We start from the raw sequence: 72,089 nt of genomic DNA on the forward strand, positions 1-72,089 counted from the left end.
ACTCAGACTTGCTTCAGTTTTACACCAGAAATTTGTTGTAATGTATTTAACAATAACGACCACACATATCCTCCTTTCTACTGATAGGGAGCAGGATTTCAGTCTTTATTTTGCAGAATTATAAAACAGATTAAATTGTTTTTGTGCATTTTTTAAAAACTATTTTATTCAGTATAAAACCTTGATCAAAAAAAGTATTGCCCTTTCACTGTGGAACTTAAATATTTGGAGAAGAAAATGAAGAAACCAGATAGCAGGAGAAAATGAATGTGAGTGTCTAACTGTAGATATTCTACACATGGATAGAGATAAAACACACACAAATTATGTAAAATTAAAAAAGTAAAATATTTCTTGCTTAATATTATACAATTGATTACTGGGACTAAAAACTTTTCCTTTTTTTTACTTTTCCCTAAAGATTTTTCTCACCTATTATTCCTGCAGAATCCTTGAACTACTCTCTCTTTCTTTTTCTGCAGTCTCACCTTTGTTACCTTTCATGGTGCTATCCTATGCAGTTTTGTCAGTGCTCTTTCCCAGAGTTTTGGCAATTTTCCTGGATGCATGAGCCAAGATTATGCCATTGTGTTGCATTAAAATTAGGCTTTGGATCACAGAAACTTAATGCTCTAGGAGGTTTAAAAGCACTTTATACTATTTTGACAAGAGACTCAATTCTATTGCCTGACCATCACTGCTTAACATCACTTGAGATGTCCTGAGGTATCAAATAAAACTTTATGGGACAGAGGTGATGAGAGGCTACAAACACAAGCCATCAGTGTGCCCAAGTAGCCAAGAAGGCAAATGGCATTCTGACCTGTATAATAAAACTACTGTGGCCAGCAGGACCAGGGCAGTGATTGTTCCTCTGTACTGGGCACTGTTGAGGCCACAGCTCGAGTGCTGTGTCCAGTTTTGGGCCCCTCACTGCAAGGAAGGCACTGAGGTGCTGGAGTGAGTCCAGAGAAGGGCAACAGAGCTGGTGAAAGTCTAGAGTCAATCCTGTGGGGAGTGGCTGAGGGAGTTGGGGCTCTTTAGCCTGGAGAAAAGGAGGGTGGGAGGAGACCTTCTCACTCTCTACAGCTGCCTGAAAGGAGGCTGCAGACAGGTTTTGGTTAGACTCTTCTAGGGAACAAGTGATAAGACAAGAGGACACAACCAAAAGCTGCATCAGAAGAAGTTCAGTTTGGACATCAGGAAGAACTTTTTCACAAAAAGGGTTGTCAGATACTGGAATGGATTACACAGGGAGGTGGTGGATTCACCATCCATGGAGGTGTTCAAAGAAAGACTGACCCTGGCACATAAGGCTATGGTTTAGTGGATAAGGTCAGTCAAAGATTGGACTCAATGATCTTGGAGGTATTTTCCAACATCAATTATTTTATGGTTGTATGAAAATCAATCAGATAATTTGATATGTGTATTTTTTCTCTACTGAGGCACAACATGGAATCAGTAAAACACATTAAGTTTTTGATAAATTTGAATTCACAACTGGAGTTTTGCCCATTTCAATGATTAAAAGGATGAGATAGTGCATTTTTTAATCTTCAAACCTTGTGAAATTCTGAATTCAACAAATAAAGCAAATATAAATGCAGAAAGAGAGATCATTATCTTTCAGTTACTGGAAGATTTTATTTGTAGGCAGTAAACGTGGGTCTTATTTGGATAAGAAAATATGAGGGAAGTTGGAGTTTTACTCCTGACTCCTGCTTAATGTTGTTACTGCTGAAACCAGATAGGAGAACAAATTTCCTCTACCAAAAGCTTTGAAGAATCTTCTTATTAATAACATAAACTGACCAGAAATGTTTCATACTGTTTAGTTGGACTAGAGGAGGTAGAATTGTATTTTTTGGATTTATTTTTATTTATACAAAGAAGTAATCATTTTCACAACAGCTTTGTCAGGTAGATCAATCAACGTAATAATATTTTCTGACTCTCAACCATGAAATTGTAGCAGGACATTGTATAAATGACCTCTAGTCACATATTGTTCAGCCTTTTTTACCAACTGAGACAACCAACCTGAGATTTGTCTCACCTAAATTGACTTATCTGAAGTTGGACATTCAGTCTAACACTGATGTCTAAAATGCCTCCGTAGAAAATAGGAAAAAAAAAATCCAAGAAAAGGAAAGACACTTCCAGTCAGAAAGTAATACCAACATGAAAAGGCAATACTTTATTACAGTGGGAGGGAAGCTGAATTAATTATTTAGACTAGCCCCTTGCTTATTTTGATTGACTTAGGGTTTTTTTAACTTTTTCCCACTTGACCTGCTCTAACATTGAGTTCTGAACAGCAGGTTTAAATACTCTGTGAACTTAGTATCTTTATTTTATAATCTACTTGAGTCAAATTTCCCAAATTATATTAACAGCAGGGGAGACAAATAGATCAATAAACATATCTCATACATTTAATTGTGAGTAAAATTGTCCTCAAACAGCTGGTGGGTTATGTTCTCACATTTTATGGTCTATAGCCATACTATCATCTATTTTGTTTTAATTTTTTTGATAAATCAGAATAGTGACAAGTTAGGCCTAATTAACAAAGCAAGTCATCTCTAGTAAAAGTCCCTAATCTTTCCACTTGCCATGATAAATGTACCAAGAGGTAATTTACTAATGATAACACTTGCCCAGATATTAATGTCTTGTCGTGGTTTGACACGGAAAGAGAATTTTTTCCGGAAGGAAGAGGTCAATTTGGATATTGACCAATTGAAAGTAGACACGCTTCTGAGAACACAGAGGGGTTAAAAGCAGAATTCCCAGGGGAACTCGCTCTCTTTGGTTCCGGTCAGCGTGCAGTGCAAACCTCCCCTGCCCAGCCACAAGCTGGGTGGGGGAGGGGAAGCCCCATGGCCTGAAAGGTAGGCCGAAAGCCCCAAGGGTGGAGGGGACTGGAACTGGGCTGGCCCCTGCAGATGGAAGGGTGGAAGAAATCTGGGATGTCTCCATTTCCCCTACCCCCCCCAGCCCCGGTTTCTCTCCCGAGGGGGAGAGAGAAAGAGACGGCGGCGATCCTGTCCTGTCAGCAATTCCACTGCGAGGAAGGAGGAGTGGGGGGAGCTCCAAGGTGCCCAGCTGTGTGGGAGTTGCTGGATGTCCGGGCATCGAGCCATCCTGGGAGTTTGGACCCTTCCTTGAGAAATGAAAGCTTTGTGAATTTTCCTTTCCCCTCCTCGGTTTGAAAGAGAGGAAGAGGGACACCTTGGACCCTGGGATGGGATGTTGGAAGGACGAATTCTGGATGGGAGGGGGACAAGGAGTGGCTTTTTGGCTGGACTTTTCCGTGTTAGCCACAACCTGAACCAAATCTTCTCCTTCAAGAGGGACTGTGTTTTAGGAGGATGCCAGTGAGTCAAGAGACCTGCTTCAGCTGGGAAAAAGACAAAAGTGGAGTGAACAGAGAAAAGGTTAGGGGGTTTGTGGTGGCACCCCCTTGCCCTGGAAAGGAAAGAGAAGAGAAGAAGATCTCTGTTCTTGAGCCCTCGGCCCCAGGGGAAAATGGGGGGGACTGTGGTCCCAAACAATGAAAAACTTAACTGTTGTTTTCTCCCCTCTTGGCAGGGCATCCTTGAAAGGAAAAATCCTAAAGGCAGTCTGACCATCCATGTATTGGTGGTGAGAACACTGTGCATGGAAAGGAGAAGGGTCACCATGGCAAACTTTTTCTCCGGGCGGTGCCATGTGTGACATGGAAACACAGGATGTGGAGCTGTGTTTCTTGGGGGGTCTGTGGCACAGGAGAGACTCTGTTCCCTCAATGGACTGAGTATCAATTGTTTGGAGGGTGGAAACCTGATTGGGGTCCAGATTGTGTCTCACTGTGGTTTGTTGGAGTTGGGTGGTGGGGGGAGGAATGTTTTGCAAGGTTTTAATTTGGATCTTTGTGTGGTTTTTTTTTCCCCTTCTTTAGTTTTCTCTTTTCTTTTGTAGTAGTAGTTTAATAAAGTTTTTTCCTGTTATTAAGCTTGGGCCTGCTTTGCTCTATTCTAGATTCCACTTCACAGCATTGAAGGTAGGGATCACATTTTCATGGGGGCACTGGCATTGTGCCAGTGTCAAACCGTGACATGTCTTCAGGTACAAGCCAATAAAAAAAATTCAGCCTATGGAGTTTGGAAAGATAGAGTCAAAGACTACTACATTAATTATATCAAATTTATATCTACAGCTATTCAGAAAAAGGGATAAAATTTCTATCAGCAGTAAAGGGAAAAGCAACATATATTTCCAATGTTTATAAAGAAAATCAGTATTTCAGAAAAAAATTATAAAGAATGGCAGATGATAGAAGTAATTATAGTACTATAGAATAAACCAGGATAAAGCACATATGTTTAAAAGAATATAGATATCTTTAAAAAATGTAGATCAAGTTCATACCTCTTGCAGATTAATTGCCATTGAAAATACCCATGCTGGACAAACAGCTAAGTTTTCTAGCCTGTGTTTGACCTATAATTTTCTTAATTGCCCGAAATTCCATTTTTGCTTATGCTTAGAATTGTTCTTGTCTCCTCTTGATGATGCACAGCCCCCAACTATCTCCAGATGGAATTCATAAATTTCCTAAAAAGACCAGTGTGGTAGGACTGAAGTTCTGAAACTTGTAACATGACAGTGCCTGACAGTTTTTGAGCCACCTATAAAACTGTTTCAATTGCTTTGCCCTTAAATCAGAGCAGTGAGAGAAAGGGGATGAGGGGATGCATTGCTTGTGTTTCGTATGACAGACTCTTGGTTAAAGAAATCACTTGGAGGATTAGACTTCTAATCTAAAGGGTTTCAATTTTTTTTTTTTTTTCTCTTGAGGAATATGCCCTGATCACCACATAAGCATAATGGAGGAAAGCGGGAAATGAGAGAGAGAAAAGAAAATGGGAATACCCTTTCCACCTCATGTTGAAGCTCTGTCACTGATTAGTCAAGAAACTAAGACTCGTGAGCCCTGCAAGAGAACAGCCACAACTCTTTAGCTTTAGAGATAAGAAATTCATAGCTAAGGAGAGTCACCAGTACTTGCTCAGAATTGTTACTAATTATTTCAGTTTTCACATCCTTGGCCCTAAGTCCATGGTAGAGAGAACTGTCCTGTTGTACTTGTGCCTATCCATGAACCTTCTGTCCCTCATTATCACAGCCTCAATGCAGTAGAGTTTCCTGGAAACAGACAGTGATGCTGCAAGTCATCCCATGATTGTACTGGTAACAGACCTAATACTGGTAGTGCAGAGATAACTAAAATTCACTACTTTTCAGATAAAAACATTATCCCTCATTCAGCAACCAGAAAACAACTTGGTGAATCATAAGAGAATTTGTTACTGTTCCACAGATACCCTCAATATCCTTTTTTTTAAGAGAAGTAAGGTGAAACAATGGGAATGTAATATTGGCTCCAGCAATGTGCATTTAACATCTTTCCACCTTCCCATTGCTTTTGTGAACAAATGTAGATATTCCACCAAATTATCTAAAAATGTCCAGGTTTACCTCACAAGAAAATTTCTCTCATTCTTATTTATTCACTTATATTTTAATTTATTTATTTATTATAGGACCTGTATCCTTACCCCACTGACTTGTCATGTTTTTCTTTAGTGCAAAAATTAACATATGATCCAGTTCATTACAAAGGTAGCATAGGCAGAGTATGTAGGAAGGTAGGAGCACACACTCTCAGGCAATAAAAAGTTTAGGGTATGTCTTTGTAAATGCCACACAAGACAGAGTCTTTCACCAGATAATGACCCAAAACACATTAACAATACTGCCAGAGGGAAGCAATAGATCATTAAAATGGCAGTCACATTCTTGAACAAATCAGTATTTGGATATTAAATGGGCAAATGTTGAAATACTGACTGGATAGGGTTTTCAGGTTAACTCTGAATCAGATTTTCTCTTACCAGTCATCTTGCTCAATGTGAATGAATTTAAAGTGATAGAAAAAACAAAATCTTCTTTGATAACTTGTTTTGCTCACTTTTTTTTCTAGTGTAAACAATTCTGGAAGAAGAAATTCAGAGGAGAATTCATTAAGTGAATAATTCTGAGTACTGCATGTGTGGGAATTCCCTGATGCTGCAGCCCATCATTCAAATTTAGTTTGTTTAACATAGCATATAATGAATTAGCTATGACAGTGGTTGCATTTATTAAAAAAATGTTGATCTTTTAATGATAAAAAAAAAACACCAAAAAAACAACCAGCAGCCCATTTCCTACAATTAATACTGTCTAAGTTTAAAATACCTTAGAGTTTAAAATATGTGTCAATTTATCCTTTCAGAAGCAGACTCCAGTACAATATTTCTTTTCAACCATTGATTCATGTTAGTCTTGCAGATATATGCAATACCTTACAGGTAATGTGTCAGTCTAAATCAAAAGAGGGTGTTTTGTGTGATTCTGGGGGTCATCTGTCATCTGAGCTTTCACAGTTTTTATAGGAAGCAATAGGAAAGAAACACTAATCTTAGAAAAGAAAGAGCAATTGACCAGCACTTATTAGACTCTCCTGGTCCACAATTATATCAACAATATAAATTATATATATATATATACACATAAATTATATATTTATATATATATATATAAATATATATATATAATAAAATTTATAGTGATATCATATATCATATATTTGCAGCATGTGGTCCACCACTTTCCCTATAAAAGGATCTTTGCAGAGACTAATGTTGAGAGAATTTAATAATATCCAATTTCTTCAGCTCAAGAGTTACTCCTGCCCGCAGTGAATCTGAACAATCTAGCATTCAAGTTCCTTGAAATTAAAATTAAGCACCATCCTTCCTTCCTCTCTGTTTACCTCTCTGCCTTGGGCACAGTCCTGTACCCAAACACAATCCTGCATACTGAACAGTTAAATACAAATGAAATTTCTGGAGCTCATTAATGACTTAGGGACTGAACTTCATCTTTGATTTGTGAAGATGTCTTTGCCTTAGAGAGTGAAATTGTGAAGGATGAAATATTTAGGAAGTCAGAATTTGCAAAATCAGTTAATGCTTAACAAAAGCCAAAGTAAAAGCCAATTCTCAATGTTTACATTTCTAGTTTTAAATCAAACTGTGTCAGAGAACATAAATTTTGATAAGGATGGAAACATGCTTATCTGTACTAATATATTTAGAGCAATCCCTGTCACAGTTTTGATCAGGCCAAGCAACAGCTGAGGACAATTCAGATGTTAACACAAGACATGGACTATTCCCAAAAGTCCATATCTGCTCCCAGATATGGGGCAGGATAGGTAAGTAAGAGACAGATAGGAACAAGGTGTGCTGGTTTGTCTCTCAAGTTCAGGTAACAGACTCTATTTTGTTTATTATTTTAATCATAGATAAATACTCTAGAACATCCTCTAAATAATTTTTTTCTCCACAGATTGCTCTGGTATCAGAATTCTAAGCCACTTTGTTAGAAAAAGGATACTTTTACTTTAATCTAATCTATTGAAAAATTGTTCATGAAGGATGCCTGCTGTTTTCCTCTGCATGTATTTATACTCTCAATTTATTGTTGAATAGATAATCAAAATGCAAGAATGTCAATTTGAAGGTAAGTTCAAACTCCTATTTGATTTGATTCTTATTTGAAGCTGAAATAAATATTCTCATTACAGAACAGACATAGTTTGATCTAGAAAATGAGACACCATGTTTCAATATGATCTGACTGGAAGCTGCCTTTGATCACTTGAACACAAAATTACATATGTATAGATTAGTTCAGTTCCCATGACCCACCAAAAGGTGAAGCTACTGCCCTAAAATCACTAGAAATTGTAATTAACTATTAAAGAAATATTTTCAATATCTAATTATAATCAAATTTTTAGTTGCATTTCAAAATATTCTGGAGCCTAACTTTTTATTTCTGTTTCTAAAACACTCGTATAGGAGTGAAAAAGTTTCTATTATTGCAAGTAATAAAATATTTCTCTAACAGAAAAATTGGACAAGTTTCTATTAGATCTTCTTTATAGTTGTATTAAAAGACATCTCTAGGGTGCTGATGTTTATTCACAGAGTGTATGTACCACAAAAAGTAACTGTGCATGTAACTTCTTGACAAGGATCTTAAGCTGTCCTAAGTGTTTTGTCTCACTTGTTAAAAGGTTAATTTTAGCTCAACTATTCTATTTATTTATTTATTATTGTCACAATTTAGGTATTATATATCTATATTAGAAATTGGCCTAAGTACTTCAAGGTCATTTCATATCTGGTAGTACAGTGCTAATAATAATAATATTCACTGATAACATCAGAACTGTAAGCTTACATAAAAGTTTTGATCTGTTGGCAATAAAACGTACAAATAATGTCAAAGCTCTTTAAGATCTGCTAAATTTCTGTGGGGTTTGTGCTGGTTTTTGGTTTGAGTTGGTTTGGGGCTTTTTCTGTCCAAACTTTGAAGAGATCAGATTTAAAAGTTTATATTCTTCATTTGTGTTTCAATAAACCACTTTTTTTCTCCCATGCTTAGCCCAAAAACTGATTTTATGCTTATTAACAAGCATGTAAATGCTTTGCATTCAAAGTTTTTAGAAGATTTAGTTAAATAATTGACTTTTAGTCCTGGAAGCCCTGCCAGGAATATTTTCCAGTAGGCCAATACCCAATATAAGAATCATCTACTATTTACTCAACACTAAATTATCTACATGCTCTTTTTTTTTTTTTTTTTCATTTGGAACTCCTTCTTACTTTCAACCACTGAGATGAAAACTGACCAAAATCTGAAAGTCACATGAATAGTTGATTTTGCATTCAACAAATGAATATTAAGTACATTGTGAGGCACAGAATTAGTTAGTGCAGGAAATTTTAAGTGGAATTACAAAAGCCAATGCATGTGGAACATTAAGAACGGAACAAGTTTAAGAATGCAAGGAGAGCTGTATGTGCACTGCTTTGAACACATACTAATTAACTTGTAAAAAATATGATAATGAAGTACTAGTATTCATAACAATGAAGGAAATTATAACAAAATGAAATATGTCTTCAGGACAATTTTTTTTACAGTTAATGAATTAATATACAAAAATAAGAATAGGTACTCATTCCATGCTTGCAAGTAAATCCTCTGTCTAAATATTCACATTCACATGTGAACTAAGGGTTTGATTCAGTGAGTCCATTACCATGTCAAGACACATCCCACTGGGTTTTCATCTTCGTATGCAGCATTACACAAATCTCCCACAGGTCTTATGCAGCTTCTGTCAATCAAAAATAAAGTCAAATATACACTAGGCTATCCTAAGTGGCATTGGATACATTTTATTAGGATGAATCAAACTAAATATCCAAGGAGTGTAACAGGAACCTTATAAGCCATGATCACTGCCACATGGAAGTTGTAGTGAAATTGTGTTGCTTACAATACAAAACTAACCCACACCACAGAAATTAATTTCATTAGAATTAAATTCAAAAGGTTTACACTGTATGTACAGAGAAAGGTTATTCCTGTTATGCATTCTTAATTTCACAGTTAAAGATTTAATGAACTTAAAGATGTTTTCTGTTGTGTTGAACAGAAAATAGAGTACTAAAATATAACAGAAATATATGGAAGAAATTTTATGAAAGCCACAATCTAAAGAAGTACAATGATATATTGTGAAAAGTGGTACAAAAAATAGAATCTGGAAGACTGGTTATTGCTTTTCAATGACAATAGAACATGACAGAAAATCCCAATAATTAAAACTGTGTAAATGGACTTTTTTGATGTGGCTGTAAAAAATAGAGTATTTAGCAACCCTCATAACTCTCATGAAGTTGTAGATATTTTGTCACTCTGGATCTGTAAAAAGTCCAGCGCTATACTGGGAATCAAGAGAAAGACTTCAAGGGAGAAAACAGACTCTGGAGATGTATGAAAAGTTCAAGGTCAAGAGTCAGTATCAGGAAAAGAGAATTAAAAATTCATCAGGAGTTAAAGGGAAGAGGTAAAAAAGAACTAGAACCTAGAGTCATTCAAGTGTCTCAAGTGACATCAGGAATGAAGCAGCGGAATATAAACAAATAGGTGTTCTAGCCTACAGCTAGCTACCTCTTAAACACTCTAACGGCTGTTAAACATGCAGTCCTATGGGTATAAATAGTTTAAAACTAATTAATTTGTCTTATTAGAAAAAATATATATGAAAATTTTGAGAACCAGAATCAGAATCAGTTAGGCTGGAAAAGACCTTTGAGATCATTGAATCCAGCCTAGGACCCAACATTACCACATCAACTACCCGATGGCACTAAGTGCCTCATCCAGTCTTTCCTTAAACAGTTAAGGGAAGCTGATTCTACTCCCCTCCCTGGGAAGTTCATTTCAATATCTAATCACTCTTTCTGTGAAAAATTTCTTCCTAATGTCCAACCTAAACCTCCCCTGACAGAGTTTAAGAGTTTATGTCCACTTGTTCTATCATTAGTTGCATGAGAGAAGAGACCAACCCGCACCTGGCCACAGCCTCCTTTCAGGCAGTTGTAGAGAGTAATAAGGTCTCCCCTGCACCTCCTTTTCTCCAAAGCTAAATAATTCCAGCTCCCTTAGCCAGTCCTCACAAGACTTGTACTCCAGATGCTTCACCACCTCCGTTGGCCTTCTCTGGACACACTGCTCAGTGACCCTCCTGAATTGGGTGGTCCAAAACAGGACACAAAATACTAGAGGTGTGCCCTCATCATTGCCAAGTATAGGGGGACAGTGACTTCTCTGTTCCTGATACAGGCCAGGATGCCATTGGCCTTCTTGGCTACACTGGGTCATGTTAACTGTTAACCAGCACTCCCAGGTGCTTTTCTGCTGGGCAGCTTTCCATCCTGTCTGCCCCCAGCCTGTGGCACTGCATGGGGTTGTATCCTGGTCAAAGTGCAGAACCTGGAACTTGATCCTGTTGAACCTCATACCATTAGCCTCAGCCCACTGAATCAGGCTGTACAGATCCCTCTGCAGAGCCTTCCTATCCTCCAGCAGATTGAGAGTCCCACGCAACTTGGTGTTTTCTGAAAATTTACTAAGGGTAGACTTGATCCCCTCATCCAGATCATCAATAAAAATATTAAACAGAACTGGGTCCAACAATGACCTCCTGACCTCCATAAAATTATGAATATTTTCTCAGCCACAGATTCTGGCCTTTCTCCACATCTGGCACATACACTGTATAAAGAAAATAGTTCAAAAATATTTATTACTGTGGATATTACTATGTTATTTAACATTTCTATTTTATGTAATAGCTGAATCCTAAAGCCAGACCATTTCAAACTGGAAATTCAAGCATGTGCAGGAGGACAGTAAATAAAGTAGAAGTTAATTTCTCATAAGTTTTTCACCAACCTGATCTGAGAGACATATACAAAAATGGCAACTAGGTCAGATGACAGAGGACAAATTAAAAACATTAGGACAAAAAGTACATTGAATATTAAAAGGCTAGTGCATGTAAGGATATACAATTAGAAGCACTGTTGCTAAGAAAACCTAATTTGATGATATAGGAAAGATGAAAATAATCGTTGCATCACTCTGAAGAAGAGTTCCTTATCAAAAAAATATCAAGACTGAACTTTTTTATTAAAACTGCCAAATAACCAACAAAAAAATAACTGAGAAGTGATATGAAGAAAAAGATTCAGGAAGATAGTATCCCTTCCCAGAAACTTTCCAGACATGTTTAGACTATGCTTATTCTGGTTTTTGAAGCTATTAGTAGATTTTTTTGTTTAATGATTTGGGTATTATCTCATTTCTTGGGAAAGAAAAGAAGCTTTATTCTTATTATTCATGTTTATACCTTTAGAGGGTACTTCAGATCTTGAATCCAGATTCAGCTGGTTCTTAAATAATGAGTTGGGGAATCTTGCAATTGCAAAGGTCAGCTCCTTTCCTTGTATGGTATATATATACACAGCACTGAGGGTGTTAACTGCTATGAATACCATTTCTTCTCTTCTACAAATACCACCCTTTAGATGGTTACCTTATTACTCTGAATTTCATTCTTGAAAGAATAATCCTACCCCATTATAGCTATGAAAGAGAGGGAGGTGCCATGAATATTTTCTGCTGGTAGCTTCACTACAGCTAAATTAAGAAGCGACTTTACCAGCTATTGAGTTGTTCAGAGGAAGTATGAAAGTATTAGCATCTTCCCATTTTTAGACACTTCATTGGAGATGTCCTTAAAGCGCCTATCTCCTTCCATCAATTGTCTGAGGTGCTTAGTTTAGAGTCGAATCCTAATTTCAGATTTGCTGCAACATTAATTAAGACTGATTCACTCAGGCTTTCTAAGCTAATTAGATAAATTATAATTACTCCAAAATGCATAGCAGTCTTCTATTTGTGATACAACTTTTGTTCAAAACCTTTACATTTCCCAGCAAATCATTTTAGACTGCTAACTCAAGAATGAAAGACTGGGCTGACTCTAGCCTAAATGTTATTCTTTTATCTTGTTTGCTACATCTCCTTCCTCTCCACATATGCACAGATGAATTTATGAAAAATACATTGCAAACATGAATTACAAACTCCCAGAACATCTGGCAGCCCATAAATAAGAATACCTCCATAAAGGCTTTGCTGAAAATTAAAAGCTTTTATTTTCCTGAACAATACCATCATAACCAGCAAGCCTACAATTACTACTAGTGATTCACATACTCTGCTACAGGTACAAGAGCACTCCTTGTTTGATACAATGCCACATGGGCTACTGTGATAGTTATGAAAACAAAACAGTATGCACCGCATTCCAAAACTGGTCCTGATAGAGACACTCTTAAGGCAGACATAGATCCTTTGACATGGAAAGGAAACTAAAGCGCCTCATGGCTCTCTGCTTATTGATCACCTTTCAGACCTCAACTACTTGAGAAAAGCAGGTACTATCTGAAGTCAATTTAAATTTACAGGGGAGGGAATTTCAGGGAGCTTCCATGAAAGAAATGAATTATGTAATGCCTGGAAGGATACTAGACAGTCAAGGAGGTGATTTTTGCCAGTATGTGAGATGGATATATAAAACAACAAGAAGGATCACTATGCATCTAAATCTGCACAATTAGCATACACAGAAATTGAGTCTGGAAAAGGGGCTGAGGTTTTACCAGCTGAAGTCCTCTTTTAGTGTCTTAATGATACAAACCCATTACTAGACAAAAAACTTCAGGTGCAAGTTAAATGCCTTGCAGAGGTTAAATGACTCCTGTTTTGAATGACTATCACATTACCCAAAAATGGCAATGTGTAAAGGATTTCAGAAATATGGGGAAAATCCTTAAAATGTAAACAATTTGGTCCTTTTTTAATATCTACACTCAAATTCTCTGTAGTTGAGTCTCCAATATTACATCGTTTCTGTGAAATTGTACACTCTGAATTAGAAATAATTTTAAAAATCTGTTGGAGTCTGAAACATTCTTGCACTTCATAGACTGTTTCATGCTGATCTCACTGATTTTTAAAGCTTAAATTATTCCTTAACTCATTCACAGGCATCTCTTGCATCTCAGTCAATAAACAATAAATTTTCATTTTGTCCCCTTTTCTCAGTAGGTATTCAAGAGCATTAATGTATCCCAGATAAGAAGTTTTAGGGAGGTATTTTTCCTTACTCAATTTTATTAAAATTACAAAATTTACTTCAGGGTTAAATGTTACTAAGACTGTATTTCCTTTTCTGCTGCATGAGCCTCCTATTTATACAAAGAAAACCTTTTTGCAATATCATGCTGCGAGATCCATAGTACTATAAATTTTCTAGTCCAATCTTACTAGTTTTGTACATCCTAGTGATATGACATTTTCCTAAGTGTATTACTACCTTGTATTTATCTAAATTAATTCCTTTACTCCGAGGGAACCTCTTATGACAGGGTACAATCAACCAAGCAATCAATCATCTCTGTTTGTAGTAATTCAGCATGACATCATACTTCCACATTTAAGTGACCAGATTCATTCTGAATGTTTACACATGTGGTATTGCTGCATTTTTGCAGCTTCTTAGTGCCAAGTTCACCACTCTTATTCTTAGCTCACAGTGACAATAAAAATCAAATTTAGCTATCTATTCAAAGAAAGTGATGGACTCAAGGAAAAAAAAAAATATGTCTGGTACTAAATACAACTTGTCTCTAAATACACCATTGATGAGAGAAGTCTTACCATTCAAACTGTGAGAAATATCCATCTTGCTTCAGCAATAAGGAATATTAATAGTAATAAAGAATGCCCTGCCTTGAATAAGACAGGGCATTTTATCTGACTGTGTTTCAAGAAAAGAGTGAGTCTAAGCTTAGACTCACTAGAACATGTTTTGAAGTGGATCCCATCCCTGAGGAATAAATTTTTAAGTGTCGAAAAATTATTTGACCACCAAAAACTCAGGGTTTCCAATGGTGAATTAAAGCATGAGGAGCCAACTTCAAAACACTGATGGAGACAATTAAGTGATAGATAAGTTTTGGTGATTGTTTCTTCTGTATTTTTTGTATTTTGAAAGCTCATAGCTGTATATTTGAACTAATTATAGGGTCCCTGAAAGATATTGTTCCCGGATGTAGCTTAGAAATAATTGTTCCAATTATAATAGGTTATAAGAAATTTATACAGCAATCTATTTAGGAGATTGGTACAACAGAACATTTTCATATGCAGGAAAATCCTTTCAAAATCTTTTCTAAGTTCTTGTATCACTAGATTTCTTAAACATTAAATTTCCTACAATAAAGATTTATCTCTTCAAAGATTTTCTAAATCGCGTCATTTTCCTGGTTTTATTGTCAGACCAATACACAGGTGAAACTATTGTATGATCACACTATGAACTATTATCAACATCATATCTCAAAAGAGAATGTGTGTTAATGTCATGCTGATAATTATAGACTGAAAATGTAATTTTAAAAAAGGGATTTTCTGACCTTATGAGATTTTATTGTAGAAACTTCATCTAATGCTAGAAAATACATGACTGAAATCCAGCATACACAATTTATTCAGAATAGATGGTATCTAACCAAATTATTTGATTATCTGAATGGTAAAAATATAAAAGTACTGATACATGAAATGCAGGTCTAAACAGATTTGCCAGGGCTAAAAATTAGGCTCCTTTAAATGTATAAATTAATAATTTGGAGTCTCTTAAAAAAGTTTTTAGAATTACACAGATAGCTATTCCATCTATGCCTTGTGATAAGTGAGTGTGAAAGTTCTAATGGAAGTAAACCTTATTACTGATTAACAAAAAGTCTCTGTGCTCCTAACATAAATACAACAATCAAGGAGTAAAACAATAACCATGGAGAAATGATTCTGATCTTTCTTAAAGCTCTTTAGTGAAGAATAGCAATTTAATAGGATTTGAGAATTACTTCTTGGGAAAATGACAGAGATAAACCAATAATTTTTTTTCAACATAATTAACTTTGAAGAGAGCTTCTTGGAATTTCTGGGACTCTGCAGGTGGTTTTAGCTAGCATCATATCTTCCATCTATAAAACTGAATATAGGGCTTCTACTTTTCTCCTCTACATGCATATAATATCATCAAGTTAAGAATTAGCCAATAAGATTGTTTAAGGCATACACAAGATAGCTTAGCTTAAGTTCAGTAATATTACTTCATATTAGTGAATGTTGGCAAATTTCACTGAGGCAAATATAATAACAGATGTTATTCTATCTTTGAAAGAGTTGAAGAGACCTTGATCAACTTTTTTTTTTTTTTTTTTCCTCAAATATTCTACAGGAACACAGGAAAACTGTTACAATATGCAGTGGTCACAGTAATCCAGTTATGTTCCAGCCTTAGACTATATATCAAGCTTAAACAAGATTAATTCAAAGTATAAAATATATGCTTTTTAAGTGCTAGCTTAATTAGCTATTTAAATAAATAAATAACCAGGAGTTGTCTTGGAGGTTCTATGTTAGAATTGGTTATATTTTGAAAGAATTTGGGGTTTTTTTAAGAGATCAAGGCTGAAATTATCTAGAGTGAAATATATACAAATAAAAATTAGAACTTGTTTATAGTCAAACAATGATATTTTGTTCTAATATTTCCTGATTTTTAATCTTTTTTTAAAATATAAGTTATATAGTGTTTTTCTTTCTGTTGCAATTTCTTGTTCAAGTGCTTCAGCTCAATAGTATAGTGCTCTGGCCTGAAAATAAACTATTAAGCTGGAAATTCTGAAGTAGCATTTGATAAACTAACTAATCATGAAAATATTTTAAAAATAATCAGAATCTGTTTTATTGTACTATTACTTTTAAACTTTACTGGAATATGAGCTCCTTCATGTGTTTTATGTTTTTCATGCTGGCTTTTATATTTACTGCGGTCTATTCTTAGCATGAATCTGCACTTGGAAGACCTTGTTTCAAGTTTTTAGGAAGAATACATCATTTTCACTTTCTGGCATATGTGAACAAAATATTTCATGCGTCCTTCCAGCTGATAGAATGAGGCCTTCATTACCTCTTCTGTACAAGATGATGCAGTAAGTAAGCAAGTATGGAGGGTAAAGGTTGACTGAAATACAGACTGAGGAAATATAATCAAAACAGAAGAATGAAATTCTCATTATCCTTTTTTTATTATTCAGATGAAAAAAAATTGCCTCATAGCTCCTTTTTTTCATGTTTTCTCCATGGTTTGAAAGAAGAAAATTTTATTTTTGGTCAAAGCAATCAGAGGCATAACAGAATGAAGCAATGGTATTGGGAAACAGGTGTCTGAACTGAGAATATCTTGGATGTAAAATGGATAATTACAGAGAGTTTTTTGTTAAGTTTGAATATAAGTGCACAGATTAAAGTGTGTGACATGTCAGATGCCATGAATTCTGAAGACCATGGAGTTCATCACAGGTTTCTGTGTTCCTTAGCCAACTGACCAAGACTGGTGTTAAGGTGTTCCAATAAGGTTGTTTTCTTTGCTGGATAACTAAAGAAGGACGAAAGATTTTTTTTTGGACAAACTGTTAGTCTTCTGTGAAGGGATAGTCAGTCTTCAGAATGAAATTAGCAGTTTACCTTATGTTCCTAAAGTGTTAATTTTACACCACCTACTTTTTTTCTCACAGATACATTGCATGTAGAAAATTCATCTGTTTTAGTATTCTCAGCCCAAACACAAAAAATTTACTTATCTCAACAAATGTGATTGATGAATGAAAACAAGCTAGAAAGCACATATTTTACTTGCTTGCAAGAGTTCTCCCTAAAATGAAGTGCATCATTGAACTAGAAAGAATGTACTTTTTCTTGTGGCCAAAGAGAGAGCCTGTTGTTTGTTCAGACAAAGGACTTCATAAAATTAGGTGTTACAGCACCATCTGGTGACTCCTATTTAATATCTTATGAGTAACTGCAATATCCACTTAGTGGTAGTAATTTTCTTTAATTGGAATAAATAGAATATTTTCTTGGTAGTTTTAAGCAATAAGGAACAATATTGTTAGAAACTCATTATTCTATTCTGATATGGAAACACCTATTATTACAAGACCTGATTACTCTTTTGGGGCAGACACTAACCATCGATCTATAAAATGGACAGGAAGACCTAAAAGAAGGTTCTAAGGAAAAATAATGTAAATGTGAGTATAACTTTTTTTTTTAGTGTTACAGATTTTTTCGATTGGTGATAAAATATTTAAAGACAAGTTCAGTATGTATCCTTTTATTAACTAGAATAAAATGCACCTAAATTATGATATAAAATCCTTAACTATATTTTTCATCTATTTTTAGCAGATAGGTCACTAGTTTTATTAAGGAGTAATGAAGGCAATGTGAACTTAGTTCAACTGTTCAAATAGCAATTGTATTTTACCAGATCTAAGGAAAGAATTAATTGGAAGAAATATTTTGGTCATGCCACATTTTCCCTTTACAGAAAGCTCCTAGTTTGGCTCCCTTTGGAAAAAAAAATAGTGTTATTATCCAGAGGTCGACATACAAATAAGCAAACAATCATATGTGAAAACATAGTATCTCCAACAAGTAACATTACAGTGAAAACCCCTGTTGGGTTTATATAGTTTTGCTTTCTTTGGTCAGTATGGACCAAAAGGTCATGGCATAATCAGTACTTACTAATTACATTTCTAATGGTAAGTTATCCTATGAAAGCTAGTATATGGAAGAAGAAAACATATTTAAACCTTTCATGATTTTTATCAATCAGAAGTTGCAATACTTAGGTATTAGTCTCAGCAGTAGAAGAAATCATTTTGGGTAAGTTACTGCAAATTTTGCAGGTGCAGAACAATATTTTCAGGGTGGGAGAAACTGAAGGAGTATTCCTGGAACATAAACAATGCTTCTCCAATTTAAGTAACTGTGATATTTTGGTCTTGAAAAGAACTAATTTTAGAGGCGTGTCAATTTGTTAAGCCTGATACATTTTGTTGCTGTTAACAAGGCAGAGAAATTTAGTTTTTCAGGAAATGTATGTACTGAAAGGACTTAAGGAGAGTAAAAGGGAGAGGCATAGAGAGCTGGGACTTTCCAGGTATTAGAAAGGAGTGCTCAAGGGAATTTTATCCATGTGCATAAATTTCTGATAGGTGAAAGTTAAGAAGATAGAGACAGAGTCTTCACAGTGGTACCCAGACACAGAACAAGAGTCAAGAGACACAAATTGAAATACAAGAAAATTCATTTCATCATAAGAGAAATATTTTTTCTGTGATTTGGTTTAACTCTGGAATAAGTTTCCCAGGAAGACCGTGGAGTATATATCCCTGGAGATACTCAAAACTCAACTGGGAAAGGCCCTTGTATTGAGAAACACAGTTTGATTAGGCAGTTTCCAGAGGTCCCTGATAGCTTCATCCAGACTATGGTTCTGTCACAATTTATACCACGTGTACAAAAAGAAAGGTGGCAAAGACCCTTGAATTTCATGTTACTTCCTGAAACTCAAAAAAAAAAAAAATCAACATTCTTTAGGATAACTCCAAGCATGTCCTAATTTTTTTTAATGGATAACACTTATTTTAACCCTTCTGTCTCAGATGCCAGGTTTGCCCTAAACAGATTATCCCTTTGATGCATCAGTCAGTATGTATTGTTGGAGTTGCCTACTCTAAGAAAGTTGTTCACCCACTTGAGTTCAAAGATACTTACTTTTTAGTTTTCTTGTTTCTTCTACTTTGAAAGAAACTCCAGTTACTTTTTGTATGTTCAATTGAAAGAAATACTTACACCATCTTTATATCCAAATTCATGCACTCTTCAGTACTGTCAAATTCAAATCTTCAGCTGAATCCATATCTGGGAGAGATATTTTTGCCAGGATAGCAAAATTACATCCAGATGAAATGTTATCTATTTATGAAAACATTTCAAGGTTGCCTGTTAGAAAAGGACTAGACAGCAAGAAAAGACATCTCTTGTAGTACTACTTTTGTGCTTATTTATTATGGAAAGATTAGTTTGGTAGTGTCAAAAATCCTTTAAATAGTATATTATTACTTCAGTCTTCGGGATTTTTTTGGGGGGATGAGGTGTGTGGGGGTCTTTTATGTGTGTTTTTTTTGGTTTGGTTCAGATATTTTTTACTTTTTTTTTTGTTGTTTGTTTCTTTTGGTTCGATTTTATCCAAACAGATAATCAAGGAATCACTCAGTCTGAAAGGAATCTCAGCTGGTCAGCCAGTTTCACCTCCTGCTCAGAAAAAGGTCAATGCTGAGTTCAGACCAGGTTTTGCAAAGCTCTTCTGCCATCAAGACCTTGAAGATTTTGAAGAACAAAGACTTCACAGCCTCTCTGAGTAACCTGTTTGTATGCTCAATTATCCTCATAGTGGGTTATTTTCTTTATCTCTATTCAGAACTTGTTTGAATTTAAATATATTTTTACCTCTTTGTGCTATTGTGCACCTCAGTAAAGACTCTAGCTTCATCTTCCCAGCAACCTACTTCCAAGTATTATAGGGCTACTACTAGGTCCCCTCAACTTTCTTATTTAGGCAGAACAAGCACGATTCTTTTAATTGGTCCTCAAAGAATGTGCCATTTTAGTAATCTGGATATGCTTTAAATCTGTTCAGTGATCTTCACAGCAAGAAAAACTAATTGTAATACATTATTTGATACTAGATTTTCTCGGTGTCTAGAGTAGTACTAAAGTTTTGAGGGGGAAAGAAACTGTGAGATTTTAATATTGTTATAGTAGTAACATAATTTTTTTTTTAATCATCGACTATACTCACTAGTATTTTATGTTTTCTTCAGAACTTTTTTCAGAACTTTTCTGTCGTCACAGGAGAGGTGTTCCAGCCTTCTGGTCATCTTTATCGCCCTCCTCTGGACACTCCCCAACAAGTTTATTTCCTTCTTATGCTATTGAATACAAGAATAAGGCCTTGTTCATTGGTCCTCAAGATAAGTGATGTGATAGAGCCTGTGTTCACATGACTAAAACTTTCTATTCACTTCAGAAAAAGTGTTTCATCCCTAAAGTCCACTTAAATATTCCCTCAGCTATGCTATCTCTCAGATCATAAATAGGAATAGACAGAGGAAATCTGTTTTGCAATAACTGTAGCCAATCTAGGGAGCATACCAAATGTAGGGGGAAAAAACAAGCTATAATTGCATACTAAAGGCTGTGCCTATCGCCTGCTGCATTTTGTCTGTTACTATAGATATTGCCCCCAGTTTCAATTGTGACTTTGGTTTTCACTTTGAGAGTATGTAGCAATTTCTCTAGAGTCATATGAAGAAACATTTTCTCTTCACACATGTTCACAACTATTTGTTTTTTTAAATTAGGTTTTTTTCCAGCTCACAGTTTACTGACAGAGGGAGGGGTCTACACTGAGATAACCAGTTAAAGGCATACTTTGGACACATAAGTAGATTGAATTAATCTTGAATAGCCTTCTTCAGAAAATCATTAAAAGAATATACCACTATTAATTACATGTGTGTGTTTAATGACCTTTGCAATATGAGTACCAAATAATCAGAAGAATATACCTGATATTCAAATATAAGATGTAATTAAGATATGAGTAAGACACATAAGCCCTGCTTTTGAGAGGACTATCCACTTTTAAAATGAAATATTTTTATCACCAGAATTAAATTCCTTGAAGATTAAGAAACAGAAAATATTAATATTGCATGTTACCTCTATTCACATATTTTAAGTGGTGAAATTATTTCCATTTCCTAATGGTCACTAGACTAAGATATTGCTAAGGCTTATACTGAGTTAGTTACATTATTTTAATATGAGTAAAATGTCTGTCTTGGGTATTTTCCAACAGGGTGGGTGCTCTTGCCTACTTCAGTAGACCACCTGTTCAAAAACCTAGAGTATTTGCCTTACTAATAGGCCCCAGGCAATAAAAGGCTTTACTATGAAATATAAGCTCATTGAGTGGATTCAACGACAGAATGCTAGTACAGAAATATTTTTGAAATTAAGTAGACTGTCTAAACATATGTCATATTCAAAATTACTTCAGTTCCAAAAACTATACACATAACTATTTATATCTCCCTTGTATTTATTTATTTTTTTGTTTTTACTGTTAGATTTAGAGTAATTTCCAGACTCAGTTTCTGAATTTTCCAAAAGATTCAACCTTTAAAATGAAAGATAAATCATGTCTTTCTCAAACTACCTCAACATTTAATTCAAGTCCACTTCAGAAGATGTGCATTCTTTTAAAATTATGGATTACAATTACCGATTAAAAGTAGTGGTTTATCAACATCAGTACAAGACTAAGTGCAGTATAACATGCAAGATTAGCAAAATTGAGAACTTTCATTCTGGTAGCAGTTTGTGGCAGATTTCAATAGATATGCTTTTGCCATGAAAATTGACTTTTTTTTTTTTTTGCTTACATGTATGTATTTAAATGTATATATCTTAAAAAGAGAAGATAATTACATTGATGTCTTCCAGTTTAAAGATTTATGTGCCTTATAGCTAAAAGATTTGTAAAGTCAATGTGCCTTTCAAAAGAGTCAAATCTCTCTTTTTTTTTTTTTTTTTAGGATCCTTAATGAGCCTGGAAAGTCAAAAGTCTTATACTTGATTTAAGTTTGTTTATTCAATAAGTAGCAGCTACTACAGTTTAGCTACTGAAAGTGATATAATTAACAGTTTCTGTTAACTCTAAGGGATTCTAGACATGTCAGCATCACAACTGATACTAAATGTGTTGCTGAACCACACTTAAAACTTCACCTCAGGTATTGGTTACTGGCAATAACTGTTTCAAATATAAGGGGGGAAAATAATTTGTTACCTTATTTAGAAAAGACAGGAATGTTAAATAATTCACACATTCTTTCTGCAAAACCTTGGTCAGAGAGAACATAGTTTGTGTAGGATGTAAAGGCCTTATCTGTGAAACCTAAGCTCCCTAAAGTCACCAGTGAAACTCAAAACACCTGATGTAATGAGAACCAGAAGTTCATACTCAGGTTTATAAAGTTTAGACAGATTAGTATGAACCGAAATATTTGATTTCTAATAGCAATATTATATCCTTTTTTTTTTTAACTGCAATGGATAGGTATATACACTAAACTAAATATTATAAATTATGCTTGCGTCCCTGACTAGAGGAGAAAGGACATAAGGTAAATTGCCACCTTTCTGTTACCAGTAATTTACAAGGTTAAAAAGTAGGTGTGGTCATTTGTATAAGTAATAAGATTGTCTCAGTTCTTTCCAGTGGAGAAATCTCATTTCCACTATAAATTGTATCCCAGAGATAAATTTTCATGCCAATTATGCCAGTAGAGAGAGACATAATTCTCTCCTAAGGTAGTAGACAGTTGACATCTGACATAGTTGAAACGAAAATTTTTCTGGAGGGAAATATTTTTCCTCCTCAGCAACAAAGTTATTACCATATACATTAGACACCTGGCTAAACTGGCCCCTAACATTTAGGTGGCTAAAATGAAGTGAGATGATGCTTATAACTATGATTATGATGCTGTGCATGTTGCCTACAGGGAAAAAAGTCTGATTATTGGATTCTTAATGTGGGTCTCTCTATAAGAAAGATATCAAGCAGATGCAATAATGAGGAAAAAGAAACAAATTAAGGCACAGTGTCTGTGTATCTAGTTCCTAGGAGTTCCTTCAAGCTGATGTTAGGCATGTAACTTATTTTTAAAATCAAATATATGCAGGGCAAGCTGTGGAATAGAAAAGAGAATCTGTAGGACAAAACCTAATATTCTTTTTCCTTTTCTCTCAACATTGCACATAGCACAATTTTTGGTTGCCCATTTTATAATTCAGTAATTGTGATAGCATGGTTGTTCATACTGAGTAAAATAATACGATGTAGTGCAGATGGGTCCCTCTCTTGACCAAATATGTTTTGCCTCTTACATTAATCTAATATATATCCCCTGTGTCATCAGAGAATCACTATGAAACCTTATTTCCAGGTTGGTTTTGATGTGTGCATTTCTCTTTTGTGATCAGTGGGATAGCCTTAGCTCAGTATTAATTAAAACAGTGGTTAAAACTGCTAGAGAACTTTCAAGCTTTTCTTGGGGCTTATCCTTTTATTCCAAAATCTACATTGCAACTAATAACAAGTGAAATTAATAGCATTCCCATCTTTTTATTAATTGCTTCAAAAGCTGTACCCTTTATAAATTAGGAACAAAACTATCTGTGTATTCTTGGAAAGGAACATAAGTACTTGAACTCTGTAATTCCTGTGTCACTCGGGCCAGCATCTTCTCTTGGGGAAAGACCCAATCAGCACAGAAAAGGAAGCTTTCTCACTGACTCAGGGGCAGATCATTATAATTATGCATACAGACCTCAAGACAAAAAGTGAAAGATGGGAACAACATTGTCTGAAGCAGGGAGAGAAAGAGACCAGTTCCTGGGAAAGAAAGGTGAAGTAACTGAAAAGAAAGAATTAGAAACAGTCTGATAAATAAATGTAAAGAAAAAGAGAAAAGGGGTAGAGGAAAAAGGTAAATGGAAGGGACCACACAATGATTCTTAGTAGGGTCTGTTATTAAAAGGCTTAAACAAGAACCTGGGGTGGGGGCGAGGAAGGAAGGAAGGAAGGAAGGAAGCAGTTGGAATGAAAATTTACATTATAAAACTAGAGTTTTGAGAAATAGGAATAACAGTTTAGATAGGTATATCTGAAGAAAATAGGAAAACAGAACCTGTCTTGCTAAAATATTATTCCCTCCAATATTTAAAGGGAATGCAAATGACAGCAAATACCTGTGAAATCTGCTGCTGGTGACCTCTCTTGTGAGTGTTGGTTTAGAGAGCACATTCTTGGTATTCAATCAGCTCAAGTGGCAGAGTGCGAGACATTTTTGGTTGTGATACCACAGTACACAACTTACAGTAATGATTTTAATTAGCCTCTTAATAAAAAAGGGTGTTACACATCAAAAATTCATATTCAGAGATTACTAATGGTCAAAAATCAAGTAGTAAAATGGCAAATATAAATTAAGAAAATAATAGAAGGTTCATTTAAAGCATGATTTTAGGGCCACATCCATGTGGCGAGTTTAATCATGTTTTTGGCAGGAATCTTATTCCATTTACTGTGGAGAGAGAATATGCTTGCATTACAGCCAGTGTAATGAAGTGATGAAAGAATCCTCAAACCTTCTACCAAATTATCTGAAAATATATTAATCTCTATAAGCAAAAATTTTTCAAGAGGAGAACAAAGGGTTCTGTGGTTAAGGTATTTGATTTGTGTGGCAAAACCTGCATACTTTACATATTTTGTTATTTTGTTTCAGCTTGCTGTGATTTAAAAACAAGTGTTATTTTGGAGCTGGATTTTTGTTTTAGTTTTTCAGGTTTTTTTTGGTGTTTTTTTTTTTTGTTTGTTTTTTTTTAATCAGTGTGCACTTTGATACCCTAGAGTCTCATTTGCACCAATAGTAAGTATTTCCAGCTACAATTAAAGTCATTGGATCTGTGCTATGAACACAAAATCCTTTAGGAAGCTGATTTCCCTTTAAAATCAAGACTTATATGAAATGAGTTGGACATCAAATATCAGTACATCTTTTCAGTCTCCATTTAAGATCCTCAGTTAAGACAATCTCTCCCTCACTTTTGAGTGTATGGAGATAAATTAATTCTTGAATCATTCCAATTTCAGAGCCATAAGCATTATAGTAAAGTCCATGACAATGATACCTAAATATAACAAATCTCTCTTTGAAAGGAAGTTTTAATATTTTGCTGTAAATAAATGACTACAACACTTAATATTGAAGAGAAAAAAATACTCTGTCCGGATTTCTGTCCATTTGAAAACTACTATCCATTCACTGTATGAGGTGTCTAAGACAAAAATAATTTAATAGAATGATTATAACAGCTGTATTATCTTGTTCAAAAAGGATAAAATTATGATTTAGCATGTAGGTTTGCCTTCTGACGGTTCAGGTATTCCATCTCAATATTGCTTTTATATTATGATTTGTTTTGTTAAATTGTTCTAACTCTGCTTCCCCTTTGGTAAGCTTTCCAGAAAATGCAGATGAAAAGCACCTTTATTCCCTATTACTTTTAAATTACAAGAGTTGTTGTCCATATTCCATATTACAAGAGTTGTACTTATTCCTTCCGTACTTCCTAAAATCCCTGTATTCAATTTGCCCCAAAATATTACCATTCCTCATTTTCTGACTGAAAAACATTTGAAGTTAATATTGCTATTACCATAAATTTTACAAGTTTTAAGCTTGAGATATTGGCAAAATCTAATCTAATATTGTAATTTTTTTTTTAAGTCCTAGAAATAATCCACTAAGTTATTATCCTTGCTTGGCCCTTGTTGTTTTGTTTATTTCTAGTTTTTGTTTGCCTTAAAGAGGTAAATTTCAATTTTTTAATTTTTTTAAGGAAGAAGAATTCAAGTAAATACAGGAAATATGTAGAAGACTTTTCTGTAAAAAGGGTATCTTTGAAACAACTAGTAAGCATTTTGTTACTAGAAAGAAGTCGCATTTTCCCTAGGTATAACTTGCAAGCCATATTTTAAATAATGACAGCAGCAATATCCCTTCATGGGTGTACAGCAAAGGAAAATATTGTATCATGTTTTTTCTCTATTTAGCAAAAGCTTCTCACTAACACAGATAATAACAATAATGCAGTTAAAGAAAAAAAAATCTCTTGTTTAATTTCATTTCACATTTGGTTGTTTTTATGTAAGTTGCATTCTCCTAAGAAAGCAATATTTTTTTTTGTGGTAAGGTAGCAGCTTATGCAAACACAGCATTTTACATTCAGATCTATCATTCAAACAGCTGTGAATATTTATACTGGTGGTAATTAAGTCTGTGATGGTATTAATTTAGATAAGGAAAGCTGACCAAATCCCAAAGTGCTACAGGATTTTTAACATATGTCTGAAAAAAATAATCAGAGATTTGCAAATGAAAATGTGGTGCAAGATCTCACTCTAAAGATAGCACCTTCATGATGTCTAACCACTGAACCTAATTACCAGTCGTCTGCAATATCATCATGGCCATCAACTAATACAGTATGAAACAAAACCCTCTTGTTCAGAGAGATTAAGATTAACTACTAAGTCAAACTGACACTCCAAACAAGGAGATAGCTGGCACAGCCTCACCACCAAGTGCATTAGAGAGGTAAATAACCTCATTATTCAGCAGATTAAATCTGATGGAGAGTGTTGTTCAGAGTATAAGTCTCCTCAATTAGAAATTTACAACTGAAACTTCCAATAGGAAATTGCAATACCAAAAATTTTAATGGACTTCTCAACAATGAAATTAGACATATTATATTATATATCAGATCCAGAAAATTGGGAAGGTTTTGGAGATAATCAGTGCAGGTACTTATTCATCCATTTAAAAAAGCCAATACTAGGTCTTCAGAAACATTTAGCTTTTCTATTGCAACTGTGGTGTCCAGCTTCCATTCCTGTAAATTTCCCTCATCCTTTCTAAAGTGTAGAAATCTTCCAGTATAAATGAGTTTCTTTGGATTTTACATATATTTTCACATATTTTGATGCCTGATCGTATGCAGACTATAAAACACTGAGCAAGGAAGATCCTATATTCCAGTCAGTGAGTTGTACTGTAGCAAGATTTATACACTGATTACCTTTGTAAAGCTTCTATGTGACCAGCGCAGATAAAATGTACCCCTTTCTGGAGAGCACATAATTCCTGAGTGGTCTGGATTGCATCTTGTTTCAATTAGTTCTGGTTTTTTTTTTTCAAATCCTTGGCACAGATATCCAGCCAGGATATGGAACTTTGGTCTTTCCTTACAGTTTTGGCTCTGGCTTCAGACATGCTATCTACTCTGCAGTGGTAGACAGGCAGGAGGTGAGCTCAGAAGCTGGACGCTTTCCCACTTTGAGCACTCTGCTCAATTATTAATCTGCTTTCATGAGAGGCAGGGGGTAGCCCTTTGGCACTGTAAATATGAGCCAGTTTGTGCCACGTGTTTTTGAGGTGTTGTTGGTTCTAAAGACCTCTTTATTATGACAGCAATGTAGCTGTCAGCATAGCAACTAGCTTTTCAGGTTATCAAGTTCTGTTTGCATTGACTTTAAGATTACCTATTCCAGTTTTTCTGTTCATACCAATCTCTGGCAGGGGGCATGGCCTCCTCTGCTCTGAGATTTTTTGGAAATGATGCACTGCAGAAGGAGTAACGACAGCTGAGTCATGGTGTTTCAACTCTGAAGGGATTTCTGGATATCTTTTTCCTTTTATTGGAAAAGGAAAAGTTAGACAAAAAACAACTCAGAGAGACTACCCAGATTCCTGTGATTCACAGAATTCTCAGAATTCACAGAATTACTAGGTTGGAAGAGACCTTAAAGATCATTAAGTCCAACCCATGCCCTAACACCTAAACTAAATCATGGCACTGAGTGCCACATCCAGTTTTTTTTAAACACATCTGAGGATGGTGACTCCATCACCTCCTTGGGCAGACAATTCCAGAATTTTATCACTCCTTCCATGAAAAAACTTTTTCCTAAAATCTAATATCCATAATATCCTAATAATCATTTAAGTAATTGTAACAGAATACACCAGTTTTCATACTGTGTATCTAGAACTAGAGTGTAGGGATAAAAATGACTAAAAAAAAAGATTAGGGAGAAGATATTAGATCAACTCTCTTTTTTTTTCCTTTTGATCAGGTATAAATTAATAATTGTAATCTTAAATCAGTAGAGTATAATCCATATTAGCCTTATAGTATCATCAATATAAGCCTGGAAATTTCTTCAGTAGTTCTAAATACTAGAAGGAGGTCAACCTTCTTTCAGCCTTTACCAATCTAAATTCATTGTCAATGCTTTAATGTATGGATCCCGGTAACACAGGTGGTATGCCAGAGAAAGAAATTAATTTTTGCAAAGTTTAATAACTTAATATTTTCTTGTGATATATATGGGTTTAGGGTTTGGGGTTTTGATTTGTTTTGTTTTTGTTGTGTGTTGGTGGTTTTGGTTTTTTTGGGTTTGTTTTTTTTGGTTTTTTTTTTTGGCAAATAAGTAATACAAGAAGCTATGTGGTACAACAGAGGGATCTTCACAGGGTTGAGCGGGGAGTCTATGTGAACCTCATGAAGTCAGTAAGGCCAAGTTCAAGATCATCTCTTTTCTCTGGTGACTAAAATTTCAGGACCTGAAGGAACAGTATGAAGCTGTTTAGGGTAGGCTAGGGAGGTTCAGACTGGATATTAGTGGTTGGGCACTGGAACAGGCTCCCCAGGAAAGGGGTTATGGCACCAAACCTGACAGAGTTCAGGAAGGATATGGATAATGCTCGCAGGCACAAGGTGTGATTTTTGGGGCTGTTCCATGCAGGGTCAGGTGCTTGACTTTGATGATCCCTGTGGGTTCCTTTTAACTCACGGTATTCTAGGGTTCTAGGATACAATGATGCTGAACCTGGATCAGCACAATCCCAAGCACAAGTACAGGGTGGGGAAGCTCTACAGAACTTGGGGATGTTGGTTAATGAGAAGCTCAGCATGAGCTGGAAATGTGCACTTACAGACCAAAAGACAATTTTGTCCTGGGCTGCACCAAGAGCAGTGTGGCCAGCAGGGTGAGGGAGGGCATTCTGCTCCTCTAGTCTTCTCTTGTGAAAACCCATCTGGAATACCACATCCAGCTCTAGGGCCCCCAGTATAAGAAGAACATGGACTTGTCAGAATGAATCCAGAGGTGGCCATGAAGATGATCAGAAGGCTGGAGCACCTCTCCTATGAAGACAGGCTGAGAGAAGTAAATTAGTCACTCTGCAGAAGATTCCAGTGAGACCTTTTACCAACCTTCCCATAACTAAAGAAGCCAACAAGAGAACCGGAGAGGGATTTTTGACAAGACCATACAGTGATAGTGCAAATGCGAATGGCTGTAAGTTGAAGGAGTGTAGGTGTTACAGTGAGCTCATGGGCACTCTGTTCCCCCTTCCCCAGGACCCTGTGACTCTGATCAAGATAACCCTGGACCCCTCCTTCTTGCCCCAACGGGGTTGGTGGAGAGCCAGAGAAGCCCACCCTGTCCAAAGTCTATATAGACCCCTGACATTTCCTGTTCGTTCTCTTTTGCCCCGCTCTCCCCTTGGACACCACAGAATAAAGAGAGCTGAACCAACATATCTCGGGTAAGAGCCTCTTATGGAAAACTTTGCCATCTCCTGATATTCCTCCCCTCACAGCCTTGGATCTCTGGGCTAGCCTGATATTCAGGGGGCTGTGTGAGGGGGGGTACGTCATGTAGGTTTAGATTAGATATGAGGAAGAAATTCTTTACTCAGAGTCACAAGAACAGGTTTCTCAGAGAAACATTGCATGCCCTGTCCCTGGAGGTGTTTAAGTCCAGTTTGGATGGGGCTTAGAGTAACCTGGTCTAGAGGAAGATGTCCCTGCCCAAGGCAGGGAGATTGGAACTGACTTTTAAAGTCCCTTCCAATAAAAACATTCTGTGATTCTGTGAATAAGGTTCTCTGGTAAATTTTAATATTTTCTCTTTTAGCCTGGCATTCTCATATGATATTCAAGTATTTTCAAAATAATTCAATATATATTCAGCTGACTGCAGGTGTTATATATGTTCAATTAAATGGGTAAAAACACACTTTTTAATCTCCATCTTTTTTTATGGGTAAATTGATGATGAATATGTGGAGTTAAAATGGAAACAGATTTAAAAATATATAGAAATGTTATCGAACACCTTTTGTTACCAAACAGCTTATTGTATTGAGAGTTATAGTACATCAAATGTAAACCAATACTTACCCACCAAATAATAGGACAAGTATTAGAATTTTGTATTTAGCAAACAGCAAGGAAAAGATCCTTGTGCTACTTGTATGCAGATAAATTAGGAGTAATTACATGAAAAGTGTGGTTTCAGAGCAGCATAAAAACCCAGCATAGGTAGTTCCTACTTTATGGCTGACTACATGCAGCAAATTATACTTGAATAAAATCTACATTCTCCTAGGAAAGCAGTTTCCAGATGAATCTTTGGTTGCCACAGTGATCCTTTTTTTTTCAGAGGAACAAGATTCCTGATTTCAACTTCACTAAAGAGGTCAAGAGCCAAGTGGAAGAATAAGCCATACAACCACAATGCTCATCAGTGTGGAAACCAACCTTCAGGTAGGAACTCAAGGAATTGCAAGACACCATTCTTTCCTTTTCTCGTTTAGCACAGAAGAAGTCAAACCCTTTCATATACCCAGCTATCCCTCATCTTTGGGCAATCTGGGGAAAGAAAGATCTCACTGTTAGCTGTGTCAGTGAGGCTTTTAGCTTAAATAAAAACATGTTACTTTTAATCATCTCTTTACATAAGCCTTCTAAACATTCTGGATGAATCCAGGACTTTTTCAGATAATATAGTATGGTGGATGTCTGAGTCTCCATTGCTAATAGCTCTGACATTATAATTTATCCACTTGGAATAAACCAAATTTGTTTTAGAATTAAAATAATTTGTACTATGTCTTTATTGTTCCCCAATATTTTCATCAGTCCTTTACTGTGTATCCATTCAAGATTCAAATAATTACATAGGAAACTAAAGGGGCTATTAATATTTATAGCACACCTAGGCACATTATTCTGGAGGTCAAAAGAACACAGCATTTGGCATAACACTGCAATTGAGATGTGCTACTGAGCACCTAGGAGTGCTTCACTGCTATAACAAATTATACAGCCTCTCATTCTACACACTTTTTGTTGCTATTATCAGTTAAACTCTCAAAGCAATAATGCTAAAGCACACACCTGGAAACAGTTAATTGAAAAGTTTTTCTCCACAAAGGAATAGGAAATACTGTAACTAATTTGTTCAATTAGTATTTGTTTCTTTCTTGTCAGTAATATTTTTTTCGTATTGAAAATGGACAATAAAAATAAAAATTGCACTCTTTATAGAGGATTGCAAGCCCTGGTAGTACATGCAGGTATATTCAATCTTTAAGGTCTCTTACACAAATTCCTGATCTTACTAGATTTTTTCTCTGTGTTAAGTCAATAGGGCATACATAGGATTTTTCTCAAGCCCACTCTTTTTCTTTGTCATGTTGTATCACAAAATTACAGCTTTCTTCATTATGATGCTTTGATTACTTACAAACATTAACAAAAAATCTTTCAATTATGCTATACATATGCATATATATATATATATATGTGTAGTATATTAAGATTTACATAAAGCTGAGATACTCCCATCTACCCACTTAGTTCCTCTTACAGGCATTTGCAGTTAATGGATCATTCCTATCAAGTGTCTGGCTTAAGTGGTCAGGGGTAAGCTTAAGAAACCTGAACTCTCTGGAGGAGAGATTGTTTTCTAATTTAGGCATGCAAATGAGGTACTTGAAGTTAGATAGTGTGAAAAACTACACTATGTTTTAAAAAACCAAACTTTATGGCAGACAGACTTTATACCATAAGGCACAGTTCCTTTTGAGAAAGAATTTTTGTAATGGTTAACAGCCAGAGAAAACTCTTAGTATTACTTTACATATAGAACAGCTGGTACACCCACACACACAAAAAAAAATGTATCAAAGGGCTTTGTCAGTTAGAAAATGTAAATACTTCAGTTAAAAAAAGTTCAACACATTTACTTTTCTTTCTTTTATAAATATTTCAGCTAATTACTTACCGCTTTAAAAGCCTCATTTTATCCCTGAAGCATTCTAGAGTTAGAAGCCTTTATCTAGGTTTAGTAGTTGTGGCAGAATGCAGTTTGCATTAAGTGATCAGTAAAAAGATGTCAGCTGCATCTGATGTCATGAAACAAGAAACGTCTAGAAACTGCCGATCTATTTGGGCTTAGTGCAGAATCTCCCACTGAATGAGCAAATAAATAGTTCTATTTGTTTCAAGTAAAAGCATATAACATATACTTAATTTGTGTCAAAAATTTCTCCTCAAAAGGTTGCTAACGAATCCACAAAGGAATGACCTGTCAAGACACAAAACTGAGTCTATGGGAAAAAATAGCAGATTGTGTATGTCAAAACTGCTGGCTTGTATTTTGATATGGTTTAGCAGTCATCTAAAATCCCTTTGGATTAGACTCTCAGTGACAAATTTCCAGATAATGGGGCATCATAGCATTCACAAAATTCATTAAGACACATGATTTCTATTCATGAACCCAGTTAGGACTATGTCTTCAAAAATCTCTATAGTAGGATTAATTTACAATATTTTGGAGACAATGAAGACATTTGTCCAGTCCATAATGATCCATGCATATAACTAACTAATAAATGAAGAACTTTCTTCCATTTCCAAGTAAGAAGCTTAATTCTGGGCAAAAAGAAATCTGGTAGGGAAAGGAAGCCTCTGAATAAGCTTCACACTTTATGATCTGGACTGGTATGTGAGGCCAAACATCTGAAACTGTAAAAGACTGGTTTTAAACTAATGGAAATACCCAATTCCTGAATTTCTTATTTATTGAATCAGTAAAGGTACTATAGGCATATCAAGTTTGATAATTTGAAGATCGAAACCCCCTGTTTTATCATGTTCAAATGATAGATTCATTATTCCATTCATATGCATTTACATAGCTTACATCATTGGCAGATCGCATGAAGAAAAAACAATGTATTTCCTGAACACTGTATAAAAACCTCCCTACTCAGTGTTTGAGAAAATCCTGATTTGCTGTTCACTAGCCATGAGTTTTTGAACTATGGGGATTTTTTTCAATAAAAATAGTCAGAAGAACATGGACATTCATATTGCAAGGCTGCTGTAAAATGAACAAAGTTGACATCAAGCAGGCCTTGGTAAAACAATTTCTGAACATACTGGGAGTAGGAGGGATTTAAAGAAAAGAAGTGGAATGAAAAGGAAATACTGAATCCAACTGAAATGTTCCATTTCTTTAGAACTTTATCAGTAAAAGAGCCTATATTTTTAATAAAACTGTAGCAAATTTTAAATTGAAAAATGTATTATGAGGTTTTCTAGAGTTCATTATTTAATTTTCACTTATACAATTATCCCCAGTCTTAATGATATAAAATCACAAGTGTATCACTCAATCCAGTGAAATAGGTAATATTCCAAGACATAATCAAAAAGAAAGGTGTTTGTTGATATACAGGAATATTTAGCAGGTAGTGTCAAGTAGACACCAATGGCTTTGTAGAGTTTCTAACATCGTTCAAGCATATATAGTGAAGGCTGGATTTTGACTGGTCTATGTATTTTTTTTAGCAGAAAGATACGGAAGTTATTTAGTATCAGCAAAAATGCACAACGTGATGACGTGCAAATGAACATCAAAGTTAATTGTAGATGTTGCACACAATTTATAAGAATGCTCCCCCCCACTCTAATGTGTATGTAAGAATAGTGGCAATTAAGTCAACTTGCAAGACACAATATCTGAGTCTGATTTCTAGTGAAAGAAGGCAATATTGTGGGTAATGCATTGATCTTGGACCCAAGAGATTCCTATCTTTTTGACAGCTTTACCACACATTTCCTGTCTGACCTTAGAAAAGTTTATTGTGTTCAAATCCACAAAGAAATATAGTCATTATGTTGTGGAAATAAGAAAAATAAATTGAAAAAAATAAATTCAAGATATAAATCCCTAGAAACTTTAGTAAGTTAACCACAAATATTTCCCAAATATCTTAGTTCTGCTTCTGAATATATTCAGAACTTTTTTCCCTATTGCAGGTCTCAACAGCTTCGTTTTATCTTATCTACCTGATCAAGATTCATGAAGTGGATATGGGTTAAGCAGACTGTTCTAAAAATCAGTAGACAGTACAGCATCTAAAATCTTTGGTAGAATCAGCCTTTAATTTCACAGTGTTACACTACCTCACCTGCAAAGCAGAATAATGTGTTGTATTTTTCTGTGTTTGAATATAGACCACATTGTAAGTTTTTTGAGATTGCTCATTAGACACATTCAGGTGGGGTTTCTACTACTATCTCAGTAATGCCTCACTTTATCTTATTGGATTTTTTCCTCTGTATAAACATTTAAATATCAGTTTGGGACAGAAGGCAGATTCAAAGTCTCATTTCTCTGGATCTACACATGGTAAATGTGGATATGCTAACTTATGTGATCTTTCTGGACAAGGTATTGGAGGCAATTTATATTTTAAAAAGACTACTAAGGCTTCCATGAGAAAAAGAATTCTAAATGGGTATGGCAGCAGGGCAGAGACAGTTGTGAATCTAACCATAAAATAAAGCAAAACGTTCTTTGGTTTGACATTTTTTATTTGGTTTTGCTCTTGTTTTGTTTTGTTTTGTTTTGTTTTGATTTTATCAATAGACAAAAAGGTACTGATTTTAAAGGCTTAACTAATATCTGTATAGATTGATAAATGTCTGATTTATCTTGGATCTAACATGATCCAGGGCATTTTTAGAAATTACCTCATAAAATATCTTGTGCAATGAATTTTCTTGTCTAATTAATTAAAATGTTTTATAAGATTCTCAGAATTCTCAGTAACTCTTTCAGAGAATCAAAATCTGGACACAGTATCAACAAATCAAGTATCTATCACATCTGATCAAAAGGGTATGAAAACTGTGGAATTACTTTCCTGAGACATGACTCTCCTCTGAGAAAAAAATTTTAAACAAACAAACAGCTAAAACTTTTGCAGGTAGAAAGTTGATGGAGTTTTTCTTTCCATTTGCTCTGTGCATTCCCATTAATGATTAGAATATTAGCTAGCATGAACTAGCTAAATATTCCAATGTGGAGAGCATGTTTGAATAATATCATGGACTTTAATAAACTTGATTCAGTGAAGTTTCCTGTAGTTACAGTTAATAGTACTTTAAAACAGGTTTCAAGCAAAACCAGCCATGCTGCAGATCTGTATCATCCTGATCATTGCTTTTGCATTTACATACACAGATTACATTTGCATATCTTGATGACTTATACATTTTAACTAAATTTGATTCCACAGGAGTATTTATATCAAGGGAACATGAACATTTTAAATTCCAACTTAGCTCTAAATTATTGATTTTAGGAGTACTGTGAAGGTTTTGTGCATTACTCAACTTTATGTAAAACGGCCAACTAATGACAATGTTTAATTCCGAACTCTGTGTTCCATTAGATTTATAGAGCTCTCTCAGTTCTGAGCTAGAAGCACAGATATGGCTTTGTAAAAAATTTATACAACATAACATTTTATCATTTTGTTAATTTCTTCAGGATAATATAGACATGTCTACATGGGCTGCAGTACTTCAAAATCCGAGACTATTTTTGGTTTAGTAATTTTAGATGGCATTATGCTTTTATGAAATATATTTGTAACCTGAAATCCAAAAATGACAGACATGGTTTCATCAGTCAATTTAAACATAATATCAAAATGATGTTTCTGAAATTACTTCTCTGAAATATTAAATCACTAAAATGTTAACAGTAACATTCATTCTTCCCTTTGTGATTCCTTTGGACTGCCTAATTTACAAGGAATCACACAATCTGGATTTGCCTTTGAAAAAGAATGCAAGACCAAGATTGCTGCTTTTTGTAGCAAGGAAGAAGATACATATTATCCTTCATACTGGAAGAATAAATGGTACTATCAAGTTCTCACTGATGTGAACTGAGACTGATTATGCATAGAATATAAAAAGAAGTCTTGATGGGAAATGGAATTTCAGGAAATTACACTATTTCTTAAAGAAAGGGGAGAAATGCAGTAAAGTCTATGAGGACTGACATGTACCACAGGGACTGGTACTAACAGGAACATTTCAGGAATTGTAATGCTCAGACATGGAGAGATTACTCTTCTCAAATAATAGATTTTGCTTACATAGCCTAGCAACATTTTTGGATTCATGCTAGCTTTAACAAACATGGAATTTTAACCTAGGAAGTAGTCAGTGAAGTCCTACAAATTCTGATATACATAGAAACACAAAAAGATGCATATGAATGGATGAAAATAAAAAGGATTTTAAAAGGATTTTAAAAGCAAAAACAAAACTAGGATGTGACAAATAGGCATGAAACTTCAGAAGATGAATTGCAGTTCTAATTGAGGACTATGTAAAAACCAAATCCAAACAACTAAAATGCCTAACTAATATTTCAAGCAGGTTGGACAATAAATTAAAATAATAAATATTTCAATTTAAGGGCAGAAAGAAAGGGAGAAAAAATTTAGAAACCAAAAAAAAACCAAAAACGTAACACAGTTATTGACTAATATTTTTTTTTCCCTTCACAGTTATGAAACAGAATCCCACAATGCAGAAATAACTCTGGAAATGTATGTTTAGGAATCATAATAATGGGACCTTCCTCTAGCCCCCAACATCCAGGATCTCTGTAAGAATGAGAGAGAAAGAAAGAAAGAAAGAAAGAAAGAAAGAAAGAAAGAAAGAAAGAAAGAAAGAAAGAAAGAAAGAAAGAAAGAAAGAAAGAAAGAAAGAAAGAAGAAAAAGAAAGAAAGAAAAAAGAAAGAAAGAAAGAAAGAAAGAAAGAAAGAAAGAAAGAAAGAAAGAAAGAAAGAAAGAAAGAAAGAAAGAAAGAAAGAAAGAAGAAAAAGAAAGAAAGAAAAAAGAAAGAAAGAAGAAAAAGAAAGAAAGTAGGAAGGAGGAAAGGAGAGAGGAGAGGAGAGGAGAGGAGAGGAGAGGAGAGGAGAGGAGAGGAGAGGAGAGGAGAGGAGAGGAGAGGAGAGGAGAGGAGAGGAGAGGAGAGGAGAGGAGAGGAGAGGAGAGGAGAGGAGAGGAGAGGAGAGGAGAGGAGAGGAGAGGAGAGGAGAGGAGAGGAGAGGAGAGGAGAGGAGAGGAGAGGAGAGGAGAGGAGAGGAGAGGAGAGGAGAGGAGAGGAGAGGAGAGGAGAGGAGAGGAGAGGAGAGGAGAGGAGAGGAGAGGAGAGGAGAGGAGAGGAGAGGAGAGGAGAGGAGAGGAGAGGAGAGGAGAGGAGAGGAGAGGAGAGGAGAGGAGAGGAGAGGAGAGGAGAGGAGAGGAGAGGAGAGGAGAGGAGAGGAAGCACATAGATGTGGAAGACTTTAATTTTCTGAAATCCATATGAGATAAAAATACCACCCTAGGTATGAGGAGGTCTTAAACATTTTTGAATACATTGGTTGATAAATTTATGTAAAACATCACTTATGAATTGATAAAGGTGCTGGTGCTACTTTAGAGTTACTTTAAGTAAGCAGAAGGGACGAGAAGTACAGGGGCTGGTTGTAAAAAATTAGCTCATACTGACTAATAATGAGCTGATTCAGTTCAATTTAAATTGCAACACAAACAAAAATGAATATATGGCTGAAATCTGGGGTTGTAGAAGAGCAAACTTCAGGAAACTAAGAAATTATTTATTAGGGTTTACTGAACCAGATAATTCAAGGATTTGAACCTAGTGGCAACAGGGAATTAAGTCAAAGGTGCAAACACTATCTGAAGTTTGTATTGCAAGCGACAGCAAAAGAAAAGTCTTAGCAGGAAAGAGGTAGGTACAGACTTCTCTGGAGGAAGAAGCACCTCATATAGGATATGAAGAGTGAATAAAGAACTTAAAAGGAATAAAAAGAAGTATTGATCAGCAAGGAGAGCTCTGTTTCAGAGTTCAAAAAGGGCAAAAATAAAACAAGAATGGACAAAAGCCTAGTTGAGTTGAAACTTGGAAAGAAAATTAAGACAAGTAGTGAAAGTTCTTCAATCATACAAATAAATAGGGACAGGAAAAGAGCTAAGGTCTCTACAGCTCTCCTAAGCTATACATTAAAAACATTGATAGAGGAGCTAACATAAATAAAGCAGCGGAACCAAATATTCTAAAACACTGGTAAAACATGACAGAAAACTGATCAATCAGTAAGAATGAAAGTAATGTAAATTAGTATACTCAAGGCAGAAACAAAATCCAAAAGGCTTATACAAACTCGATGAGGTATTCCATAAACTCTGAACTACAAATAAGAAACAAATATGTAGATAAAAGTGAAAAATGAGATGGAAGTGATTTCACCTTGTCAAAAACTTTTTACTCCTGAAAGTACTTTTAATACCTATAGTGCAGAAAATTAGCAAGAAATTAATGGTAAGAAACAATGAAACTGATTTGAATCATAAGAATTGTGCAGGAAGTGACTGGAAAAACAAAATATGATATAAAACCAGCATCTTTCCAGAGTCCTAGATTCTCATATTCTGGAAGAATTACTGCTTTTAGTCCATAGTTTCCTAATTTGAATAGTTTTTTTAGATTTTTATTAAGACCTATTGATCTACACAATTTGCTTTTCTTGAAAAAAAGTTTACTTTGACAAGTAGATTTTCAACATTTTATGATTTGTGATTTCATTATAAAGCAAAGCTAGTTTTTCAGCTATGTGTTTCCCTTCTATGAAGGAATATTGTACAGAATAAGAAGTACTTCACATAAGCAGGGCAGTATGTTTGGTCTTGGATTATGAAAACTGACCTTACTCTTAATGGCATTTAAGACAAATCATAATGCTACTCTGGGATGGGTTATTGGTGTACAGGATGACTTTTCCTGGGACCAAGCTGTAGGTTTCTAGTTAGATGTTGGAAAATATATCTATCTGAGAGAAAGATGTATTTTTATAAATCCTGAAGGGTTAGAAGGGTTAGAATATCATTATTATTTCTAACAACTCCTGCTGAGTTGTTTCTTTCCTCTTTTAGTGGCTCATGGGATGCATTTGAAAAGTACTTGTGCTTTTTTGCAGAAGTTTTCAGAGGATTTTTATTTTATATTGGAGTTCCAGAATGAAAAACTTTAGGAGTTCCATAAGTTCCTTCTGATGAATCATGTTAGAGAACTCCCTGTTAGACTCATTTATAGAGTCTCTGCTAACTCAAGCTTACTACAGTAATTCTTTTTCTTTTTGGTTTTATAAGTACTTGGTTGCACTCACCTAACATTGTATAGATTTTCTCTCCAAGGAATAGAAAGGTGGACTTCTCTTTCTGACTATAGTACTGTTTCCTTGGTTTTTCAAAATATTTTTAAGCAGTCACTGGTAATGTTTGCAGCAGTATCAATGCTCACAATTCATTCAGTAAGGAATATCCAATCTAATTTTCACTGCTGTTATTTCTTTTTGTATTTCTATGGAAAGCTGCTGTAAATATTTTAGATGGATTATGAAGGGAAACTAACAAAGGATATGAAAGAAAACACACATCTATGACAAATCAACAAGAAAAAAAGATAAAATTATGTACAGACAGAGCCTGAACTATCACAGGTCCCACTTGTAGAGGGCTACCAGTTCACAGAAGCCTAAATCCAACATTTTTGTCAGCATCTTGCACTGACTGCTAAGGCCATTCTGCTGCATCTCTCACCTGGAAGGCTGTGCATCCTACTGATATATAAAGAAATAAGCTGGAGTGTATCAACCCAGAAGTATGTACCTTACCAAGCAGGACCACCAACCAGAACTAGGTACTACCTCTTCAAAGTGTCTTATTTCTTGTATGTTATCTGCAGCAGCTCATTTCCCTCACCATTCCTCTTCCCCCACAAGTGATAAAGAAATAAATCCTCTCAGAAGATTTTCCTCATTAAAGCAGGAATATAATTTTTCCCAGAAGTGTCTGTATCTGGTAAATCCTAATTGATTGGACAGGCTGTACAGATAATAGGGAGATGAATAAAATTTACAGAGGCCCTGAATGTGTTTTTTATTTTCATTTCAGAGACTGATCGTGTGAAAATGGAATATCAAAGCCCCAGATGAGAACCCTTTTTCTACATAGAAATTCTTTAAAAGGGGATTTTACCATGCTCCATACACTGCTGGGACTGCTATCTTGAGAAGCAAGTTTAAGGATGATGTTCAGACTCAGTGTATTAGCTGGACAACTGGAAAGATGAGCGCCTGTTTTGAGGCTGCGTGTCTTTGAATAGATCTTGTTTGAATTTATACTGTGTGCTGGACTGGAAAGAAAGAAGATTGGGTTGGGGGGCTGATATTTTTTAGTGACATTTAAAATACAAAGCTTTGATTCATTTCACAAGAGGTTTGAGCCACAGATCAAAGCTATTTATGGAAATAGAAATGACACTCTGTTCTTCTAGTAGGAGAACTAGTGGATGACTGCTTTGACCTATTCTCCAGGTGTCCACAGAATAAACAATGATCTAAGATGATTCTTCCATCTGAACAGAAACACAGAATAAAATGTTCATTCATCACTGTCTCTAAATGCACACAGAGAAGGCAGATACCTCCTTGCTATACACCTTCTCCTTGTCACTAGTAGCAACGTTGAATAACACAGGTATGATAACATTCTCCTCTAACTCACTTTCCAGGCAGCAATCAATTTTAATTTCTTTCACTTCCTAGACCTATGTGAACCTTCCTAATGTTTTCAGTACATATAAAATAGACCATAAATAAACATGGGTCTCATTTGAAGTTTTAGATGGTCTCATGTATGTCTATCTACAATTTTCTGTCAATGTTGCCCTATACTTTAATCCATGCATCTGTCCATTTCTTTTTTGTCAGAAGTTAATCTTAGCTCTCTAGGAAAATGTCAGACCTGAACACCAGCTCCCTTTGAGAGTAGTTCCATTCATTAAGTCTTATCATTCCCTCAGAAGACCATATTTCCAAACTATTTTGAATATATTAAAAGAACATTTGAAGCAAACAGCTGTAAATTAATTAATTACAATTTATTATAGTTCATTCTTTGTTCATTCACTTATAATAGCATTTTCCTTATGATTTTTTATATGTTTCTTTCTATCTTTAAAATTTTGGGTTAATTGTCTTTAGTAGGGTTTCTTATACCAAACAAACTACTGGATCTGGACAGTGTGTAGTTTTTCATTTAATGATATATATTTCTGTTTATGAAAAATATAGAGAGAAATAGAGAGCTGAAACAAGTAATCCAGCACCTTTTTCATTGTCCTTAGGAAGGGATAGGGATGCATGTATTGGAACTGGGGAGAGGGGAAAAGTGCTGTAAAAATGAAAGATAATCAATGTCCTAAAATGGCCATTAATACCATCACCATACCAGTTTAAGCTGAAGGAGTCTTGGCATTTCTTGATGAATACACTCAGTATATTTTAAACAGGTGCAGGTAGGTATGTCCCCAGAGAACAAATCCAGCTCAGTGCACTTATTACTTTTTCAACTTGGAAACACAATGGATGGGGAAAATCCTTGTCATCCAATATGCAACCAGCCTGATCCCAAAAAGGAAAAAGCTGAAGACTACTCAGCCTTCCATAAAAGTTAAAATATAGTCTAAGATCATCTAAATAGTCACATAAATAAAATAATTTTCCATATTCCTTGTTAATCTCTTACATTTGACAATACTTCCAGGAAACACGGACTTAGTTGTAAACTGTTTATAAAATATCCTAGATATATCTTCCTCAAACATTAATAAATTGCCAAAAGTTAACCAATGGCATTTTAGCTAACTCTAATTCTTTACTAACTTAATCATAAAATGTTTTAAAGACTTGTTAGAATTATTCAATGAACTCTATTAATAAAGTACTAATAACTTAGCACTTGGTCAGTAGAAAATAGAAGGCATTATTAACAGAGAATAAAAAGAAATAAGAAGCATCAATTAAATTTCCTCATCATGCTTCAGGCTTTAATTTTCTGATTACAGTATTGATGTAATTTTTTATTTCTAAAGTCAATGTCTAAGGAACAGTTTCCTCTAGAAGAGACTAAATTGTATGAATCTTGGAGAGCTACTGTGTATTTGGTTTTATTCTCCTAGGGATATATTACTTACATGAAGATGTAATTTCTTGTTCTTTTATGTAATTGTTTATAACTCTCATGTTTATACATACACATTTGTATATATATAATAAAAAGCAGGCATTGTTCATATCACATAACCACATTGAATATGAACTTCTTTTACAGTGAGTGACCTTCAGTCACTGCTCTAGAAGACCCTAGGCTCAATGAAAAACTCTTGACTTAATTGTATGGTTCTGAAGCTAGTTAAATATTGTGAGAAACCCGGCCTTATTCTGGGTTTCCAATGTGGTGGTGAAATTCCTCCTCCAGCCCGTGCTTCCAAAGAAAAACTGTGCAGGCTCTTGGTGTTCGGTCTCAAGGCAGTTTATTGTTAGTTATCTAAAAGATTGTCTTCTCTGGCTACTTCGGTTTGATCAGCGGCCCAGGCAGAGGCACACACCCACCCTGATATCCTCTCTATCTGCTGTCTTCTCCTTCTCTCCCACCGCCCAGGGCTGCTGCCTATCTTTTATATGATACATTACGTATTACATGTTTATAGTTTTCCCCCAATACCTACTACCTATATTACAAAGTGCTTTTCTACTCTAAACCAATCTGTGAGTGCCAACATCACCAAGAACATGGAGGCAAGGAAAAGGAAGGAGGAAGAACAGCATCAGCCCACTTTCCTCCATCTTAGAACTTCTGACCCCCATGTACAAAGTAAAAACCTCCCTGTACAAGTGCTAAAACCCCCCTATACAATACTAAAAAAATTTCCTCTCTGTTTTGTAACTACTTTTACTATACAATCTAATTTTTTGTGACTGCTTGTTCCACCTCCAAGGTTGGTAATTCATTCCATGGCTCAAACTCAAAATCACAGCTGTTTCCAGCTGTCTGCCATGGTCTAAAATGCTTCTCACCAAGGCCTGGAACCTCTAAAAATGTCTGAGAAGCATTTTGAATTCCCACAAAATATATTTTACCAGAACCCATAATGAACTACTTTTCAGTTGTTAAAAAACCTACCCATTAAGAGGTTTATGGTATTCTAAAGCAGCCCCTGAGGTCAGACACAACTCTACCTCAGGCAACTGCACCAAGCCTTCATCAAGCACTCACTGTGAAATGAATTCAGGTACCTGTGGCTGTAGCTCATTTGCCCACACATCAGTGTCTAATACCATCTGAGATGTTTGTCCTCACAAATTACACCTGGTTTCCAGTTGTGTATCACACTGTTTCTTCCACTGGGATGTCTCTGCTAATCTCAAGCATCTGAAATGCTGACAAGCATCTAAATGTATTGGTAATTTTTTTAACTTTGGCCTGAATCTCACCCATACTGACTCATTGAGCTGTCTACACTACCAAAATTAATATAATGTACTCCTTGAAATTGCAGAGGAAGCCATTTATTTTTGAAGAAAAGAGTTGTGGGTTTCACAGAAGAGAGGAGACTGTGGGTATCAGAGTTTAAATGAATTAATTTTTTCCTCTCTTATATTGCCTTCCCCATTGCAGAGGGGACATGTGCTTTCTTCTGTCCTTCTTAGACAATAACATTAAGTAAGAAGAAACCACTGCTTTTACTGTGTGTCAAGCAAAATGTACATATTTTCAATATAAAAAATGTCCTCATTTTCCCATTAAAAACATCAACAGTGCAACAGTGGAAAAAAATTTATCTTTTATCTTTCCTTAAATAAAGAATAAAAATAAAACAAGGCAGAAAGTATATGCTTGTACTTATTTAGTGTTTAATGGAAACCATCCAATGGACCTAAGCAGAAACATCCAAACACCTCATCTAAATTTTAAAAGTCTTAAACATAATGAATATAAATTACATGCCTGATATTTTTCAAGTTTCTTCCTTTTTCATCTTAAATTTTCATCAGAAGAGTAAGTGTTTTCTTGATAATTAATCCATGTAATTCCTTGAAATTTCTCTTACTCCTAAGAGGCCAGATGAGTCTTTTTCTCAGTAGACAGACAACTTTTTGAGCTGTTTACTAAGTGAATGAGAATTTCACTACCTGTTACACAGAAAGTACAATTCTGTTAACCTTTCACTCAAATAGCCTGCTATTATCTAAAGTCATCTATCTACAAATGTATCAGAATAGAGCATTTCCTCAGTAATATAGCTCATTCCCACAATCAAGAATAAAACAGACTTCCTGACAGAGGATATTGAGCATCTTGCCTTCATCAAAATAAAACATTACAGCTCTTGCCTGTTCCTGACCAAAAAAGAGTCTTTCACTTAAAGTTTTGCAGGAAAGCTGATAGCTAATTAGTAAGCCTTCCCCTGTGGCCTTACTATTATATAATAGCCTCTACACAATTGATGACTTATTAAACAATTCCCTGATTTCCTTCATGACAGCAAATTGAATAGGTTTTTTTGGGGGGTTTTTTTGGGTTTTTTTAATTTTTGGAGTGCTATTCCAAAAACACTCCATTCTGGAGTGTTAGTGATCCAGCTCACCTCTAGTCAATATAATAGAAGTGAATAATCTTTTTCTCATTATAGGTCCTGCTTCTGCTATTGTTACTGTAATTTTTTTTTTTTTTTTTTTTTTTTTACATTTAGAGATTGAAAGCTTGAAAAGCCCTCGTCTTTTCCAAAGGAGATGATTACTTATGTTCCCCTCCTTGATAAAGTCACTCTCCGAATTAATTTTTGTTATTAACTTTCAAATGTTTATAAATACATAATTTTACAAGTATTATTCTCCCAAAAAGACAACATATCCATTCATTTGAGAGTTTTCCTTGTATAGGTTTATTTTGGGCTTTCTTCATTGGTTTGGACCAAATAATTTCAATCTTATAAGACCTTCTTTCTCCACACAATGGAAACACTACCTGTTAATAAGACATTTTAAATGGTATGACAGAATTTCTTCATGTAATACATCTCTATATTTTGTTATCTTCTGCATAAAGTGGAGTTATGAAGTTATGACAATCCAATTTTTATTTTCTGAGGCCTTGTCCTAGTTTAGGGCAAATTTGGGGAAAACTCTCTGGAAGGATCTCCCAGAAAACAAATCCCCACGGCCCCTCCCCATCCACCTGGTTTGGGAAAAAATTTTCTCTGAGAGAAGTGGAAAAGAACCTGTTTATTTAACAAACAAAGCACTCCCCAGCACCAAAAAAAATTGACAACACCAGATGACAACAAAACTCTTTCTCTACTCTGAAGAGATGAAGAAATCCAGAAAGTCTTTCCTGGGAGTGGTCGCCCAGGTCTGGACACTGGGGATTGCTCTGGGCACTGGGGATCGCTGCTGCAGATCACAAAGCGCAGGCTCTGGGTGTTCCTCGGTGTTTCCAGGTCCCAGTCCGGAGCAGGTTGGATGGTATTCAGGAAGAGGAAAGGAAAAGGAACAGTCCAGGGAAAGAATTTAATTACTTAGCTAAACTAACAAGGAAGCAAAGGCAAAAGCAGAAACAAGCAAAGCAAGCAAGCCAAGCAAGCAAGCAAGCCAGCACTAGCCTCTTCTAGACAGCAGACCATGGGGGAAGGTGAACTGGCTGATACCAAGGCAAAACAAACCTTCACTTTCAGAGTCAGTTCTGAAAGCACAGAACATAATATCAAACATAAATATAGCACAGGATTGGAGATACAAACACCATAACATCATCCTAGGACAGGCCTTTAAGCAAATATCAGCCAACATCTTCCAACCTGCTGCTTGAGACATCATCAAAGGGATCTTATTATCCAAAACCCTACCACGCACCCTGATAATTGTAAAGTTATAGACATATAACTCTCAGTGCAAGTTACTGTAAACAGGAGGTTGATAGCTCTTTCCATATTGCTGAAACAAATAAATCCAATTAGTACCTCTGATTTTGAAGATTTTGAATGTATAACCAAAAACTCCCAAAATGGAAATTTATCTATGTGATGTTTAAGTGGTAGCAAATAAGCAAATGCCATACTTTATCCATGATAAAGTGTATTTTCACCTATATATTTCTGTATTCTTAAAAGAAGACACTACATTATATTTGAGCAGTACAATGATCAATATGTTGGGAAAAAAGGGATTACATGCTTCACTCGTTTCCAATTATTCTAGTTATCTGGCTATGATGGGGGAAAAAGCAGAACCACAAGATTAATTTTATAGAATAAGTTATTCCATATACTACTACTAGTAATTTCCAAAGGCTACTAGTATCTTTTCCCCTGATTCTATGAAGAGATTTTTATGGATAAAGAAAGGCGTAAGAACTGGTTTTGTTCTGCCACTGTAGTTTTTGCTTATGTACACAGACCAAATAAACACGGAGAGAAAAAAGTCTCTATTGAGCCACCAAGCAACATTTTATTAGTGGCATCTTCAACACAGGAATTCCATTAATCCATGCAAAGATTATTCTGCAGTAACAATCAGGAGATTTCCCTCTGTTCTTTTTTTTGTTTTGTTTTGTTTTGTTTTGTTTTGTTTTGTTTTGTTTGTTTTTCCATTCCTTGATTTTTTCCTTGAAGCATTACAGAATTATTTCTTCCCAATTATTACTTTCATTTCTCTCCAGCTGGACTCATTATTCAAAGATCATTCTAAAAATTAGTTAGTGAACTCAAGTTTTATGTTTTATCTCCCAACTGGAACAACTGCTTATAGGTAGCAGAGAGGCCTCAAGCAAACCTGCCATTACTGTCATGTATGGTTTTTACATCATAGCTACTGCCTTACAGCTGGATTCACTTGAGTTTTTTACCTGTTGCTTCTGTTTCCACTTCGCATGTTTTTCACTATAGCAATGCCTTTTTAGACAACATGGGAAAAATCCAATGACTGCATCTAATTCAGAATAATTCTCACTGGTTCTTTATTTCTTAATTGTAGTGCATTTTACTTTATTTTCTCTTAGTTTTGTGCATACAATTTTATAATTAGATTATGCTAGATATCTAATTTTTAAATTACAACAGCTGGAAAATGGATCCACCTTTGTGTTTGTTTGAATGGACTGTTCGTCTTCAAAACAAAGAATAATGCAGATGGGTTTGGTATTTTTATTTTCATTATTTTTTTATACCCAATAAAAATTAATCTAAACATGTGCTTTTTTATTTTTGCATGCTCTGTCTGTCAGGAACAGTTGTTATTCATCATGGAAGAAAGAACAGGGCTAAGGAGAACCATGATGTGACACTCACAAACTTATTAATCAAGAAAATATATTTTAATGAAAATATTCAAAATATTGGTAGCTAATTCAATATATTTCCATTCAGTCTGTTTCCTGAATAAGTGGAACATGAAAGGGCATTATGTTTTTTTCTGACATAGAATATTTAACAAATTCAGAATTTGTGATACTTCAAAAATTAAGATGACAAAAATATTAATCCAATGTGTACTGAATCCTGTTAACCATTACACCTAAAAACAATAAATATTATTGGTTCAAAACTAGGTCAAATCTAGTATTTACTGCATGCTATCCAGGCAAAACTGCAGAAATTCCTGAAGATGAAGCAAGTTTTCATGTCAGATTCCCTCACTTGGTTCCATAGTAACAGAGGTGAGAAACAATGGACCAAGAACTCCTCTACAAGTAGGTGTGGAAGGTTCCTTCTCTTGATTTAGTCAGAAGGGAATATATATCAACCAATATCTCCAGATAAAAGTTCTTATGCTTACTTTTTCACATGTCATAAATAGTTTCATCTACCTGCCACTGTTGATCCAAAGAGAAGAAATACTAAGAAATAGTACTTGTCATCACTTCTCTTGACTTCAATATATAAATAAAAAATGCATGTTTTGTCTTTGTGAGGTTTATGCACATCCCGAAGCTTAATTGCCACTAACAAATTCTTTAGCAATTCCAAGTTACTGTTCTCTGTTTACTCAATTTTCACTATGAGGTCACTGACATACATTAAATTGCAATTTTCATAAGCTCTGTAAAAATTAAAACTAGAGTCATTTTCATAAGACTCTACAATTATGAAATTGTAAAACATCTTATAGAATGAATATAGAAGAAAATCTGTGTGTATTTTTTTACTACCTGAGCTAGTTTTTCAACAAATGTTTCAGTTTTCCTCCATAAAATTACCTCTGCAGATTATGCAAATATAAGGTTTGGAATTTCTCTGTTTGTTATTTGGCCAAGTATTTTAAAGCAAATATTCACTGTCAGTTTCCATAGTCATTTTTCAGTACATCATAATTGCATTTATATTTATTTATATTTATATTTATATTTATATTTATATTTATATTTATATTTATATTTATATTTATATTTTTATTTTTATTTTTATTTTTATTTATTTATATTTATTTTTATTTTATTTTTATTTTTATTTTTATTTTTATTTTTATTTTTATTTTTATTTTTGCTGGGTTTTTTTAATCTTCAAACTGTATTTTGACAAGTATTGGGGCCTATATGTTATATTAAAATTGACTTTACAGGTAGTTTATCAAGTGTTAAACAATTCTTAATTTTATAGTTATGTATAAATAGTATTCATATATAATATGGATAGATCACACTTAAAAAGGTGGTTTTTTAGAGTAACTGTTCAAAATACTGTGCATATTATACAGCTGGAAATCATTAAGTTTTGTATCAAGGACCGCAAACTACTTTTTCTTTGTACAATATACCCTAACTCATATCAATAAACGTATGCCCCAAATGTCTGCTCAAAAATGGCAGGGAAATATCCTCTGCAGGGTAAATAACATAAATAAAATTTAAACAGTAAGTTTAAATTTGTAAAATAGTAAATTAATTTAAAATTAAAATTTTCAAAACAAGCTTAAACTTAGTCTGAACACTTGGAATGTTTGGAATATTTAAGAATCTGCAAATATTTTTCTGATCTCTTTATATAGAAAAAAATATATCTCAACTTCACTGTGTTGTGGCTTTTCTCTCATCTTTCAGATATTAGACACAAAAAAAAAAAAAAAGAGAGAGAGCAGAAAAATATCCAGAACACCACTGCTAACTAAAACCTGAAAAAATTGAAGCTATCTTAACAAAATAATTTTAATTTTTTTTATTCAAAAAGATAGATAAATGACTAGGCTGTCACATACAACCTTTTTTGACACTCTCTTAACAAGTGTTACATAAATAAAATAAAGATTCAGTCTCTTCCTTCATGTTTAGTATTCCCATTAAATAAGCAGTTACTCCGATACATCTATTTCCTATGGCAAGAAAGCCAAAGTAACGCATTTATATCTTACTTAAGATGCAAATATTGTTGTACCTGTTCCAAGACAAGCCAAATGCAAGCAATAAAAATACTTTATTAAATAGGTGAACGGGCAGCAAAGCCACAATGAAGATGACATCTTCTAATTGCCTGCAGTGCATCTGCTAACAAACTGCCAAGGCTCATAAAAAAACAAAAGCACTTCTAGATAAAAGCCAGGACAATTGTAAAGGCTAAATTATTAAATAATATCAGGCAGCTATCATATCTTGCTGGTTTCTTGCCAAGATACAGTATGTTGTTGGAGGGCTTAATAGAAAGGTTTTTATGAATGCTGAAAACTATAATAAATCTCAGAAAGTTCTAATTTTATAGAAATTTGCTACAGCCTTTGTTTGTGGCCAGCAATCAGACTGAAAAAGCTGTGATGCAATTAATTTTCTTAGATATTAAGATATTAGCTTTAAATTCAACACTATGAGTAATTTCCCAGAAACTGTAAGTAAAAACTAATGCTTTGGTTGATGAGTTCTAATGCTTTCTTAACATATTTCTCTGAACCCAAAAAGTCCTCAAATCATGACTTGAAATTTAAATTTTTTAATTGTTCAGTGAATTTATCTCTGCCTTTATTAACCTACATTCTGGTCAATAGACATCTGTTGAGAAGCATTTTTTACCTAAAACAGTAGTATGATGTTTAATGCAAAGTCCACTCTGGGTTTAGAGCAATAACTTAATCAGGCATCTCATGATACTTGTGCTTTTTAATGAACAAGAGTTAATTCCCTACACAATGGAAAAAAAGTCATCCTGGTTCAGGTAAAGAGGATATTTATTAAAACTGCCAGAGGCTAAGTAAAAAAGTGATACTTCTTGATTATGCCTTCAGTTGCATCATGACTCAAAAATATAGGAGAGTTCATGCATGTGACAAGTTTCATACACCTATCTCAATTATGCCCACATATAAAATTAATAAGCATAGGACACTAATATTTTATTACAAAAGGAAGCAAAAAAAGGAGATAGATAGTGCAAGTCAGACCTGTTAAAGTCATTATTTAAAAATGGTACATTCCTGCTTAATTTCCTCAACTTCCTGAGAGGAGCAATGAATGAAACAGGAGCAGATATAGAATTTAAATTATTTCAGAGAAATTTATATGTTCTATTAATTATTCTTTAGAACTGATGAAAGAAAAATCTTAGTGTCATATTTTATACATTCTGAGAGAGCACAGTTTGTGATTTAGCAAGAGAAAACAGGAAATAAGTAATATGTTATTGTCTATATTAGGAGTTGTTTTACTTGGCAATGGATAACAGAAAAAGTTGTCTCACACAGATACATCACTAGATATTGTTTCCACATTATATTCCATAGGTTTGTTTATTTTCATCTGTTTGGACAAAACAAATGAAAGTCTGAAATAAAATTTTTAAGAGTTTAACATGATAAAAGCTAAGATTATATTATGTGTTTAAAACTTATTAGAACACTGAATGCACTCTAGTTAGGTTCAAACTATTTTAAGTTCATATAAATTCAGTTCATATAAGAATAAGACTTATAGGGACTCAGGATTTATCATCTTACTTTCTATTTCTATTTCCCCAAAGCACATCTTAAAATGGAAATCTCTGCTATTATGCATACTTAATTAACTGAAGTTCATAGACAATAACAAAAGCCTGATTGCTGAAAATGTGCAGCTGTATTCTTTTCAAGAGACTACAGTTTTCATTATGACTCAATTAAAATTGGATGAACCTGTGTCAAATCCAATGTGACACTTGGAAATATTTCATATAAAGTTTTCTCCAAACATCTGCAATAGCACTTTCATAAGAAAACATAAATTCAAAACCAGTTCTTCTTCAGCAAAATTTTATGTTTTTATTCAGCCTTTCTAATCCAATTTATTTATATTTTGGTGTGTATGTATGTCTGTTTTCTCTCTAACTATGTATGTGACTGGACTATGGTTCATATTGTGCTAGTAAGAAAACAGATGGATCTTTCACAAAGATAGTAAAGACTATTTTTTAATTATTTCAGTTCAGAAGAAAAAAACAAGCCAAACCAAACAAAAAAAAAAAAAACAATTCCAACACAAACCGTAACACTTAACAGTGATTTTTTTCCTACTTATTTCCTGAGGTATTTCAAAGCACTTCAGAAACAGAAGTCTAATGCTGCTGAACCATACTGACCTCTGAAAGGCAGGGAATTGCCTTGAAATACACACTTACTTGTTCAATGGTTGATTTGGGAAGATAAAATGCTGTCCAGGGCTGTAGGAAATGACCTCTTATATATTTTATAATGTCAAAGTGTCTGAAATAGGTATGTTGGGCCAATGGTGCATCTGTTAAAAACAACATGGTGAAAATAACTGGCCAAAGCATTTACCTGTTTGGACTTTTTCACGTGTCTTATAGGAATGTGTTTTAAAAGTTTGCTTGATTAGAGCTTCATAAAAAAAGCAAAGCCTTAGATTATGAGCTAATCTAGTTCCTATATCTGTTTGATAGAAAGGCTTCCTTGGCTTGAATGAACTTGGCTTTTCAGATGAGTTTCTCATTTTCTACTATTTACTGGTCTTCCTTGATTCAAAATAACTTTTCTAAAAATAACTTTCCAATGAGAACTGAAATATGTTCCAGCAAGAAAAAAATCTTTCTGGAACAGAAACACTTGGAGACCAAGTGTGAAAACACAATAAAACTGAGTTTAAGTATAATTGCAATGAGGTGTCCTGCATTTTTATTGAAACAAACTGTTCCACAATTTTTTAAAGACATAGTTTGAAAGAGATGATTTCTGAACAATAAAGCAAAGAACTTAAGCAAGGGCAATAGAATAACACAAAAATTCAGTACTGAGCACTCTATGTTAAAAAAAATACAACCCAGAATGTAAGGATTTAATAATTAATTATTTAATGGATTATGTAAGGCTTAAATAATTAATTTAATAATTCCTTTTTCTTATCTCCTTTCTTAACAGCTGTTCTGTTAGGAGCCTGAATTGCCGACATGCCGATTTCTCTCTTTCGCCAGAAGTAATATTTTGAGGGAGAAAACCAGCTGGCAAAAAGCCTCACTGACTGCAATTACTATATTTGATTTCAAGTTGTCAACCTCACAAATATAAGAAAACTTATATTCTCCTTTTACAAGATAAAGGCAATAAAGACTTAGATATTGATGAGGAAAAAACAAAAATTATGAGTCTTGAAGTTTATAAGGCAGAATTATTTGGGAAAACCTACCCATGTGAGGAAAAACAGACCAGTTGCTACTTTCAAAGATCTCAAGAATTGCACTTTATTTCTAAATGAGCAGTGGGATAATGTTAGTCAGAGAGACAGACTCAGTCTAGCATATCACTTAACAGATAATGTAGCAAACAAGCAGTGTTGTGCCATGCCTACTCTCACACATCAGCACCAAAACATGAGGTGTTTAAACACATGGCAAAATGTTTTGAGCTGGAAAATATTATCAAGGATTTAGGCTTTACAAGTACTCATAGATGAGTAGTTTTGTAGTAAGTGCTCTCTTTTCAATTGATAGAAATACAGTTAACCCTACAATTTATAAAAGACACTAGTAATGTGGAAAGCACTGGACAATACTGTTTCAAGTAAATTCTATTCTAGTGAACTTCAGCAGAAACTGAAATATAGCTATATTAGCAGAAGCATCCTGACATTCAGAAACCATTACAAAAATAATTTCCTCCATTTCTTTACACATCCCCAGCTATCCACCACACATGCATACCTTGCCCAGCACATCTTTACTGGAAATACATGTGGTTTGCAATACAGTAATAAAACTCAGGATGAAGAGTAAATTCAATTCCAGAGTAAAACTAAAATCAGAAATACAACTCAGCATCGTTCAGTTTCCTTAGAGCCAGCAGACACAGAGTAGACAAATTCTGAAATCAGGGATTATACCAACACTCTAAGCCTCACACAACCAATGAGATAGAGCAGAGCACCAATGTCATTACAGTTATGAGCAAGGAGGGCTTGCAGTTTAAATAAAATAACTTAAGTACTCTAAAAATCTGCATCCTTACAGTATCTTGAAATTCGCTATGCCTCATATGTATGTCAAGTCCTATTTCCTTTCTGTATCTGGGGCAAACACAAGCAAGAGGCAGTAAAGTTATACCAAGAGGTATGTACATATACATATGTAACTACATGAGATATAGATAAGTACAATGCTGCTTATAAAATTTTGTATAAAAAGTTATGTATAAAGTTATAAATTTATGCATATATATAAACTTTGTAAGATTTCATGTGCTCCTAATAAATTTCTTGAGCAAATCTTAGTTTGTCAACATTTATCCTCACTAATACAAAGCCCCTGATCTCCATTTCAGGCCTAACTACTAAAGGAGTCAGGAAGGAATATCTGAAACAGTCCTTTGCCAGGGAATTGAAGTAGATATGTATGGTAAGCTCAGGTAAGTTTCTCCTGGCTGTCAGTGCTGACAGCCAAATAGATGTTTCTGCATCATCGCTGACAGATACATAGAATGCTAAAAGATAACTACTGTTCTGATCCTTGCTGAGGCTGTGGTGGGATGACTCTGTGGAAATCAGGATGCATTTTAAGCTGAACTAGATTCTGATTTGCCCAAGGTATCAGTAAGTATGTACTACAGAATATTAAATCTTCATATTATTTCATATTTGGAAAGACATTAAGTGTTATATCCAGCTCACACACAAAGAGGTGAGTTTACCAAGCTTACATGCCTTTTGGAAACAATGGAAATTCTGTTATGAAGAAAATCTGATTTTAGACTGCAAAAAAATAAAATCCATTAAATCAATTTCAGAAGATCTCAAATGGCTTAAACTTCCACAGTGTTAAAACAATACTATAACATAGAGACACCTTACACTTAATCAAGTGGCATTCCTAAAAATTTATATGTGCAAATACTGCATCCAGTTCACAAAACTGGATTAGTAAATGGCCCACTATAAATAACAATAGAAAAATTTAAGGATTTCTGAAATCATATTTCAGAGATTATGTTTCAGATATTTAGCACCAAATAGCTAATAAAGAACACTGTTCATGTTTGCGTGGAGTAACTATCGACGAACAAACAAAAAAGAGTGTGTATCTAGCAAAGACACAGGAGAGAAAGAGGGAAGGACACTGTGAAGGAAGAAATTAGGAAGAGAAGGAAAGAAGAATGTGGGTAGGGAAGGAAAAATAAAAAAACAAAGAGAAAATTAAAATTTAAATTAATAAGGGGAAGGAGAAGGAAAAGAGAAAAATCAAAAAGAACATCAAAAAGGACAGGAGTACTGCCAAACAGCAGTATTTCTAAAAATCAAAAGGGAAACAAGACATAAGTATCTAATAAAGATATAATATATTAATAATTTAGCTTGAATTAATTTGAATTTATATTTCTGAAATTCTTTTTTTACAAAAGCTATCCAATTATTTTAAGACATTTTTAACTACTATGGTCTACAGAGTCATCTAATAGTCAATACAAATACTATAAACTAAAAGTTAGTAAAGCTGATGGCACCAGAATTTGACTCAAGAAAACATTCATATGTGAAGAAAACTCTCTCTTCAACAGTTTCCCCAGACTGAGTATTCATTATCGCCTTTGTTGTGTTTAAACATATCTTTATGCAATATGCAATTCCTAATGTTTTACTTCTGATAAGCAAAGCAAACAAGTGAAACATGATACAATTTAGAAAGAAAAATTCTTCTTAGCAACAAACACTAAACTACAGTTACAGATAATGAACTTTCCAGTTTGGAGTTTAGTGTTGGTTGGTTGGTTTGTTGAGGTTCTTTGTGATTTTTTTTTTTATTATTAAGGATTGTTTCTCTAGCATTTTGCTAAAATAAAAATAAAAATAGAATTTAAAAGAAAAAAAATGTAAAAATAAGAGTTTATTTTTTTTTCATTCAGGGTTATTTTTCAATGAGGTTTTATTGCAATTGTATTTACGTGTATTTACACATGAAATGAAATTTTCAGAGGTATCCAAGCAGCTGTCCTGGAAGCTTTCAGCATGTAGATACTTTGAAAAATAAAAGAGGTAGATTTCAACTCTAGATTGTATATACTTAACACTAAATAGCGGCGCTCATATTTTCATGGGAAACACTAGCTCAGAATCTAGGATTCTTGCACAAAAAATTCTAGTCAATGGAGTCTGTACAGCTATCCTCACCTCAAATTAGACAGTGCAGTTGGCCAAAACCCAGCATTGCTGCCATTTTGGACATCCTATGTTATAAGAGGCATATGCTGAGGCCTGTGGGGTGTGGTGCAGTGCCTTTGGGCTAACTGTGTGGTACAGAAGCGGTGGCAGCCCTTCAGGAAGCACAGCCAGTACGGCACATCTCCCATGACATTAAACATCTATGGATTAACGAGTTATTACACCATGACGTTTGTTCAGCACTCACCTATACTTAGGTTGCTGCAAGAGGAAATGGCACATCTTCACGGGAATGGAGACTCACTTCAATTGATTACTCATAAACATCTCATCCTTAGTAAGAGGAGGATCCAAGTCATCCGTTCTTAGAGATCTGACAGCTTTAGGACACTAGGTCATGTTAGAGTGGAAGCTGGCAACTCTGAATAATGCTGGTCATGCAGGGTGGGTACTCTAATGGGTCTAGGTATTTGGGAATGAGGAGCTAAAAGAAGTTGGGTTATTTGCTTTCATCTTCAGATAAATACTATCTTTGGAGAGGACCATCTAAAAATTTGGACTTAAGACAGCCCTCAGCAGATTAAAAAAAACAATCACGCCCGGTACTGCAGTACCTACAGTTTAGGAGTTTAGCACCACAAGTTGAATTTTCAGTTAAGTTTCAGGTTCCATTAAGAGACAGAAGTCAAGAGAGCTTCTGTACTATGCAACCACAACCAGTCCTAAAAGTATGTCCAGGTTTCCAAGACATCAGTAATGACCAGTGGCAGAGGCAGAGCCTTGAACATGCCTCCAGTTTATGAAAGTTCAGGAACATCAATATCCAGTCTCCCATCCCCTCCTTCTTTCTCTCTTTGTGTCTGTTTTCTGTCTCCACTTCTAATATTCTTGTAGTGTCTATCTTGGCTAGCTCCTATGACAGCCATAAAATTTACATCTACAGCTTAAAGGAGTGTGTCAATATATTTATCACTAAACTGCTTTTTTTTTTTTTTTTTGACATTGCTAACCTAACACTACTTATAATATGCAGGCTAATATTACTGAATTTTTCTCAATAAATAACTTAATAAACCTAATATAATAACCATGATCCAATAAAAACAAATTTAAGGAAGAAGACAGAGAGCTACATCCCTACATGAGAAAAAAAATCTGACCATTTTCTTGTTCAAAGTACTGAATATCATAATATAATAAAGGTTTACAGCCAGACTGCCATAGGTATATTTCTGGCAGCTCAGTCTGCAATTCCATTTCTAATATGCAATCCATATTTAGATTTTGAACTTGAAAGAAAGTGTTACATACCTTTAATAATCATGGCATGGTTATATTAAAAAACCAAACCAGCAATTAAATTACAAATTATACAAAAATATAATTTAAAACTGATCTTTTATTATCCCATTTATTTATTTGTGTATCTATAACAGATTTACTAAATCCACAAAACGCACAAGGTAAGGGTAGAGAAAGAAGTAAAAACCGAAATCCCAGACTCTGATCTCAGTTATATATTTTAGTCATTTCCATATAAATCACTTCTAGTGTCAGTAGCATCGATTGAGATAAATATTTTTGTCAAATATTTAATATGAGTAGTTTTAGAGAGTATCAGTAACTTTTAGAGCTTATTTTTATGCATAAATTGACTAAAAGCAGAGTTCAGTCTGGAAGAGGATAAAATAAAAATTACAGAAAGCTCTGAAGAAATTAATACATTTGCTTAATGTCATGGGCATTTGTAAAAACAGAATTGGTATCTTTTTTGTTGCAAGGTATGAAATGTTTATTCCTATAGATCTAGAAACAAAACAGATGTATTTAATAGGAAGAAAAAAGTGTCAAATTTAAAATAATGTTCATCAGAACAGAAAAAAAGCCAATAAACCAATAGATTTGCAATTTACATCCATGTTACTTTGGAAAAAATTAAAGCAAATATATTTACACATTCCCCACAGACTCCTTATTAAAGTACAGCCGTAGTAAATAAAGTGATGAACAACTATCCTGAATAAAAAAGATTTCAGTAACAACCAGACAAGTATTAAGGACTATCTGAGCTCAAAAGGGTACCCAAGACATGAGGCATGTACAAACTGATACCTAGAACAGCTGCCTACCTCTCCAGAAGCACTATTTACACTTAGACACTGAGAGCACACCTTGGTTCTCAGAGTTGTAACTCACACAAGTTGAAGCCCACAAAGTGTGCCATGCCAGAAGATATGTCTCTGTCCAATTTTGAAAAGCAGGACCAAATGGCAACCCTTTGTCATGGCATTTGGCCTTTTTGGTTCTGTGTAGACATTCATATTTCTGCCCACAGGTTCAATGAATTTGCTTTGCAAGTCTGACTTTAGGCTTCTGAAGTTGAACTGGAAATGCAGAATTTTGCCCAAGGACCTCAGTAACAGTTTTCTAAAAGTGGCAAAATACATGAAAACTGTGAGTACCTCAGAATCAGGGAAAAAAAAAAAAGAGGAGTTTGTTAAAACTGTTACATTGTGGGTGGAATTTGGCTGAAGATGAATAGATGGGATTTTGAACACAAGAGGGAACAAAACGATTTTATCTGTTCCATTTTGCATGTGGTGGAGCAGAAGTTTCCCACTGGGTGTCACATATCCAATAAAATACATTATGGTCACCAATTTGTCATTCTTAATAACTCAGCAACTTACCAGACCTTGACAGTTTTGTTGACCTTATTCTCTGTTTTCCAGCATGAAATCTGAAAACCCATATTCACACTTTCTTATTTTCATTTGTCTCATATTTTCTATATAATTTAATTTTGAAGAAATAATACTATGTATTTCTGCAGAGACTGGAAAATATAACAGTACATGTTTAAAAATGTGACTATAAAAAGAGAAGAATCTCTCTGTTTCAACAGCATTCCTGCTGCTAAGAGGCTATTTTTCTGCCTGGTCACCTGTACCCAAGGGGTTTTTTATGCTTCTTTTTTATGTTTAAGCTTTGTATTTGTTCATCCATCCAGACATCCTGCTGTCTTTGAGCTGCTTCTCATCAGGATGGATTGTTCTTGATCATAAAAAGCAACCAGTTGTTTTCTACCTCCCATTTTTTTAGTACCATATTCCTTGGGATTCTTCCAGATATATGATATATAATGGTCTTCTGACATTCAGGACTGAGATCCTGCTCCCTTGTCTCAAGATTATAAACACAATCTCATGGTAGCTTCAGACAAGACTGCTTCCATCCTTCTCATCTCTTGTTACTAAATATAAGGTTCAGAGTATCTCCCCCCATTAGCTCCTTGACCACCTGGTTCAAGGAGTTGTCATAAGTATCCTTTTGGTTTTTCCCTCCAGTAGATATCCCTCTCATCTGAAGAAGGCTTCATCTACCTGTTCTTCACTGTCAGATCCTCTGCAGCACACACCCACAATAATGTATTAGAGTGCCCTCTAATCTTTACTAGTTTTCAGCTGGCTCAGCTCTTGTCCCTGCGCAGAGTTCCATGCAGTCCAGCCACTCCCTTACAAACAGGACAATTCCCCACTCTAACAATGGAAAGAGGAATTTAGTTTTGTGGTTTGAAATATCACTGAACAATTTGTTCTGCTCATCTATGCACAGTTACCGAAGTTCTTACAAGTTCATAAAAAAACATTAAATGTAAACTAAAATCTTGATCCAAATGAGTAGGATATTGCTAGAATTTCATCACTGAGTCCATAAAATTGTGCTTTAACATATGTACTTCCAGATACAAACACCCACACAAATGAAAACCTTTATGAGAAAGTCTGAGTGGCATTGCTTTCTGAAATGTTTAAGACAGGAGATATTTAGAATACAGAATTACAGAATTATAGAATGGTTTGTGTTAGAATGGACCTTCAAAGTTCATCTAGTTCCAACACTTCTGCCATGGGCAGTGACATCCTTCACTAGACCAGGATGCCCAAAGCTCCATCCAACCTGGCCTTGAACATTTCTAAGAATGGGGAATACACAACTTTTCTAGGAAATCTGTTCCAATGTTTCACTGCCCTCCTCAGAAAGAATTTCTTCCTTTTATCTAGTTTAAGTCTTTCCATGTAAAACCATTGTTCCACATCTGACTACTAAAAGTCCTTGTAAAAAGTCTCACTCTTTAAGATTTAATCAATAAAAAGAAGCCAGAACTACATTAGTTTATCTAGTTGAATCTTAATGAAACCAAAGCTTATCTGAAGAAAGCAAAAGTGGTTGTAATATTCCCTGATCTTGAATGCAGACATGCCACTGCTGCCAGAAAAGCAAAAATCAGTTTAACAAATGGGGTGTAGGCTGACCAAGATCATAAATGACTGCAAGAAGAAGAAGATATGTAAAGGTCAAAACACATTTACTGAAGTAGACATTCATAGCTTTTATACTGGAAAAAAATAGGAAAAATAAAAATGCTAAACATTTAAAGTGATCATCTGGTGTCAATAACAGAGTATTGTTATTGTGTCCAGAAGATAGGCACATATACCTAAGTTCCTACATTTCTGTTATCATAGTAGGCCCAATAAAAAAAAAAATACTTCCTTACTTCCTTCCACCTTTCTCTCTCCCTCTCCTTCCATGGTATGACACAGTGAAGTTTAAAGATTTGTCTTCTGCATGATGAAGAGCATGATTTCATAGGGCCTCCCAATAGACACTTCATCCCATCATCCAGATCATTTACAAAGACACTAAAAAGCATTAGGCCAAATATTGATCCCTTGGGGGCCCCACCTGTGACAGGCTGACAGTTTAAAAAGGAACTATTTATCACCACCCTCTGGGTACAGCCTGTTAGACAACTCCCCCCTGACCACACAGACACTTGTCTAGACCATAACACATCCATTTCTCCAGGAAAAGGCTGTGGGAAAACCTATTCAAAGCCTTGAAGAAACCCATGGAGATAATGTCCACTGCTCACAAAACATCAACCAATCAGATTACTTTGTAGAAGATGATCTGGCTTGTCAAGCACAAATTTCCCTTGGTTCTAACCAATCATGTGCTTCATATACCTTGTCCTAGCCCCTAGGAGGTTTCCTACCATAGCCTTGCCAAGGAATGAAGAGTGATGGGCCTTATCATTTCCTGGATCCATCTCTAACCCCTTCTTGTAGATGGAGATAACATCAGTCTTCTATTAATTTTCTGAGATTTCTCCATGATTTCTCAAAGATTATGGAGAGTAGCATCACAATTATATCAACCTGCTCTCTCACCCTTGGGTGGATACTGTCAGATAGTCTCTGTTTCATCAGAGAAGTTCTACTTTTGCACTAACACTCCTGTAGAGGTAGCAGAACTAGCTTCAAGAATTTGATTACTCTGTGCCACACATCTTAACATAACTCCTACTCAAAAAGTACCATATGATACCATCATAAGTAACTTGTATGTTAATTCAACAAAGAAATGTCTGTGAAGGGTCAGAAAAATCTTGTGATTATTATTCTATAGCATACCATCATTTCCTGGAAGGAGCCTTTCCTTCTTAATTTTCTGTTTCTCAGAATTTTTTTTTTTTTTTTTTTTTTTTTTTTTTTTTTTTTGTACTGGTTTGGGTTTTGTTTTTTTTCTCTGCAGGTTTTTGTCAGAACACTGAAGAACACAAGAGCTAACAAATTAAAGCCTTATAAACAAAGTGAACAGTGTGACAAATTGGGGTTAATAACTATGTCACCTTGAGAATAGTATTTTGGTTTTCTGTATATCCTAGTATATTCCAATGTCTATTTTGAATGCTATTTCAAAGTAGGTAAATTAGTTCAGCATTCATTTTGAATGTGGAAATAGAATTCATACACAAAATCTTAAGCACCTGAAGTTAGAGGTCTAAATCTCAGGTAGGTCTCCAAATCTCTTATTGCAGTCAATAAACAGAAATGGGCATACACAGTTTAGGAGCTAATATAAGCATGAATGAGCATATATGTTTTCTGTGTCATTCTAAAATTTCTGCCTAAATTGCTGGGATAATCTAATTTTCCAGGGGATATATTTAGCTACTCAAATATGTTCATCTATTGTCATATTAAATTTTCTGAGCTTCCAATGCATTCATGACATTTGGGAAATCAGATGCACAGGCTGTAGGAGAGCTTCACCTTCTTGACCAGAAGCTAGAGGTCAGACATAATAATCAATGGCAGCCAAATAATGCTGAAAATTAAAAAAAGTTCAAACACTCACTATAGGGGTAAAATGGCCAAAAGGAAAATCTTCTTACACAAGATAGACATCACATCCAGGAGCAGAGTAAAGAAAGAGTGGGACATTTAGTATCATGGGGATTTTGATAGACAAATAACTTTTGAGAAAATACAATTGAATCAGGTGGCAGAAACTGGAAATCTACAAAAATTATCTGCCCAGACAGTCACAGACCCCATACCAGAATCATCTTAAATTCTTTTACCTATTTTTAGAACAGTAACCTGTCTCGGCATCATTTGTAAATAATAATCTGTTTCAGTAACACACATGAATGGAAAACATGCATCACTGGCTAACTGGATTTACTAAAGTAACTCTGGTAAATTAGATTTTTTTTTCTTGATAAAGAAGCATTTTTATGTGGTTCTTCTTTTTAATCCTTGATGAAGTTGTAGTAGGTTTTAATGATATGCAAAACTTGAAATTTTCACAATATCATTGCTGTGGCTAAATGTATCAGATCTATAAAAATGTTGAGTCATTTTAAGGGAGTGGATTTAATTTTTTTACTGTTTTACTTCAAATATGATAAAAAAAAATAGAATATATAATACTTTTCTTGTGTAAAATTTTAATGAAACTGAATTTAATACTTGCATCATAGTATTATCTCAGAAATTTCTCAGTAAATTATTCTATTGAAACCAAAATTGTAATGGACTATACATTTAGACCAATTTTATTCATATTTTGAAAGAGAAAATATAGTTGAGCACTTCCTGTGTTCCTTGGATTAAAACCAGCACAGTTATCCCAATCCATATGTAATGAGTTCCTCAGTTTATTCTAGATATACTTTCAGATGTGTACACATGGAGAGAGACTCAGGAAAAAATATTCAAACGAATTGTGAATTTAAATTGGATTACTTAAACAAGACTAAACTCATACAGAAGTAAATGTAATGTATCTAATTTATGAAGTAGCCTCAGTAATCCACAACAGAAAAAATATTAAGGAAATTATTTTGGGTAGTTTAATTTATTTACTATGAAAGTTAATTAGATCTATTTTTTCCTGAAAGACCCCAAGTGTGCAAACATTCGAAGTTTAGGAAAATCAATATTTGATACCGAATAGTCTCAGATATCTATGTGGGTGTTTGTAAATTTACAGATCTACATATCTATATATAGATGGGAAGGATACATATAAGCATTTGTTTACCCTTATCAGTAAATATTAAATACAAGGTGGCAACTACTTAACTGAATAAATTTTATTTGATTGTGTTAAATGCAAATAGTTCTAAGGAACAGGTACACAGTTCAAACAATGACTAGTTATCAATCTCCTCGTATGAACATTTATTGCACTGTTTTTAAAACACCACAAGAGAATTACAGCACATCCTGCTGAACCATGTTACATTTAATTTTATTTTGTGTCACTCTCTAGATGTAAAGACACTGCTTCAGGGTGCACTATAACACTGACAACTTCTTGCATAGCAAGTAAGGTTGAATAGTTCAGTAGACAGGAATAGCTTTGACTGTTTATATTAGTAAATCAGCAGGTAAGTCTTAAAATTTTATTTTAAAAAAAATCTCTACATTTCCAGGATATTTTGATTTTTATATTCTTTCCTTCCACTCTTAACACATCAGATATGGCCAGTTCTGGCCCCAGAATTCAAAAAGGCACAGATACACTGGAGAGACTTCAGAGGAAGGCCACAAAATAATCAAATGACTGTAAAACTGTCTTATGATGAACGTTGGAGGGAGTTAAGTCTCTACTCCCTGGAAAAGAAAAGGTTCAAGAGGACCTCATCACCATATTCCAGTACTTAGGGCAGCTACAAAGAGGATGGAAGCACACTTTTCTCAATAAATCACACAAAGACATGGGGCAATAAGTAAAAGTTGCTTCTGATGAATTTATTTTTTTTTTCATTAAGAAGATTCAATCAGAGGAAGAACTTTCTTGGCGACATGGGAGAGTGCTTTTCACTGGAGTTTTTCAAGGTGAAAGTGAATGATGTTCTAGTTAATCTCATCAAGGATCTCTCTTTCAAACTGAAGGTTGAACTAGATGATTTTTTGAGATCCCTTCAAACCTAGGCTGTTTTATAGTTGTTCTATGATCCTATAATTCATTATGATTTCAAAATTATTCCTGTGTTCTACACAGGAGACAAATTTTGCATGACTGACAATATGTTTCTTAAAATGGGTACCACTAGGGCCATGATTATTCTGAATCTGTTTCTACCCATCTTACATATTATTCATCTTCCTTTCCTGTTCCTTAATGAATTTTCAACAAATAGAGTAGGAGAAATTAGTCAATTTGACTAGCTAACATTAAATGTGTTGATGGGTTTTGAAACTATATAAGTGAAACTGATGCCATTGATATCACATACATTTATATTTTTCTTGCAGATATGCTAAAAATAAAATTCCCTTACACCAGTGATGCATTTGTTCTGAAGGAAGGCTTCAAATCAAAATGAGCATTTTCCTATTGAATTATATTTATATTCCATGTAAAATTTAATAAATCCACTGCATTGCTTTAAATGATACTACTGGAGTATTTAGAAGCCATTACCATTTTTTATTTCTCTGTAAGTAGTGCTTTAAAGCAAATGTTCCTTGGGGGTTGAAATCTATTTTAATTGCATATAATTAAATATATTGGAAATTTATTTATACTTTAAAGTCTTTACAATGTGTTTGAGATCCAGCTTTTCTCATTTTAAATAGCTTAACTATTCTAGATCCACTTTTTTCATTCCAGACTTTATTTTACAACTGATTTTCTACTTCTCTGTTAGATGGAAATTCTAGGCCTCATCTGTTTCACTTAAGAAAAACACTGACCTTGCAATGTTAGCTTAAATTTCCTATGCTGGTTTTAGCAATTATTCATTAGGAGTACAAAATGTTCCACACAATTTTTGTGATTGAATACTCATAGCCCAGGTGGGAGTTTTCAAATAGTTTTCATAATTCCTAAAAAAGACCCCACAAAACAAAACAAAACAAAACAAAACAAAACAAAACAAGACAACCCAACCACCCCCCCCCCCCAAAAAAAAAAAAAAGAAGAAAACCCCAGTATTGATATTTGCCTGAAAATCACAAATTTTGGCCAGCTTCAGTGCATACAGACATGGCAAAAGCACAGTCTGACTCCTATTTCAAGGAATAGAAAAGTTGTACTGCTGCATTTATAAGGAGCAGAAGATATATAGGGAAATTACAGAGATACAAGAGCTCCCAGAATAATTGAGCCAGCTCTGTGGAGATTCAGCCCATGAACAAATCTGGTTAGAGTCAAACAATGGTAGATAGAGAAAATAAAAAACTGAAAATAAAAAACTAAAAATAAAATAATTTAAAAAAATACAAATACATATCACATCCTACAGGATAGCTAAAGATTTTAAAATAAATAGCACTTAATTCAATTATGCAGACAGATGTTTCTAATAAGAATTGTGATGTCTTGACATAGCTTTCCTGACTTCTGTGTGCTAGTTTAGACAGATGTGTCTCTTCTGTATTTCCCAGACTTTTATGAATGTCTAGGATACTCCAGTGGTTAAGTAGAGGACACTGTGAAGCTCACTGTTTAATACTGAAAGTAACTCAGGTTAAGTAGGTATATTGACTGTATTTGACTGAAATCCACAATCTAGACACCTTAGTTAAACACAGACAATGGGCATTTTGCCTTAGTGCAATGATTGAAGTCTCCTAATACCAGATCTTGGAAAATCAATGATAACTTTGTATCAGCTGGGGCTACTATCTTGGATGACTAGCATTCTTCACTGGCTAAGCCTAGAAACAGTGGAAGTTAGGCACCTGTGACTTCTTGGGAGACAGTCTGTCTAGTCTTTCTTTGAAGACAGGCACCTGATGAAGTGCAGCTGGCTTCTTTTCTTTAAAATGCATTGTTGACCATGATATCAAACAGACTTGTTATTATAGTGATTGGAGCACTTTCACAAACTACTCTGTCACTCATCTCAGCAATATGTGGTGAGGGTCTCAGCCTTTCAGCATTAATCTTATCTTCATGACACATAAGATAATGGAGCTGATCCCTCTGGAATACATGTCACAATATATGGAAGACACAGAAGTGATTAGAGAGCCAACATGGTTTCACCAAGTAGAAAATGTGCCTGACTAATCTAATGTCCTTCTTATATATCGGTGGACAAAGGAAGAACTATGGATGTCATTCACCCAGGCTTCTGCAAAATCTTTGATACAGCCCCCCCACAATATTCTTGCAGCTGCTTTGGAGGGTCACGGATTTGATAAATGGACTGTTAAATGGGTATGGAACCAGCTGGATGGCTAAGCCCAGTGAGTTCTGGACAACTGTTCAGCATCCAAGTAGAAACCAGTAATGAGCAGTGTTCTTCAAGGTTCATACTAGGATAAACATTAGGTCGTATCTTCATCAATGACATGGGCACTGAGTGCATCTACAAGTCTGTAGATAACACCAAGTTTAGTGATGCAGTAGTTTCCCTAGAGGGATGGAATGCCATCCAGAGTGTTCTGTGACAGGCTTGAGGAGTGAAACTACATGAACATCATCAAGTTCAATGCTGGCTGTGGGGTGTATTTATTGAAAGCTAAAAAGAATCTGGGGATACTGGTGGATGAAAAAATACATATAAGCTCACCCTGAAGGCCAGAAAGACAATTATATTCTGAGTTGCAAAGATAGATTGAAGCGTGGCCAGCAGGTTGAGGGAGGTGATCCTGTCCCTCCACTCTCTTAAGATCCCATGTGGAGTACTGCATTCAGCTTTGGGGTTCTTGACAAAGGAAATACATGGACCTGTTAGAGAAGGTCCAGAATTCAGCAAAATTTTTGCATTCTGTTGAATTTATGTATAGGGACTAGTTTCTTTCAAGAAAAAATATTCTGTTATACCTACTAAAGCTAAAATTGAGGGTTTTTTCTAAGTTTTCTATTTATATTTTTTCATATTGAACTGTACCTAAGCAAAATTAAAAATTCTGAAAGCAAGCAGTTTTTTATATATTACTGCTGAAATTTAAGAAGGTAACAAGAGAGACACTTAGCATAATAGGAGGAAAAGTTTTCTGTAGTCGACTCATTAGAGGGGACAATAAAAATACTTTTCCCTTCACTTCACACATCTTCAATTGCAAATCATTATATCCACTTTTATATTTTCTTTTTTTTCTTTTTTTTTAATTACAGTATATTAAATTTTTGCTTATCTTTGCTACTTCACAATTTCTCAGAATTCCAGACTTACTTCTTTTTCAGCTTTCAGTACATAGTGAGAGACTCCAAGATGCTAGAACACAGAAGTCGCTTTTCATTATCCTTTTCTTCACTGCACAAGAAAACAAGTGTCATGGTAGGGTTTTTTATTTATTCATAATGTTATTTATCTCTGAAATACTCAAACCAGTGCTCACAACTTAGTTTGAAAATTATATCAAATTATACCATGCAACAGCATAATGAGTGTGAATGAGATTCAATTGTAAAGGATAAAAACAGCTTGTTGATTTTCTTGAGGGTTCTTTTATGATTTTTTTTCAACTTCAACTCATTCTTTTGAAACAGTGAACAAAAAGGAAACAGTAGACAGCCTTGCTTTTACAGAACTTACAACACAACTAGTTAGAATTTTATACTGACTATAAAAAAGACAATGCAATGTATTGTGTAACATAGGAACATCCTACATGCAGTTTGAACACAAAATGTTCATACAACATTTATGTTTTGATTACACTCTAAGTGCTGACAAGGTACTGCATTTATGAATAATGCAAAGGAACTGAAAGAATGGGGTTTTTATATTCCATTCTGAGCCTCTGTTTTTCAGGCAAAATGGTTTAACAATGTAAAACACATGTCATTGATGGAATATGATTAGAAATACATTGTATTCTTGACAGTTAACAATTATTCCTGTGTGCATTACTGAGGCAGTCATTGCAGCTATAAAAGTTAAGTGTCAGGAATTAAAAAAAAAAAAACCATAGTAATTTCAGTAATACCTTGTACTTTCAGCTCTGTCTGAATAATGTTTTGCCATTGAAACAAGTAATCAGGGAAATTAACATATAAATATTTGGTATTTCCATTGATCAATTTAGTAAGCATTTAGGGAAAAAATGCAATCACATTAGAAATACATTCAGAAGCATGGTGTCCCATACTCAATTAAATCAAACAGAATAAAACAAAGAAACAAACAAAAAATTTCTTAAGAACCCACATACCCTCATCCTGCCTAGTGAAGCTTTAAGTTTGGAAAATTTGTTATATTTTTAATTGAAATGCTATGCATGATTAGTTTTGATTTATGAAAAATATTTGGTATTTCCATTGATCAATTTAGTAAGCATTTAGGGAAAAAATGCAATCACATTAGAAATACATTCAGAAGCATGGTGTCCCATACTCAATTAAATCAAACAGAATAAAACAAAGAAACAAACAAAAAATTTCTTAAGAACCCACATACCCTCATCCTGCCTAGTGAAGCTTTAAGTTTGGAAAATTTGTTATATTTTTAATTGAAATGCTATGCATGATTAGTTTTGATTTATGAAAAATGTAATGTCTAGCCTCTTTTAATTTCCCTTTGCTGAAAATATCTTTAATCAACTTTTTAATCAATATTAGGAAAAAAGTCAACATTGTCACAGCTACAGGAGATTCCCACAGAGCCTAGCTCCAGCATAAGCAAAAATCTCCAAATGACAAATATTTAATGTTGGGCTACACTAAACAATTATCCCCATTCAGAGAAAAAACATCTAATATGTTAAAGGGTTATTTGTTTCAAGTGACTTAAAGAGTTACTCAAAGTTTTACACCCACAAATTACACAATCCTTCTCATTGGGATTTAATTAAAATGTTGATTAATTTAGTCACTTTAACTCTGTGGCATCTTCTGTTGGATGGTCCTCAAGAACTTCTATTCCTATAATATAATTAGGACAGAAGTCTAATCAGAGCTATATTCCATAATCAGAAGAACATCAAAATGTGAATACTCTCTTCAGCATTCACTATAGATTGAAGAATTTCCATCAAAACAAAACAAAGAAACAAAACAAGCAAACAATCAAAAATATCCCAACTCCCCAAAACAAAGAAAAACAAACCAAAAAAATAACCATGAAACCATGTGCCTTCCATGGGATAGGAAAGTAGTGTGCACAAACTATACCAGCACACAAAGACTTAGGTATATTAGTATGCAACTACACACTCACCTGAGCAAAGGGGACAAGTTTTTTTCTTTTAATTTAATCAGTCATTAAGAGAATGTTGGGAAGAAATTTACTTTGCAATGGAAATTATTTTGTCTTTAAAGGAACTCTAGACCTCCTTGTTCAGAGATAGGTTTCTTCACTGTAGAAGTTCAAAATTTGTCAGGATTCTGCTGCTCACCTCCTACCATGGAAGATATCCCTTTAATGATTCTAAAACACAGAAGTCTGTTCATTGCTAGCTTATAAAGTTTCCATGGCACACCATGGTGAAGTGGTAACATGCTCAGATCAAACTGCTTCCTATTAGAGTTAGACTTGGCAGTGCTAGGTTAACGGTTGGACTGAATGGTCTTAGAGGTCTAATCCCCCAGTTTAAAAGATTCTATTATTTTGTTTCCAGATACTTTCAAAGTTCCTCCTTTGAAATACCCAGCATAAAATGTTTAACTTTCCATTTCTACATATTGTTTAAAATAGTTGTTTGGGGAGACAGACCAAGATATAGAAAGGCAGAGGAATATATTTTATACCTATACTACTATTGCCAAAACATCTACTTTCATTCTGACTGCCAGTGACACAGAAACCCTTCTTAAAAAAAACCGCAAAACTGAGTATGTTGGAGCTTCTCATGAGGAAACCAGAAGGGAGGATGGGACTGTTTGTGGTCACTCTGAAGAAAAATGCATTCTCTAGGGATTACATGGAGGATATGTTATTTATCAGTGGTGAATGACACACAGATCTCTTCTTCATCAAATTAATTGAGAGTCACAGACTTTTTTCTTCTCTGTAACCTCTTAAGTCTTTCTGCAAGGAGAACCACCTACCTTAGAAAGAGTTTTAAATAGATTTTGATCTTCCTGATAAAGCAAGCACTTAGATGCTTAACCTTATTTTGTACCTTTTATTGACTTTGAGATATATTGTAGTAGTAAAAGTTTTAAAAATAAATTTTCAATCATTGTTGATTTCCTATGTCAAACAGGATATTAGACTTCATCAGAAAATCTTCAGATTATGCTTCAGGATGGCAAGGAGACACCTAAAAACTGTCTGCTGAGTTTCAATGAAATTTACTTTCAAGCATGAAGGCTTCTTCTAATCTTTTTGTCTTTATGAGATAAAACCATAAAATCTTCTACAAGATGAAGGGAAGAAAGAGAAAAAGAACTTAATTTTCTTTTACTCAAAGAAAGTCAGCTCCCTGACAAAAGAGAAATTTTGATAAATGTTCAGTAAAAGGTAAGGGTTTTTTAAAACATGTGGGTTTATCTCATTGGTAATACTTCTTGAGATTATTTCAAATTGCTCTGCAACATCCCTTCTTATTTTATTTAGTTTAGCTGAAGTCATATACTAGAGCTGGTTACTGATCTCCAGACAGGAAGACTTTCCCTGACCTATAATCCTACCAAAGCGTTCAAGTTTAAAATGTTTGGAAAGCTGTTCTCAAGACTCAGCAAGGCTTAATTTAATATCAGAAATTTCCACGTTTTTAGTCTATCAAATATCCAGCAAGAATTTATTTTCATTGTCATGCAGTTCATTTTGTATTTATATATTTCACTCAGAATGCACAGTCAGGAGAAAAGAGAGATGTAGTTGGAAAAGTGGGATGTAAATGCATGATTAAGATTTTTAGGTTTTAGAAAAGATATCAGTCTGCAGTTTGCATACAGTCAAAGTTAGCATGTACTAGTTAAAGCTCATGAGAACAGGACCTGTATTTCTCACATATATTGCTCACCAAAAAGTCAGAAACAGGTGATATTAGAGTCATCCTTCTCATGATTTTTACTGGGGTTTTTTTGACATATAATAATCTATCATTCTTACTTATTATTCAGCTGTTGTTCTAGAAGGCCAAGGACCTCCTTTAGGTCCTGCTCTGTGTATGACAGACTGGTGTGGAGGACACCTTCTGCAATGGCAGAAGGTATCTATATTTCAGCAGCTGAATTGGCCCCATGTATAAGAGTTAATTCTGATTGCAGACAGCTCAAAGTAGATGTCAATGTACAGGTGTTTGCATGTAGCCTAGAGCTCTAAGTTCCCATTCTGGGGCTTGAAAAACAATTTCTGATCAATAAACATTCTGTAATCCTGAAGAGCTATCAAGTTCATTCTTAAAAAACCACATTTATGTTTAGCAAGATATCTTCTCATTCAGTTATACTTCCTATATTGACAGTATCTACTGGATTTTGGCATTTAGCTTCTATGCAGACACCTGTCTTTTAGGCCCCTCCAGTTAGTTATCAAGAATGTGCGACAGTTTAACAGACAAACAGTGTGATCTACTATACTTAATTTTAGCCATGAAAAAAAATAGTTTGCTTGTCAAGACTGGTGCCCTAGTTCTTTCTGTATTAACAGATATTCCAGTTTTCAAATAATCAATTATACCTCTTGTCTTCAGGCAGGAGTAATGGCTTCCTGGAACGAATGCTTGTCATTCAGTGCAAAAGAAACACACATAATTAGGTTGAACTAATTCAGCCCAATTAAGTTAAACTTCAGGAGATACAGATGAGATAAGGCCAGTGATGTGTGTTTCTTTCTCTGCTGCAACAGCTTCTTTATCAGTACACTTTTATGCATCAGATGTGGATTCTATTTATTTTCCTTAAATTATGTGTCAGCTGAAGCTAAAAAAGTCAGATTCCTTTAATCTTTACTATCAGTGATCATAATTCAATTTTTTTTCTTAGATATTATTATTATAATCAGCTTTAATTATCATATATTAAGACTTAAATTACTA

General features: G+C 34.6%; 1 protein-coding gene and 2 long non-coding RNA genes across 5 annotated transcripts; all 3 read left to right on the top strand.

Moving 5' to 3' along the window:
* Window positions 1-2,813: 2,813 nt before the first annotated feature.
* Window positions 2,814-3,999, top strand: LOC144248889 (uncharacterized). The gene is made up of 2 exons (XR_013342063.2): window positions 2,814-2,897; window positions 3,358-3,999. It is a non-coding gene; the product is annotated as an uncharacterized LOC144248889 (long non-coding RNA).
* Window positions 4,000-6,623: 2,624 nt separating this feature from the next.
* LOC110475075 (uncharacterized) lies at window positions 6,624-37,249 on the top strand. Of its 3 annotated transcripts, none has more exons than XM_085576777.1 (8): window positions 6,624-7,309; window positions 7,444-7,617; window positions 16,445-16,592; window positions 17,624-17,693; window positions 19,710-19,905; window positions 29,581-29,768; window positions 30,668-30,771; window positions 36,891-37,249. In XM_085576777.1, the coding sequence occupies exons 5-8, from the start codon at window positions 19,786-19,788 to the stop codon at window positions 36,920-36,922; spliced, it is 444 nt and encodes a 147-aa protein (XP_085432903.1). In that variant the 5' UTR covers window positions 6,624-7,309; window positions 7,444-7,617; window positions 16,445-16,592; window positions 17,624-17,693; window positions 19,710-19,785; the 3' UTR covers window positions 36,923-37,249. The 3 variants fall into 3 exon arrangements, 2 of the variants coding, with proteins under 2 accessions (XP_085432903.1, XP_085432906.1); XM_085576780.1 differs by having other exon boundaries at window positions 19,710-19,884; XR_014954291.1 differs by having other exon boundaries at window positions 6,631-7,309; window positions 19,710-19,880.
* A 388-nt stretch (window positions 37,250-37,637) lies between these two features.
* LOC146768680 (uncharacterized) lies at window positions 37,638-42,539 on the top strand. The gene is made up of 2 exons (XR_014954296.1): window positions 37,638-40,093; window positions 40,348-42,539. It is a non-coding gene; the product is annotated as an uncharacterized LOC146768680 (long non-coding RNA).
* Window positions 42,540-72,089: the final 29,550 nt, after the last annotated feature.

Source organism: Lonchura striata, chromosome 1 (assembly GCF_050655825.1).
Source record: "Lonchura striata isolate lonStrDom1 chromosome 1, ASM5065582v1, whole genome shotgun sequence".
NCBI classification, from domain to species: domain Eukaryota; kingdom Metazoa; phylum Chordata; class Aves; order Passeriformes; family Estrildidae; genus Lonchura; species Lonchura striata.

Bases quoted from the DNA above. Each gene is read 5' to 3' on its own strand.
- LOC110475075 (XM_085576777.1), top strand. From the start codon at position 19,786: ATGCTGAGTTCAGACCAGGTTTTGCAAAGCTCTTCTGCCATCAAGACC. The intron at 29,769-30,667 runs GTAAGAGCCTCT...TTTTTTTTTCAG, and splicing joins GCTGAACCAACATATCTCGG to AGGAACAAGATTCCTGATTT. The intron at 30,772-36,890 runs GTAGGAACTCAA...TTCCCTTCACAG, and splicing joins GTGTGGAAACCAACCTTCAG to TTATGAAACAGAATCCCACA.